Source organism: Xenopus tropicalis, chromosome 8, assembly GCF_000004195.4.
Source record: "Xenopus tropicalis strain Nigerian chromosome 8, UCB_Xtro_10.0, whole genome shotgun sequence".
Taxonomy (NCBI): domain Eukaryota; kingdom Metazoa; phylum Chordata; class Amphibia; order Anura; family Pipidae; genus Xenopus; species Xenopus tropicalis.
The window spans coordinates 132,475,876-132,536,823 of NC_030684.2; the positions used below are offsets into that span (position 1 = coordinate 132,475,876).

A 60,948-nucleotide genomic window follows, 5' to 3' on the forward strand; every position below is an offset into this window, starting at 1 on the left:
TATCCTTATCATTTACAGTAGGGGGTACATTATCCCTTATAATACATGAGTGATACTCAGAGTTCCCTGTATAACTCAGCCTGCAGCCTTGTGCCTTTATATGGGCACAGAACCCCTCAGTGACTGCTAATATCCTTATCATTTACAGTAGGGGGTACATTATCCCTTATAATACATGAGTGATACTCAGAGTTCCCTGTATAACTCAGCCTGCAGCCTTGTGCCTTTATATGGGCACAGAACCCCTCAGTGACTGCTAATATCCTTATCATTTACAGTAGGGGGTACATTATCCCTTATAATACATGAGTGATACTCAGAGTTCCCTGTATAACTCAGCCTGCAGCCTTGTGCCTTTATATGGGCACAGAACCCCTCAGTGACTGCTAATATCCTTACCATTTACAGTAGGGGGTACATTATCCCTTATAATACATGAATGATACAGAGTAGCCCATGATATCTAACAATAGAGCCCCTGCCCTGTTTCTTAGTGTAGGTAACGTTACAATACTGACCTCCTGTGGCCAATACATGTAATGACTCCTTACGTAATATTATATACATAGCGTTCCTCTCTGGGTGATGCTGGATGTTGGAGTTTCTATAAAAACACAATAGACGACTTATTTAAATAGATACAGGTAAGCACAGCTAACAAGAATAAAAGCAGCTAAAGAGTGAGCTGCTAGAGCCAAAGCATACCCACTGCCAGAGAGAAAATAGGGGAAAAAAGAACATAATGGTCAAACAGCGCCACCCAGTGGAGTGAGAAGAATAATAAAATTCCTTATAATTATACATTAGAACATGTTTGATTTTTGCTTATTTTTTAGACTGCAGTTACACTGCCGCCTATAGATGCGGTTCTGGCGAGGGCCAAAATGGCAACCCCCACTTATGACTTAATGGGGTAGTTCACCTTTTTATATGTTATAGAATGGCCAATTCTAATCAACTTTTCAATTGGTCTTAATTTTTCATCATTTATAGTTTTTGAATTATTGCTCTGTGAGGCTACAACTTGATTGTTACTATAATTACCTCTCTTTCTATTTAGCAATCTACCAATCATTTATCAGTCTCTCTTTCAAACCACTCCCTTGTTACTACGGTAAACTGGACCCTAGCAACCAGCTTACTGCTGAAATTCCAAACTGGAGAGCTGCAGAACAAAAAGTAAAATAATTAGAAAAAACTACCATTAATAAAAAATGAAGACCAATTGCAAATTGTCCCAGAATTGCCCTCTCTACATCATACTTAAAGTTAATTTAACAATGAACAGCTCCTTTCACACCTATGCAGATGGCACCCACACAGAATAAAGTCCCTTCAGAGAAAGAGTAATGCCCCTGATACCTCCCTACAATTAATGTGACATTCTTTTGGTCACAGCCCAAATGTTGGTACTTTTAATGGGGAAATGGGACACCAGGCAGACAGTGGTTAAGTTTGCCACTCTGCAGGGCAGCCCCCCTATAGAGGGTTGGGGTTACTTGTCCCTACACAACTACTAGCAGGCAGTAGAATAAGAAAAAAAGCTGAATTGCATTGCTGTTATCTGCCCAAACTGTGCCCATTGCACACAAAGTCTTGCCCACACCATAATCCCTGCCCTCTCTGCAGACCCCCACAACCATGGGGCCCCTGCCTGGAGTATCCTGTGCTGGGGGTATATTTTTGGGACCCAAATTCAGTAGCAAGCTAGTTTGATGGACATGTTCCACACAGCGTTGGAGGTTTGGTCCAGAAACGTATATTCATTTATGCAAACAATCTAACATAGTAAGTTAGGTTGAAAAAAGACATGTCCATCAAGTTCAACCATAATGCCTATATATAACCTGCCTAACTACTAGTTGATCCAGAGGAAGGCAAAAACCCCATCTGAAGCCTCTCTAATTTGTCTCAGAGGGGAAAACAGCCCATTCCTATATAATGTATCAGCCAGTACGACTGATTCGGGGAGGGAATCCCACAACCTCACAGCTCTCACTGTAACAAATCCTTTCCCAATATTTAAACGGAACCTCCCTTCTTCTAAACGGAGTGGGTGCCCTCGTGTCCGTTGGAAGGACCTACTGGTAAATAAAACATTAGAAAGGTTATTATATGATCCACTATTATATTTATACATATATCTGTGTAAGAAACACTGCCTAAAATGCTTAAGATCAGGAATAGGAAATTTGGACTTAATTTAAAAGAAAAAAAGATTTGCTCTATGCTGGGCCAGGTGGGTTTGGGCCCATGAAAAGTTTAAAGGGGCTGTTTTTTTTTTTTTTATAGTTTTTGAATCTTTTGCCTCTTTCCAGCTGTTAATGGCATTGGGTCACTAACCCCAGCAGCCAAAAAACCACAACTGCTCTTTAAAATGACAGTGTAGTCACTGTTCATTTATTCAGGCCTCTCCTATTCATCTTCCAGTATTTGATTCCAACCACTGCCTGGTTGCTAGGGTAAACTGCACCCTAGACATTTCTTTCACAGAATATTGCATAGTGCAAGGGTGTCAAACTCAATCACATAAGGGGGACGAAATCTAAAACACAAGTATTAATATACTTAGTAAGATACTAACGGGTATATTTATAACAATGTGTAAAAAGTGGAGTAAGACATTGCCGGTGATGTTGCTCATAGCAGCCAATAGATGCTTTGCTACTATTGAAATCTGATTACTGATTGGATGCCTTGGCCAACATTACTGGTAATGCTTCACTCCACTTTTTACACAGCATGATAAATATACCCCTTAGTCTTAGTTACTATGTGAGGAAAATGGAATTTGATCAGGCTGGATGGTCAGACACGCCAAGGGCAACATAAAACAGCCAGGTGGGCCGGATTTGGCCCCCGGGCCTTGTGTTTGATATATATGACATAGTGGAAAGACTTCATGATTAGAAAGGTGAACTTTATATTATATTAGATTGCACTAGCGTTAGACTGGAATTTCACAGAATGCACACAAGGTGGCGCTGTCACCTATGAGGATAAAAGGAAGTTCGTAAAACGATGGGGTCTTAAAGAACTCGAACATTTTTTATTACCATAAAGTTAACTGAGGAAGTAACTCAATAACCAAAGACTATCCATGGTGGCGACCCTATGGCTTTTGCATGTAGCGATGGCCGGTGCCTGCTGGATGGAGTCTGGGAGCCAGACCTGAGCATCACCGAGACTCCTGCGGTACCCTGTAACCGATATTAACATGGCAGGTCTAATTGGGTATCCTACACCCTGAGCAGTGTCATTACAGGATATAGGGGGTGGATTTGCTGATGAGAAGTCACTGGCCGGCCCCGTCCAACTTTGGCTTTGAGTCGACTGCAGATCAGCAAGTAAATATGACTGAGGTTGTGAGACGGTTGGAAGTCCTACCTGTGCTATACCCCTAATTACATCCTATAAACATAATGTACATTAAGACTTTCATATTTCGGAGGAGGTAGCACCGTTTTATCAGCAGGAGTTTCACAACTTCACGTCGTGCAGATCGGCACAGTTTGGCTCATTTCAACTGGGGCCCAATGGACTGCGGCAATAAGGAAGACAAGGTGCTGGAGCGCAGAGTACGCAAGGAATTGTGCCCCGACCAAGGTCCCTAGAACATGGCCTCCCTGCACGAGGGGAGAAACAAGCAACGCCCACTCGGATTCCGGAATGAACTGAGCAGAGAGGGAGCAGGACAGCAGCGATCATGAGGTTTGGCATTGGACTCGCTGCAAAGGCACCGCCTCGTCTTCCTCATAGGCTTCCTGTCTGCCTCGTTGTTTCTGGTCCTCGTAGGGGTTATACTCTGCCAGGCTGACCTCCTCCATATCCTCTGTAATGATGGGCTCCTCTCGGGAAGGGAACAAGCCTTGCAGCTGGGTCAGGTGTTCTCCATTCAGCCAACCAGATTCTGGGAAATGTATCTGCAGACAAGACAGAAGATAAAACCATGGGTGTGGCATTGGCATTTAAAAAAAAAAACAAAAAAACTTAGGGTAAAGGTGCATACACGGGCAGATTTGAACTGGCGAACGATTCAGCAGCTTTATCTGCCTGTGTATGGGGCCCTCTGATGGGCCTACCCAACCGATATCATGCTGGAAATTGGGCAGATGTTTATCAGGCAGGCTTAATTTTCCCATCAGCATTTCCCACCGACACTTGTCCCTACTGTCTATCCCACCGACACTGGTACCTACTGTCTATCCCACCGACACTGGTACCTACTGTCTATCCCACCGACACTCGTACCTACTGTCTATCCCACCGACACTCGTACCAACTGTCTATCCCACCGACACTCGTACCAACTGTCTATCCCACCGACACTCGTACCAACTGTCTATCCCACCGACACTGGTACCTACTGTCTATCCCCCCGACACTCGTACCTACTGTCTATCCCCCCGACACTCGTACCTACTGTCTATCCCACCGACACTCGTACCTACTGTCTATCCCACCGACACTCGTACCTACTGTCTATCCCACCGACACTCGTACCTACTGTCTATCCCCCCGACACTCGTACCTACTGTCTATCCCACCGACACTCGTACCTACTGTCTATCCCACCGACACTCGTACCTACTGTCTATCCCACCGACACTCGTACCTACTGTCTATCCCAGATACAATCACATATGCCTTACCTGGAACTGTATTATCAAGCTTCCTTTCTCATATAGGTTTCGATAAATAGGCATCCCTTCCTTTGGAATACATTTAATGTCCCCAGGCTTGATCACTTCACCTGCAGGAGAGTAGATGCATAATATATTTGAGTTTACAAACCAATGAAATAAATCACCTCCTATGTTGTGCCCTGTACCAAGATGGGCTCCATACCTGGCTGTGACGTGACCAACAGTGTCCTGCCATCCAGTGTCTTTATACTCTGCCTACATCCGCAAAGAGCGTCGGCCAACTGGATCTCCATTTTCATGACCAGGTCATGCCCTTTCCGCTGAAAGACTGGGTGTGATTTCTGATCTAGGACTATAATGATATCGCCTGGTTGCAGGCCAGGAGCCTGGTCTCCTTCTTCATGGAAAATGATCTTCTGGCCACTCTTCATGCCTGAATGGATATAGGAAAAAAACCACATAAGGAATAGTGAAGCATCTTAAATGGTTTGTTGCAGAAGCCCTACTACTGCTTAAACTGCCTGCCATCACAATGCTGGTAACAGACTGGGAGCCTTAGCATACCCATTCAAGGGGAAGAAAAGTTCCCTAAATAATATGATTCTCACCTAACCTTGACTTAACTGCCTAGTTAACCTTGGCTTTTGGCTCCAGGACCTCTATAATATTATTACCCATCTGGGCTGCCTTACCTCAATGTGGCATAATAGTGAATATCCCAGAGCGCCACGGACTATTCCATTTGTCAGGGTTACTAATCTTTCTTTGAATGCGCAAAGTACCAACCTTTGTCTATGTGCACAGTTAGGATCTTCTTTTCTCGGATAATCTTCCTCCCGCTGCAGACCTGGCACCGATCTCGTAATCGGATACATTCGCCTTTCCCGTTGCATTCGGAGCAGGGGGTCTGGATCTGACTCATGACCCCGGGTATGTGGGTCAGTAAATGTACCTCTATGCCGCACCCCTGGCACTTGGGACACTTGGTTATGGATCCCTGTTTGGCACCGCTGCCTGTGGGGAAACAGACACAAAGTGAATGGCTGCCAAAGATCCAATTTGCTTCATTAATTCAGATGAAAAGACTGTTTCACTGGGGTATTGCAAGTCAGGTTACAAGTGCCCTGCCTCCTAGTGGTGCAAGACGGAACTGTTACTTTCTAGGCACCATATTTCATCCCCTTGGAATGTACATGCACCATTTAGCACAAATAGTGTGTTGGGTCTGATTCACAAATAGACTGAATACCTGAGTGCCTAACCCACACAGCAGGCACAGTCATGCTGGTAAACACCGGCATTTCTCAGACCTATGTTCAAGATCAGACCTTAATCCACTAATTAGTATCTATAAACCAATTTACAACTTAGGTTGGAGGCACGGGAGACTGAAACTTCAGCAAAGGAAGGGGCCCTTCATAATAAAGCCAAGTTATGGGATCCTAGAAAGGCAGTGAGTGGTGATTAACTTAAGAAATAATTAGGTTTTAGTCACTGGAAGTTAATCCTCTGGATCAAATTAAAGGCTGAACCTGATTAACAGGTTGGTTTTTTGGTTTTTTTTTAGAACCTCAACTACAATGTAACTGTTATTTTGCCTCAATCTGTAAAGAGGAGGCCTTGAATCTACCCAAGAATCCCTATGCTGCCAGTTTTATGGAATCTCTCTGTACAGGGTATGAGCAAACTTAGGGGGCTGTTCCTGCTGAATTGTGCTCAGTACAGGGGAATCCCTATGCTGCCAGTTTTATGGTATCTCTCTGTACAGGGTATGAGCAAACTTAGGGGGCTGTTCCTGCTGAATTGTGCTCAGTACAGGGGAATCCCTATGCTGCCATAGTTTTATGGTATCTCTCTGTACAGGGTATGAGCAAACTTAGGGGGCTGTTCCTGCTGAATTGTGCTCAGTACAGGGGAATCCCTATGCTGCCATAGTTTTATGGTATCTCTCTGTACAGGGTATGAGCAAACTTAGGGGGCTGTTCCTGCTGAATTGTGCTCAGTACAGGGGAATCCCTATGCTGCCATAGTTTTATGGTATGTCTCTGTACAGGGTATGAGCAAACTTAGGGGGCTGTTCCTGCTGAATTGTGCTCAGTACAGGGGAATCCCTATGCTGTCATAGTTTTATGGTATCTCTCTGTAAAAACTATGAGCAAACTTAGGGGGCTGTTCCTGCTGAATTGTGCTTAGTACAGGGGAATCCCTATGCTGCCATAGTTTTATGGAATCTCTCTGTACAGGCTATGAGAAAACATAGGGGGCTGTTCCTGCTGAATTATGCTTAGTACAGGGGAATCCCTATGCTGCCATAGTTTTATGGTATCTCTCTGTACAGGCTATGAGTGAACTTAAGGAAAGTTCCTGCTGAATTGTACTTAGTTCAGTGGAATTTCTTTACTGATATAGATGTATGGTTTACATGTATATAGGCTATGAGTTACAGTAGCTATGGCTGTATCATATTCATTATTCCCTTATCTGACTAAACCCCAGTGACTTCAGCTCAATTTCCAGCCCATATTTAAGAGCAGCTGGTGTCAGATAAGGAAGGCTGAGTCAGAAACACCATGATGGAGTACAGGGAGAACAAAGCCCTGATCTCATAAGTCTCTAGATATAAGAACCACAGGGTTATGGCCCTATAAAGCTGCATTCCTCTGAGCACATACCTTTGCACTTCGCACAGATGGCATTCTTCTGTAGGGACAGTTTTCTTGTTGCACCATTGTACAGATCTTCCAATGACACAGGAAGGTGGTGGGCTACACTCTTCCCTAAAGACGATGGAGGAAACGACACACACAGTTAGACGGCGGCCATAATGCTTGGGGTATCGGGGGGAAAGTACCCATTTCCCATAACCCCATACCAGTGCTGAAGTGTGGGAGAAGCTACTAAAGGTGCTCTATGATGGCTCATTGAGCGCAGCAAGCAGGAAATAATGGCGTACCTTTCCTCTCTGCCTGATGGTGTACTCTAGTGCTGCCACCAAAAAACAGGTTGAATATGTCCAATGGGGAATCGAAGGCGCTCCTGCACCCCGTGCTGTTGCCTGTGAGGGCATCCTCTCCGCCGCGGTCGTACAGTTCTCTTTTATGCGAGTCGTGGAGAATTTCATAGGCTTTGGAGATCTGTTTAAACTGTTTAAATTAGGATACGGTCAATATGAATTTCTGTGAGGACAGATTTCAGAGTTAAGTGTGATGCCTACCCCCGTTCAATAAATTCCCCTTTATGTATTATGGCTGCAATACAAAGATGGGTCCCTGTCTAAAAGGTTGGACGACCCTTATTTGTGGTTGCCATTTTGGCTTCATTGAAACCAAAGGTGGCCATACACAGACAGATTTCAGCTGCCGATTCGGGTCCCTAAAGGTGGCCATACGCTGGAAGATATGCTTGTTTGGCAAAATCGCCAAGCGAGCAGATCTTCTCCCAATATGCCCATCTAAACGTGGGCGATATCAGGCTAATTCGATTGGCCCTAGGGCCAAACAACTGCATTACAAGGACGGGCGTAGGCGCAGTTGGATCGTGGAGCCGATGCGGTTCTTGATCCGACGGAAAATCAAACCTGTCCTATAGATATCTGCCGTATTTTAGGCCAGATATCGGTCTGATAGGCCCATTGGGGGTGCCCATCCATGTGCCGAAGCGGCAGCTAAAATCTGCCCGTGTATGGCCACCTTAAGACCGACTCGGAAGCCGATCTGCCCGTGTATGAGCACCCCCCCAAAGGGCCAACCCGACAAATAACTGACTTAAAATTGACCAGACAGGCTTGATTGTTCATCGGATCGAGGACTGCATCGGCTCATTAATTCAGTCCTATCCACATAATTGATTGCGATCGTTTGGCATTAGCACTATTCCGCCCTCCCAAGGTGGGCATATCAGGGGGAGAGATTTGCTCGTTTGGCACCCTCACCAACCTAGCAAATCTTACCATGTATGGACAAGTTTTGTAGAAGAAAAGCAAGAAGCCATGACAGGTGGCCCACAGGTTGCTCTTGGTAGCCATACCTTTTCCCCAGCACTGGGGTTCTTGTCAGGGTGATACTTTAATGCAAGGCGTCTGAACGCTCGCCTTATCTCTTCTGAGGACGCAGAGGGCCTTACGCCAAGCAGGTCGTAATATCCAGTTTCCTTTACCATGTTTGCTCTTCCTGCAGACAAGGCAGTAAACGTTGGATTAGACACTGGAACTTCCGGCCTTTCTGATTGATATATGATACAGAAAGATTGTTTGGGGGGGGGGGGCATTGTTTTGGCCAATAGGCTGCCAACTTGGTGTAAGTTGGCATTACTGGCCTCATATACCATGGAAGGTGGTGGTAATACACATTGACATTCATTTACAGAGACAGACCCTCAGCCAGAAGGTAGCCAGGAAGTGCTGCTGAACTGCAACTCCCAGGGACTGATGGGAATGTGATAGGGACCCTAGATTGTAAGCTCCACTGGGGCAGGGACTGATGGGAATGTGATAGGGACCTTAGATTGTAAGCTCACTGGGACAGGGACTGATGGGAATGTGATAGGGACCCTAGATTGTAAGCTCCACTGGGGCAGGGACTGATGGGAATGGGATAGGAACCTTAGATTGTAAGCTCACTGGGGCAGGGACTGATGGGAATGTGATAGGGACCTTAGATTGTAAGCTCCACTGGGGCAGGGACTGATGGGAATGGGATAGGAACCTTAGATTGTAAGCTCACTGGGGCAGGGACTGATGGGAATGTGATAGGGACCATAGATTGTAAGCTCACTGGGGCAGGGGCTGATGGGAATGTGATAGGGACCTTAGATTGTAAGCTCCACTGGGGCAGGGGCTGATGGGAATGTGATAGGGACCTTAGATTGTAAGCTCACTGGGGCAGGGACTGATGGGAATAGGATAAGGACCTTAGACTGTAAGCTCACTGGGGCAGGGGCTGATGGGAATGTGATAGGGACCTTAGATTGTAAGCTCACTGGGGCAGGGACTGATGGGAATGTGATAGGGACCTTAGATTGTAAGCTCCACTGGGGCAGGGACTGATGGGAATGTGATAGGGACCTTAGATTGTAAGCTCACTGGGGCAGGGACTGATGGGAATGGGATAGGGACCTTAGATTGTAAGCTCACTGGGGCAGGGACTGATGGGAATGTGATAGGGACCTTAGATTGTAAGCTCCACTGGGGCAGGGACTGATGGGAATGTGATAGGGACCTTAGATTGTAAGCTCACTGGGGCAGGGGCTGATGGGAATGGGATAGGGACCTTAGATTGTAAGCTCCACTGGGGCAGGGACTGATGGGAATGTGATAGGGACCTTAGATTGTAAGCTCACTGGAGCAGGGACTGATGGGAATAATGTATCATCTCAGCAGAAAATGTAAGTGCAGTATAAACACAGGATAATAATATTAGCAATAAATATAATGCTCTAACTGGAATTGATACCAAGCTCACAGCTTGCCAAAGACACATAAACTGCTGCTCTTATTGCAAAGAGAAACTACAACTCCCAGCATTCCTGGCAGAGGGGGTTACACGAATGCTTGCCTACGATTACCTGTAACAGTGCTGGGAGCTATGCAGCCAGTCTTGTTTACATCTAGTTGTGCTCAGCTGATAATTGCTACCTAAGTGTCGCCTGCACAGCCCCAAGCAGGGGGAGGGTGCCGGGGCCCCCAAAGGGGACGTATCAGCACTTCTGCACTGTTCCAGAATCTTCCCACACAATGATAACAGCCTATAGCAGTCTAACCCTGCAGGGAGGCGCTCAGCCCGCCACAGGCTAATTCAAACGCTTCTTGGTACATGCTCTGTAGCCCACCATTCATTGACTGTAACCCATACGGTACAGCGTCACGGCCCCCTGTATATACACCGTAACCCATACGGTACGGCGGCACGGCCCCCTGTATATACACCGTGACCCATACGGTACAGCGGCACGGCCCCCTGTATATACACCGTGACCCATACGGTACAGCGGCACGGCCCCCTGTATATACACCGTGACCCATACGGTACAGCGGCACGGCCCCCTGTATATACACCGTGACCCATACGGTACAGCGGCACGGCCCCCTGTATATACACCGTGACCCATACGGTACAGTAGGATAGCCCAAGTGTATATACACCGTAACCCATACGGTACAGTAGGATAGCCTAAGGGTATATACACCGTAACCCATACGGTACAGTAGGATAGCCTAAGGGTATATACACCGTAACCCATACGGTACTGTAGGATAGCCTAAGTGTATATACACCGTAACCCATACGGTACAGTAGGATAGCCTAAGTGCATATACACCGTAACCCATACGGTACAGTAGGATAGCCTAAGTGCATATACACCGTAACCCATACGGTACAGTAGGATAGCCTAAGTGTATATACACCGTAACCCATACGGTACAGTAGGATAGCCTAAGTGTATATACACCGTAACCCATACGGTACAGTAGGATAGCCTAAGTGTATATACACCGTAACCCATACGGTACAGTAGGATAGCCTAAGTGTATATACACCCTAACCCATACGGTACAGTAGGATAGCCTAAGTGTATATACACCGTAACCCATACGGTACAGTAGGATAGCCTAAGTGTATATACACCGTAACCCATACGGTACAGTAGGATAGCCTAAGTGTATATACACTGTAACCCATACGGTACAGTAGGATAGCCTAAGTGTATATACACTGTAACCCATACGGTACAGTAGGATAGCCTAAGTGTATATACACCGTAACCCATACGGTACAATAGCCTAGGTGCATATCCTGAGCACTACAAACAATATACACCAAGAGCTACAGCTGGGCAGGAAGGGGTTAAGCCTAGCTGCCAGTGAGTGGGGCGGAAGGGCTCTCAGCCTGGGGTTCCTATACACAGACATGTATATGAGCAGAGCCAACCATTCTATTAGATTGCTAGCTCCTGGGCATTACCATCTCACCTATACCTGCACCTGACTGGGGATCTGATTGGCTATCAGGGAATCCCCTTTCCCACCCAATCTAGTACCTGTAACAGGGAGACACACAAGCCTGGGGGGGGGGGTATTGTATTGGGGGGGGGGGTCATTCCTGTATTGGGGGCGTCCTGCTGTACCCTAGGCACTACCCCTCTCCAGTCCGTTCAACTGCCTCCCAGATATTATCAAACTACCATTCCCAGCAGGCTCAGCAGTACATTGTTGTATATACACAGCAAAAAGTCTATCGCCAACTCCATAGTTAAGTCTGCACACGACTATACTTAGCGCTTACCTGTTCCCGCTGCCCCCCTGGGGTCCGGCTCTTACCCCTTATACCCCACACAGACAGATACACGTCACAACACTACTCCCCGGCACAACACCTTGTAGCCCTCTCAGAACTCTCTGGAAGCATTGGTCACGCCCAGTGCCCGCCCCCTGTTGACGCCCATACTTCCAATCTGGACGGCCCACTACTAAGCCCCGCCTCCCCTCTCCATTTAGAGAGACGTCAACTCATCTTACTGTGGCGCAGGGTTGGCGGGTTTTCTGCCAAATTGGGCTAATAATTTTAGCCCAGGCGGGTTTCCAGACTACAAACCCACCGAGGTGCAAATGTGGGCTAGTTTGTGCAGCTTTGGCGGGTTTGTAGTTTTGAAACTAGCCAAAGTTCTCTGACATGCCTTTCCCAGTGCATGCTGGGCAATGTAGTTTGTATCTTACTATTAGCCTACAGCTTAGCTTAATATAAAACTACAATACCCAGCATGCAATTTCGTTTTCTATTTCTCTGTACTGAACCTGAAGCGGGAAAACTACTATAACCTGCAGGGACTGTAATCTGTGAGTTGCAGCAATGTGCTGCCTGTGGGAGCTTCTTGTGACAGAATTATAAGAGCAAATAAAACTAATAAGCACAGGGAAACTGACTGGAAAGCATATATCCGGGCTGGGTGGGAGCAGGGAAACATTGTCCCTTTAGGGGTATATTTAGCATCCTGTGTAAAAAGCGGAGTGAAGCATTAATGGTGATGTTGCCCAGGCACCCAATCAGCAAGTAGATTTCAACAGTTAGAAAACCAAAGCAAAGCATTTGATTGGCTGCTATGAGCAACATCACTGGTAATGTTTTACTCCACTTTATAAACAAGCAAGATAAATATACTCAGTGTCAGGAAATACTTGTCAGAATTGCAAAAGAAGGCAAGTGACATCAGGGACATTGCCCTTTGGAAGGCTGTAAAAGTACCAGAGTGCTAAGGAAAGGTGGAAGCGCACTGGAGGCATCAGGCGCCATATTTGTTTTACCCTGTCCTGCATTTGGTGCGAAAGGGTACTGGCACTGGGCACTGCATTATGAAGTGGGGACTGAACAGGCAAATGTTTAGGGGCAGCGAGGCAGCGTGCCACTGACGGAAGTCACATGGGATTTGGCGGGAGGTCCGAACTGCTGTCCAATCTCCTGGCTGCCCAGTCACCAGTGTGGCGCACCTTGGCATGCATGGGATTGGGTGGGGGGGCAAAGGGAGTGTGATCAGCCTGCCAGTCTAAAGCCGGCCATACAAGCACCAATTCGGTGCGTGCATGGCGGCTCGACGAGGCAACCGATATCGCAAAAGGCTGCGGATATCGGTTGACTCCAGGTTTAAAGATTTTGAGCAAAATCTACGTTCAGGGCTGAATCATCAGGTGGAGGTAGAATTTCTATTGTTTCTACCTCCATATCTGATGATTCAGCCCTGAACGTCAGTGGAGGGTAGGAATGATCGCACGAAAGATCGAAATTGCTACATGTATGGCTACCTTTAAGCTGGCCATACTCGTTCAGATTTGAGTTTTAACATTCAGACTGAAATTGTAGGATAAAGCCCTAAAAATAACAAATGGGAGGATGTTCTAAACATGAAATAGTTGGCAGGCACCAGTCGTGTGAAAGTCGTTGGTCCCCGTGGATATTGTCAGATATACAATACACACGCAGATTTTTCCATTATCTGACCAAAATTTTCTAACCTGTCTGATCGACTAAATGACCGATCACCATGGGACAAAAATTCGGAGCCCACACACAATTTTATTGGTGTATATGGCCAGCTTAAGAGTCAAAGGATCAAAATCTTCCTTTTTTTGCCATTTAGTTGTGCAAGCTGGGGAGCGCTGTGTGCTGTATGGGCTATGGCCCATACTTAGGGGGCGATTTATCCACATTTGAGTTTGATTTTTTTTAATGATTGGAGTTTTTTTTGTGCTAAGAAAGCTTGAATTTGAATTTTGGTTCAAAAACTGGAATGTTTGGTATTAAAGGGGACCTGTTACCCTAAGAAATAATTACAAATTGTTTTCTATTGTGTTTGTCAAGCAAAATAAACTTCAGTTACACTATATACATTATTTTAAACTTATTTCCATAAACACTGGAATTCACCATTGCAGAAAACAGGCAGGTGCCATTTTGTGGACATTGTTATTAAGACAAACTGTGCATCCTGCTAAAATCTTGTTTCTGTGCCAGTATGGGGGGGGGGAACCTGATGCCCATATCCATGCACTGGTTACACAATTAGATGGTGAGGAGGGAGGGGGAATGAGAGGAGGGCAGGGACATCTAAGAAGTTCTGAATTGAAAGTGAAAGTAACTGTCTGCCCCACCCCTATGCCTGAGGCCTAAAGGTGGCTCGTGTATGGCCACCTTTAGACTGACTCGGCAGCTTATCAGCCCGTGTAGGGGAACAAATGACAGACCTGCCTGACCGACATCTGGCCTGAAATTGGCCAGAAATCGATTGGGCAGATTAAAAAATTTAGTCAACTGCGCCTATTACCAGCGTTCAAATTAGCCTGAATTCGCCCGATAACACCCACCCGTAGGTGGGGATATCGGGAGAAGATCCGCTCACTTGGCAACCTCTTAACATGTATGGCCACCTTTAGAGGTAGGCAGGGTGCTGCTGCCTTGAGGTGAGTTAAGGATCTTGCCTTAAGCTGCAGCACCCTTCAATTTACCAGGGACAGCAAAAACGCCCTTGGAAATAGTTTTTCTATATACATCAGGGCCCTGCATTTCTGGCTGACCACTTATAATGCCTGGCCATTTTGCATGCTTTTTTTAAAAAATACATACCTTTAATTATTTGGACCTTTGCAAACTTGCTTTTTCACCTTGATGCAGGATTTTGGATATAGTGGTATAGGATCCAGAAACCCGTATCCAGAAAGCTCAGGATTATGGAAAGCCCATCTCCCATAGATTCCATTATAAGCATATAATTCTAAATTTTAAAAGTGATTTTCTTTTTCTCTGTAATAATAAAACAGTACCTGTACTTGATCCCAACTAATTACCCCTTATTGGGGGCAGAACAGCCCTATTGGGTTTATTTAATAGGTACCTTTTCTCTGTAATAATAAAACAGTACCTGTACTTGATCCCAACTAAGGTATAATTACCCCTTATTGGGGCAGAACAGCCCTATTGGGTTTATTTCATGGTTAAATGATTCCCTTTTCTCTGTAATAATAAAACAGTACCTGTACTTGATCCCAACTAAGATATAATTACCCCTTATTGGGGCAGAACAGCCCTATTGGGTTTATTTAATGGTTAAATGATTCCCTTTTCTCTGTAATAATAAAACAGTACCTGTACTTGATCCCAACTAAGATATAATTACCCCTTATTGGGGGCAGAACAGCCCTATTGGGTTTATTTAATGGTTAAATGATTCCCTTTTCTCTGTAATACTAAACCAGTACCTGTACTTGATCCCAACTAAGATATAATTACCCCTTATTGGGGGCAGAACAGCCCTATTGGGTTTATTTAATGGTTAAATGATTCCCTTTTCTCTGTAATAATAAAACAGTACCTGTACTTGATCCCAACTAAGATATAATTACCCCTTATTGGGGGCAGAACAGCCCTATTGGGTTTATTTAATGGTTAAATGATTCCCTTTTCTCTGTAATAATAAAACAGTACCTGTACTTGATCCCAACTAAGGTATAATTACCCCTTATTGGGGCAGAACAGCCCTATTGGGTTTATTTCATGGTTAAATGATTCCCTTTTCTCTGTAATAATAAAACAGTACCTGTACTTGATCCCAACTAAGATATAATTACCCCTTATTGGGGCAGAACAGCCCTATTGGGTTTATTTAATGGTTAAATGATTCCCTTTTCTCTGTAATAATAAAACAGTACCTGTACTTGATCCCAACTAAGATATAATTACCCCTTATTGGGGGCAGAACAGCCCTATTGGGTTTATTTAATGGTTAAATGATTCCCTTTTCTCTGTAATACTAAACCAGTACCTGTACTTGATCCCAACTAAGATATAATTACCCCTTATTGGGGGCAGAACAGCCCTATTGGGTTTATTTAATGGTTAAATGATTCCCTTTTCTCTGTAATAATAAAACAGTACCTGTACTTGATCCCAACTAAGATATAATTACCCCTTATTGGGGGCAGAACAGCCCTATTGGGTTTATTTAATGGTTAAATGATTCCCTTTTCTCTGTAATAATAAAACAGTACCTGTACTTAATCCAAACTAAGATATAATTACCCCTTATTGGGGGCAGAACAGCCCTATTGGGTTTATTTAATGGTTAAATGATTCCCTTTTCTCTGTAATAATAAAACAGTACCTGTACTTGATCCCAACTAAGATATAATTACCCCTTATTGGGGGCAGAACAGCCCTATTGGGTTTATTTCATGGTTAAATGATTCCCTTTTCTCTGTAATAATAAAACAGTACCTGTACTTGATCCCAACTAAGATATAATTACCCCTTATTGGGGGCAGAACAGCCCTATTGGGTTTATTTCATGGTTAAATGATTCCCTTTTCTCTGTAATAATAAAACAGTACCTGTACTTGATCCGAACTAAGCTGCATGAATCCATATTTGGGTTATTAAATGTTTAATTGATATTTGGCAGACCTAAGGTTTGGTGATCCATATTACAGAAAGATCCCTTATCTGGAAAACCCCAGGTCCCAAGCATTATACAGCATTATACCTGTAATTTTTGCTGCCTTTTTTTTAATCCCACCACTAGAGGGCCTCAGGTGCATATGGTTCCTGGCAGGCTTCTTTCTGCCTCTTTCACGCCTGCATGCATTGACGCAGGTATGTTATTGTTGGCAACAAGGTGTGTACACATTGATGCTTATTGTTGCCACAGGATTGCGTCCGACATGATGCACAGGGCATGCATGTTTCCATTAAATACACACTAAGGGCGAAGATCAGCGTGTTTTTTTTGTCAACACAATTAGTCAACTTTTTAAAAAGTTGTGGCGACTAATCAACGTGTGTCTTCACCCTAATGGCTCTCCCTCATTGCAAAGTGATGCCTTTTCTCTGTTTGAGAGAGGCTTCAGATGGGGTTTTCGCCTTCCCCTGGATCAACTAGCAGTTAGGCAGGTTATATATAAGGTTGAACGTGATGTACGTACGTCTTTTTTCAACCTAACGTACTATGAACACTTCTCCAGTTTCTCCTGTTGGAGAAATAAGAGAGGCTTTACCTCTATGGACACTCCAACCAGGGTACTAATATGATGTTAGGCTTGTGTGCAGATAATTGTGCATAAAATCCTGATACTCTCAATGGCTAATATGCACAGACAGTTTGGAACCTAGAAATGAGTTTTAATGCTGACCACTTTCAATATCAGACGATATGTCTAGGCCCAGATACTGTATGTTTGGCCATATAGCATATATGGGTTTTTAGTCTAAACAATCCCTTAAAGGAGAAGGAAAGGCATGTCCTGATCATGGGCGTCCGCAGAAAATTTTCCAAGGGGGGGCAAGTAAGCTAGTATCATCCTGCAACAGACAAATATATATATATATATATATATATATATATAAATATATATATTTTTTTTGCAGGATGATACTAGGGGAGGCTAAAGATGGCCCATACACAGACTGACCTACAGCTAATGTGACACTTAGTGGATTCGCTGCTGGCGTAAAAAGTTAACCTCCCAACTACCTCTTGCCGTTCCCACTGACTCCCAGGGATACTGTACAAAAGTGCGGGGGGGGCTTTTTTGTTTTTACCCTAAAATGTTTAGTATGTTAAAGTATTTATACGCGCATTTCTGTGAGGGGATCTGCAAACATTTGTGTTTGTGATCAGGGCTAGTTCGCATTCAAATTCACTTTTATTTTTAATGGTTTTTCAGTTATTTAGCTTTTTGTTCAGCAGCTCTCCATTTGGTATTTCAGCAGCTATCTGGTTGCTAGGGTCTTATTTACCCTAGCAACCAGGTAGTGGTTTAAACAAGAGATGGGAATATGAATAGTTAAGGGGCCTACTTGGAAAAATAAGTAATACAAAATTATAATAATAATAAAATTGTAGCCTCACAGAGCAATATTTTTGGCCCCCATTTGAAATCTGTATAGAGGCAGAACAGAGGCCTGTGTATAGTACCTGGGTATAGTACCTGTGTATAGTGCCTGTGTATAGTACCTGGGTATAGTACCTGGGTATAGTACCTGTGTATAGTGCCTGTGTATAGTACCTGGGTATAGTACCTGTTTATAGTGCCTGTGTATAGTACCTGGGTATAGTACCTGTGTATAGTGCCTGTGTATAGTACCTGGGTATAGTACCTGTTTATAGTGCCTGCGTATAGTGCCTGGGTATAGTACCTGGGTATAGAACCTGGGTATAGTACCTGTGTATAGTGCCTGTGTATAGTGCCTGGGTATAGTACCTGCGTATAGTGCCTGCGTATAGTGCCTGCGTATAGTGCCTGGGTATAGTGCCTGCGTATAGTGCCTGCGTATAGTGCCTGGGTATAGTGCCTGGGTATAGTGCCTGGGTATAGTGCCTGCGTATAGTGCCTGGGTATAGTGCCTGGGTATAGTACCTGGGTATAGTACCTGGGTATAGTACCTGGGTATAGTGCCTGGGTATAGTGCCTGGGTATAGTACCTGGGTATAGTACCTGGGTATAGTGCCTGGGTATAGTACCTGTGTATAGTGCCTGTGTATAGTACCTGTGTATAGTGCCTGGGTATAGTGCCTGGGTATAGTACCTGGGTATAGTACCTGGGTATAGTGCCTGGGTATAGTACCTGTGTATAGTACCTGTGTGTATAGTACCTGTGTATAGTGCCTGTGTATAGTGCCTGGGTATAGTGCCTGGGTATAGTACCTGGGTATAGTGCCTGGGTATAGTACCTGGGTATAGTACCTGTGTATAGTACCTGTGTATAGTACCTGGGTATAGTACCTGGGTATAGTGCCTGGGTATAGTACCTGTGTATAGTGCCTGTGTATAGTACCTGTGTATAGTACCTGTGTATAGTACCTGTGTATAGTGCCTGTGTATAGTACCTGTGTATAGTGCCTGTGGGATGAAATCTGCAGCAAAAGTTGAGAGTTGGTTCTCAGGTAAAGTTACAGCTGCAGATTCTTCTTTTCAGTCTTCATTTGTTTCCAGTTTGCAAAATCTCCCGATCCCTGTGTGCATCTGTGCTCTGATTGGTCAATTTTAAAGTCTGTCAAGGAAGCTGTGCTCTGATTGGAGAATCCACAAGAAGAAAGATCCAATCGGAGCACAGCAAAAACGGGCTTGAGGAGACAGTGCAGAAAGTAAGGTTTTTTTTGCTACTTTTCCAGGGGGGGGCAAGTGCCCCCTCTTGCCCCCTTCTGTGGACGCCCATGGTCCTGATATGAAAATTAGATCTGTAAACGTGACAGATTTGCCATCCAACGTGACTGTCAGAATACTGTGCTTTCATCCAAGATAAAGTCTGCCTGTTGTTTCTCTCTGAAATACAGACTGTCAAAATAATCCTCTTAACAACGACAGTTGGCCATACATAGTGATGCAATGGGATGCCTCGGTCCTTTTCCATCCATCTAACCTTACGCATACGTAGTTCAACTCTGTATCTTGCTTTTATCTTTATTAAAGGAGGACTCTGGCTTGGAACCAACATTTGTTAAAGAGCCCCACACAACACAGAAACCATTATTATACTTATCACTGTAATCTGTTCCTTCAGAAAGTATGAATAAATACCATTTTATATGCTGAAATCCAACTGCAAAACAGTTCTTTTTCTGCATCATTTGAAATCCTGGCAGGGGGGAGGGAGTAAAACACTGATGTTACATATTGCAACAACTCCACAGCTCAAGTTGTGTTTGGGTGGAGTTCCCCTTTAAATCCTTCATATCATACCCAAAATATCTGCCTGTAGGGGGCACAGTTTATCATTAGATATAATGCATAGTACTCTAGTCATCTGACTTGAAACGGTTGCCCTTGAGGCTAACCTCATCATCCAATTAGTTGACCCTCTTGGGCTCAACTTCCATAGTAAATGTTACTTTTTTTTATGTGTGGTTAATAAATATTTGTAGCATTTACCCAGGTCATTTTCAGTGCCTTTCCATTCCAGGAATATATTTTCCACTTCCAAAAAAAAAATGTTTTGTTCAAGTTCAGGTTGTGCCAATACATGTATAGAGCCGATTATACAGAATGCTCGAGACCTTGAATATTCCGGATAAGGGGTCTTTCCGTAATTTGGATCTCCATACCTTAAGTCATGGAGATCCAAATCCGAATTACAGAAAGCCTGTCTCCCATAGACTCCGTTTTAATCAAATAATTCAGATTTTTAAAATTAATTTCCTTTTTCTCTGTAGTAATAAAACAGTACCTGTACTTGATCCCAACTAAGATATAATTACCCCTTATTGGGGGCAGAACAGCCCTATTGGGTTTATTTCATGGTTAAATGATTCCCTTTTCTCTGTAATAATAAAACAGTACCTGTACTTGATCCCAACTAAGATATAATTACCCCTTATTGGGGGCAGAACAGCCCTATTGGGTTTATTTCATGGTTAAATGATTCCCTTTTCTCTGTAATAATAAAACAGTACCTGTACTTGATCCCAACTAAGATATAATTACCCCTTATTGGGGCAGAACAGCCCTATTGGGTTTATTTCATGGTTAAATGATTCCCTTTTCTCTGTAATAATAAAACAGTACCTGTACTTGATCCCAACTAAGATATAATTACCCCTTATTGGGGGCAGAACAGCCCTATTGGGTTTATTTAATGGTTAAATGATTCCCTTTTCTCTGTAATAATAAAACAGTACCTGTACTTGATCCCAACTAAGATATAATTACCCCTTATTGGGGGCAGAACAGCCCTATTGGGTTTATTTCATGGTTAAATGATTCCCTTTTCTCTGTAATAATAAAACAGTACCTGTACTTGATCCCAACTAAGATATAATTACCCCTTATTGGGGCAGAACAGCCCTATTGGGTTTATTTAATGGTTAAATGATTCCCTTTTCTCTGTAATAATAAAACAGTACCTGTACTTGATCCCAACTAAGATATAATTACCCCTTATTGGGACAGAACAGCCCTATTGGGTTTATTTCATGGTTAAATGATTCCCTTTTCTCTGTAATAATAAAACAGTACCTGTACTTGATCCCAACTAAGATATAATTACCCCGCATTGGGGGCAGAACAGCCCTATTGGGTTTATTTCATGGTTAAATGATTCCCTTTTCTCTGTAATAATAAAACAGTACCTGTACTTGATCCCAACTAAGATATAATTACCCCGCATTGGGGGCAGAACAATCCTATTGGAATTCTCAGCAATGTGATATTTTTAACATTTAATAAAACTTCAGTTAATGTTAATGCTAGGAAACCATCCTATTCCTCTGATTGGAGATAGACGAGGGTGCAGCACGGCACAGTGAGTAATTCATTCTCCAGCAGAGGAATGCATTGGATCCTGAGGGGATTAGCTTTGCCACATAGACGCCAGATGTACAATCCCTGCTACAGTACTGACCTTCATGCCTTCGGCAGAACAGAACAGGCTGGGAATTTTACGTATAGTAATATTGATGTTTCTGTAATGTAGCTGCTGAGCCGTAAAGCAGAATAGAGAGATTTGCAGGAAAAGAAAGCTTCTGTGAGCGATGGTGGTATAGTGGTAAGCATAGCTGCCTTCCAAGCAGTTGACCCGGGTTCGATTCCCGGCCATCGCAAAGTTATTCTTTTTTTTCTTTTGCCATAATAAAAAAAAAATCAGAAATACAAGAGTATTGTAGAAATGATCCCTATATTGGCTAACAATAAAAATACATTGCAAGCTTTCGGAGCTTTAAAGGTGCCCATACACGTGAAGATTCGCTCGCTTGGCGAGGTCACCAACGGAGTGGATCTTCTCCCGATATCCCCACCTATGGGTGGGCGATATCGGGGAACATGTAGGCTAATTTGATCGATTGAATTATAACGACTGGTATAGGCAAAGTCGGTTCAGGGACCGCATCAACGAGCCAATGCGGTCCCCGATCCGACTAGATTTTTTAACCTGCACGATCGATATCTGGGCGATTTCAGGACAAATATCGGTCGGGCAGGCCCGTCGGTAGTGCCCATACATGGGCCTATTAGCTGCCAAATCTGTCTAAAGGACTGGTATCGGCAGCTAGAATCAGCCCGTGGATGGGGACCTTTAGGCCCCTTCGTCAGGCACAATACCTCCAGTTTTTGTTTTCTTTTGCCAGAATTTTTTCTTATATTAAGTTGAATTTCCATTTGTACCTGTAAGGGGTGGGATATAGAAAAGAGGAGCATAAAGCTTTATGCCAGTTTTCGGCAACCAATGTTTTAAATGTACAAAAAAAATCTATAGAAACACATTTGTATTCATATATGGATGAAATATAAAGATGGACATGGAAAAAAGTACTGCAATATTGGATAAAACACATGCATCAAATGCATTTTCACCAGGGTCTTTTAACCATTGGGCAAAAGGATTATAATTTCCATCTGAGAGACCTTTCTGTTGGAGAGAAGCCCCCCCAGAGATGTTAGACCAATCATTTTAATCAACTGCTATTTGGGCCTCTATGTTCCTGATATGCCTGGATCTGTTTTCTGAATACCAGTCTGGACCTGGTTCGATAGTAATGTGGGGGCCAGCCCAAAACCCACAGGACCCGTGGGTTGGGTTCAGGATTTATATCCGTCATGTCAGAGGCGGGGCTGGAGCGGGCCGGGTGAGGTGTGGGTAGTTAGGCAGGTTAGGGTCGGGTACTGGTTGGAACTATAGGTGGTTCCTTGGCTGCCCCACGTACAAGTATGGAAGTGTGCAGTATTTGCAGTCCACATACTGGCTAGACTACGAAAGCCCTTTAGTATGGCTGCTTATTAATATGGCAACATAACAGTTACGAAATTACAGATTACAGACTTTGTTAAGACACTCACTTATGGGCGATAAAAGTGTGAAAAAAAGGACCCAAGTTCTCTGAAATAGAGTTGCTTCCTTGGGGTTGATGTAATATCTTCTGTTCCATTATCCCATTATCACAATAGCACTCCAGAGTAAGAAATCCAAGTCCGGCTTGGGACTCCTCCAGTTACATGGGAGTAGGAGAAACAATAGGTTAGCTGAAAGCAGTTCTAATGTGTAGCGCTGGCTCCTTCTGAAAGCTCAGACTCAGGCACACTTTACTGCTGCGCTGCAAGTTGGAGTGACATCCCCCCCTCCCCCAGCGGCCGATCAGCAGAACAATGGGAAGGGAGCAAGATAGCAGCTCCCAGTAGGTATCAGAATAGCACTTAATAGTAAGAAATCCAAGTCCGGCTTGGGACTCCTCCATTTACATGGTAGTAGGAGAAACAATAGGTTAGCTGAAAGCAGTTCTAATGTGTAGCGCTGGCTCCTTCTGAAAGCTCAGACTCAGGCACACTTTACTGCTGCGCTGCAAGTTGGAGTGACATCCCCCCCTCCCCCAGCGGCCGATCAGCAGAACAATGGGAAGGGAGCAAGATAGCAGCTCCCAGTAGGTATCAGAATAGCACTTAATAGTAAGAAATCCAAGTCCGGCTTGGGACTCCTCCAGTTACATGGTAGTAGGAGAAACAATAGGTTAGCTGAAAGCAGTTCTAATGTGTAGCGCTGGCTGAAAGCTCAGACTCAGGCACATTGCACTGAGATGGCGCCTACACACCAATATTACAGCTACAAATACATTTGTTGGTTCAAGAATAAAATGTTAAATGGCAGAGGAAAATTTTTGCTATGTGAACTGTGTAATATAGTAATAAAAACTATACCATAGAAATCATTACGGAATGCCTTTGAGTGCAATGACACAGTAGAACTTCAGCTGGTACTCACTTCTCCCAAGGGTAGCAAAGTTAAAAAATAAAATGGCTGTTAATTCATTCCAAACGCGGAACATTTGTAATTTGCAAACTCTCTCCCAATCTCTTCTTCCCTTTCAAACTCCAATTCATTTTTATCAGGACCTGGGCCCTCACCCCTAACAAAACATAGGGCTGGGGGTTGGAAAATGCCAAAAATACTCATTTGCCTTTAGCCACCATTGTAATATATGTTAGAACTTTGCTATAAAAAAATGAATTTGAAAAGGGTCTATAGCAACTCATCTCCAAAAATGTTGGCCCCTAATTTCTATTAAAGTAGAGATCCCCTAACCTGGAATATCTAATAGCCTATATTCAAATAAAAGTAGAAAAATACCAAGGTTTCCCTAACACTTAACATATGTTTGATGAAATCTACTCTGATTGTCACAAATATACATGCAGGGCCGGATTTCTATCCTGGGCGCCCCGAGGCCGCCCCTGTGGGTGTCCCCCGTGCGCATGCGCGGAAGCGCCCCCCAGTGCGCATGCGCAACGCGCCATCTCCCCATTGCGCATGCGCGAACGCTCATTTTAACTCCCATACGGAGCAGTGGGGAGAGGTACCGACTGCTCCGTATGGGAGCCAAATTTAAAAATGTTCTTGTGGCGGGGTGGCAAGGGCTGCAGCGGGGCTGCCGCCCTAGGCCCGGGCCTTCGTGGCCTCTCCACAAATCCGGGCCTGTATACATGGGAATTCCCTTCCTACCACCCCCAGTAATCTACAAAGCTTCAATGACTTCATTTAGAAAAATCCCCTTGTATTTACTGTACCTCTCCACGGGTATTCTTACCTTATTAAAATCACCTCCTTATTCTCCCTAAAGTTCCTTCCTATCTGCCATCCACTGAGGCCCATAGATAGTAATCAATCTCAAACCTTTTCAATTTGATATCCAGTAATAAGCATCTACTGGGCTTTACCCTCAATAGATCTTCTAATTTCAACCTTCTTCCAGCCTGTTTTTCAGCTATAGCCCAAAATGAGGGACCTTTTTGCCACTCCCCTTTTGTGTTGCTATAACCATGAATTGAGATAATATCCACAACCAAATATCAACTCAAAAGCCACCATCTTTGCATTAGGAGACTTACACCACAAACCCACCCCTAATAAAAAACTATTTCAGTACCTGTTTAGGGGCAATAGTCTGATTTAAAGATTTATTCCAAATCTTTCACATTCTTCTGGAATACTGTAATGTGCTTGAAGATTATTGTCACCATCTTTGATATCAAATTTGCTTTAAAACCTTCCCATTTCTCTGGTCTTTGCAAACACCATAAAGGGGAACTCCGGCTTCCAAACCGAATCACTGTAATCTGTTCCTTCAAAAGGTAGGAATAAATACCATTTGTATATGCTGAAATCCAGATGCAAAACAGTTCTTCTCTTTCTGCATCATTTGAAATCCTGGCAGGGGAGGAGGGACTAAAACATTGATGTTCCAAATTGTAACAACTTCTCCACAGCTTACAGACAGCAGGCAGGAACTATAACCCACAACAAAAGCGCAGACCTGATTGAAAGAACATAACCAATAATGCATTGCACTGTGATGTTCCTTTCCTTATTGACATCACAGGGGGCGGGGCTTAGGGAACTCTTCCAAACCATCTTATTACATTAAAAATCATGAAAAGCCTGCATTTTTTTAATTGATGCTAATACAAAGTTGGTTTCAAAATAATGTTTACTTTTCAAAACGCTTAAGTTGTGTTTGGGTAGAGTTCCCCTTTAAAGCTGAGATTGTATTCGGGCACATATGTTCATCCCAGGCACTTTCCTTTACCCTCGTACCACTAATCCTTTATTCATTATCCCAGAACATCCAAGGGCCTGTTTTGGCTAGAAAATTTTTTTTCAAAGGCAAACCAGAATTTTTAGTGGCCCAGTACAGTACAAGGGAACAGATTTATTTTTTGGGTGCACAAAAAAGTCCTGCTTTCCTATTGTGCATTGCCCTCACACTATGCTTTCTATTTAAATCAATTTGAATGTAAATAAATTCTGCTTACACAAACCAAAGAATTTCACATCATGAACTCATTTATCAACATTGTAGATTGTAAGCTCTTTTGGGCAGGGCTCTCTTCCCCTCTTGTATTGGTTATTGATTGCTTTATATGTTACTCTGTATGTCCAATGTATGAAACCCACTTATTGTACAGCACTGCGGGATATGTTGGCGCTTTATAAATAAATGTTAATAATAATAATAATAATGTAGAGTGTAAGCTCTTTTGGGCAGGGCTCCCTTCCCCTCTTGTATCGGTTACTGATTGCTTTATATGTTACTCTGTATGCCCAATGTATGAAACCCACTTATTGTACAGCGCTGCGGGATATGTTGGCGCTTTATAAATAAATGTTAATAATAATAATAATGTAGAGTGTAAGCTCTTTTGGGCAGGGCTCTCTTCCCCTCTTGTATCGGTTATTAGTTGCTTTATATGTTACTCTGTATGTCCAATGTATGGAACCCACTTATTGTACAGCGCTGCGGGATATGTTGGCGCTTTATAAATAAATGTTAATAATAATCAACATTCTTATTTTTGTGGTTTTTGAGTTATTTAAAACCACGACAAAACTCCTTTAGGCTAATGTCCCACGGAGAGATCAGTCGCTGCCAATTTTAAAAAGCGAGTTCCAGTGACAAGTCGCTCGTTTTGTCTCTACATAGAGAAGAATATAAATCACCGGTGCCTAAACCGACGATACCACTTCTAATGTATATCTTTGTATGTATATGTTTATTTATAAAGCGCTACTTATGTATGCAGCGATGTCGCTCTGAATCGCTATGAGACCCCTTTTCGAGCGATTTTACAAAGAAAGCATTGTCATTCAAACCAATTGGGATTGCTGAAAATAAAACCCACTGTACAGCGCTGCGTACCCTTGTGGCGCTTTATAAATAAAGTTATACATACATACATACACTGAGCGGGAAGTTACTGCAATTTCCCCATTGCACTGAATATAATTTCTAATTGTGGGTGGGGAATATGAAACCTGGATTTGTGGGAAATAGAATCGCTCCGTTCAGGGCCGAACTGGACCCAGGACAACAGGAAAGAACCTGGTGGGCCCCGGCCCTAATGGTCCCCGGCGGCCCAACCCCTGTCGGCGCTCCCCTGCCCACAGGTGTCCCTACCCTGACGTGTTTGACTTAAGCGTGATCGGGGGGACGTTGGGCAGTAATTGGGGGGGTTAGGGGGCACCCTGGGGAAATGCGGGGCCCCTGGGGCGGCAGCCCCAGTGATCTCTTCACCCCCCAGTTCGACCATGGCTTCTAGTAATTGCTTGTTGGGAAAAGACGAGCGACTTGTCGCTGGAACTCTCTTTTTAAAAATTGCAGCGACTGAATCTCCCCGTGGGACATTAGCCTTACACTAAAACGACTAATGACTAGCCATTTATTAAAAGATCTGAATTGAAAAAGCATGAAAAAAAAAGACATAGAAAAAACACAAAAACCACAAAGCAAAAAAAATAAATTTTCTATTTGTAAAAAGTACACCTGGCACTGACTTCTACATGATCTCGACAGCTTTCTGATTGTTTGCTTTCGGATTTGCTGCATCATTTTCTGCATTTTTCTTTCCGCAACAAAATTGTATTTTAGCGCAAAAAAACACAAATTGAACAGTAGTAAATGCCCCCCATAAAGAGGGTGAAAAATCAGCACATATTGTGGTTGCTCCACTAGGGGGCACAATGCTCCCATTACCAAACGTATGGATTCCTTATCAACAAGGCTTTTCTTAATTGCGTGTGTTGAAATCTGTCATACTGGGGAAAAATATCATTATTTGCAAGTTGTTCTCAATCCGTTCAATAACCTTAGCGGCTTAGCCACTTGCGCTTGGTCATTGTGCCAAATATATGCCAGATATATATATATATTTTTTTTGTCTATGTAAAATTGGGAGGAACACGGGTCAAAAAAATTTAATTGCAGTAATGATGCTTCATTGTTATTTGTATATGACAATAAACTTGAAACTATCTGTACTGAAACTATATATATATATATATATTATTATTATCATTTATTTATAAAGCGCCAACATATCCCGCAGCGCTGTACAATAAGTGGGTTACATACATTGGACATACAGAGTAACATATAAAGCAATCAATAACCGATACAGGAGGGGAAGAGGGCCCTGCCCAAAAGAGCTTACACTCTACATTATTATTATTATTAACATTTATTTATAAAGCGCCAACATATCCCGCAGCGCTGTACAATAAGTGGGTTCCATACATTGGACATACAGAGTAACATATAAAGCAATCAGTAACCGATACAAGAGGTGAAGAGAGCCCTGCCCAAAAGAGCTTACAATCTACAAGGAGAAATATATATATATATACATATATACACACAAACACACACTTTAAGGAGGACATTTATCAACATTTGGATTTTCGTGGTTTTAGAGGTTTTTGAAACCATGACTAAACACATTTATCACAAATATCAAAAGATCTGAATTGTAAATGCATCAACGAATAAAGACGGGGGGGGGGGACACACTGCAACTTTTTCATATTGTCGCACAAATGACAGCGTTAAAAAAACCCCAAAAACCTCTAAAACCACGAAGCAAGGAAAGATCTTCTTGTTGTGAAAGGGACACCTGCCATTGAATTCTATGTGCTCTTTAGATCGGTTTTAGATGGCGTATTTTTGCTTTTGGATTTGTAATGGTTTTGTTGCATAATCACAAAAAAATCCAGTTTTGTTCCCACAACGAAATCAAAGTTTGGCACCAAAAACCACGAATCATGAAAAAAATGAGCATTTTTGGGCGGATCCGCGGTTCCCGGCATGTTAATAAGCATTCAGAAAGGGTTAAATTGCCAGGTGAAATTTTTTTTTAACTCCTTCCAATCCGAATTAATACGTTAATTAGGATTCGATTCGGGATACGGCCGAATCCTTCAGTGTGGGTTCAGGGGTTTGGCCTGAACCCAAAAAAGTGGGTTCGGTGCATCCCTAGTAAATGTCCCCTTAAATATGTTAAAGAATTGTATATATATATATATATATATATGTGTTATAAATAGGGATGCACCGAATGCACTTTTTTGGGTTTCGCCGAACCCCCGAATCCTTCGTGAGAGATTTGTTCCAGAACCGAATCCGAACCCTAATTACATGACAAAAAGTCATGTGATTTTAAGGATTTGGTTCGGTGAGGAGCGTGGATTCAGCCAAATCCTGCCGAAAAAGACCGAATCTTGGCCAAATCCCGAACCGCTCATCCCTAGTTAGAAACTGCGTGGAACCAATTTTTGAGACCCGGACCAGCAACCCAGACCCGCAACTTGCATCTTTACTAACTTTAAACTGCTTCCTAACCCGACCTGCAACTGCCTTATCCGCAACCCGACCTTCTGACCGCCATCGAACAGGAAGTGGTCTTACTGCCAACCGGAAGTGACATCATCAGAAGTGGGCGGGGGTAAAAAAAAGCTTTAAAAAATGTTTACAGAAGTAAAATATAGATAATATAGGTAATATAATATAAGAAATATGCAACCTGACCCACGACGCGTATCCTGCCACCCCGCTTCTATACCCGCAGGGAAAATCCTACCCGCAAACTGAGGGTACCCGCTGCAGGACTGCAACGGCGCCGAGCAGAAGTACAAGGAATGCATGCTGACCCAAGTACTAAGTGGGATTTTATTTGCCCCACTGACTACAGGGAAACTTGTGGTCCTGCAACTGCAGCAGCAGTCGTAAATAACCCCATATATCTGGGCTAAACAATACAAACGTCTCCCTGGAAATAGTCCAAAGTTGCAGAATAACCCTGTAATATCTTTGTTTTTACATTTATTTGAATGAACCTATTATTTGTAGTGATGAGCCAATCTGTCCCGTTTCGCTTCGCCATAAAATTCTCGAAACGGTGAAAAATTCGTGAAACGCAAGCAATCTTTTTCTCGTCTGCACTTTTTGACGCAACCGCGCCCTTTTTTGACACAACCATGCCCAATTTGAAGTGAGTGCACCCAATCTGATGCGCGACAATTTTGTTTGACGCACGGCGAATTTTTCCGCAAATTTTTTACGGAAGTTTTGCAAAACAATTCGCCAATGGCGAAATGCGCCAATTCGCTGCGAATCCATGCCTGGCTAATGCCATTGAATACATTTCTGTTCATTCATAAATCCAAACGGGAAATTAAATGAAAAAGTTTGTGTTGGTTTTGTTTGTATGTGGATGATAAAATATATACCCTTAAGTGAATGCCAAAACAAAGGGGATACACTCATAAAATGTTTGATTCATAAGAAAAAAATAAACTTATGTGTTAATAAAAATATTTACCCTTTATATTTTTTACGGTGATGTTACTTTTTAGTTTATATTTTCTATGACGATGGCCGGTCCCATTGCAAGTGAGTTAATATAGCATTTGGCTCAGAGCAATGGGTTAAGATGTGTGTTAATTTGGGACCCTCCCATTTCCAGCCAGATGCTGTATATGAATAGATGAGCTCTGCTCCTCCTCAGTCACTTTCTCAATCTGCTCACTCATTCAGGCGCCCAGCAGAAGCCCCTTCTGTCTGGCTGTTAAACACTGACTGGGAAAAGTTCCCTGGGATTCACTCACTAAGCTGATAAAGAAGAATGGAAGGTTACTTAGCATCAGTATCGCTGGGAGAGGAGTCCACTCAAATGTGGAGCCTTAACAAACGCCTGGAAGCCTATCTGTCTAGAGTCAAAGCCCTGGAAGAAGAGAATGAAGTGCTCAGAGCAGAAATTCACACTTTAAAGAGCAGTAAGTCTGAAAGATGCTGGAAGAGGAAGCATCACGAAGAGATGATGAAGCTGAGGGATGCTCTGGACGATGGCCACAATGCTATGGTCCAAGCAGAAATGGTAAGAGAGAGCATTTATGAAGAGATTGAATTTATAAAGCAAAGGTGCCTGGAAGAGAAGCAAGCCAGGGAAGATGCAAAGAAAGAACTGTCTGAGAGTAAGAGATTGTTGGAAGAAGAAACAAGAGCACAGACCTGGTTGAAAGAAAGACTTGGCCAGCTCGAGGCAGAGTTGGAGGACATCCTCAGAGACCACGAAGAAGAAAAAGCGCTGATGGAGGAAGAGATTGCAAGCTTCTCCCAAAGGCTGGAGAACTTCAGGGTCGCTCCCGTAGCCTTTAAACCCGTGGAGGTTGAAGACTATGCCAGAAAACTCTCCGAGATCTGGCAAGGGGCTGTGGAGGACTACAAGAGCGAAGTGTCAGCGCTGGAAGCCGGGCTTTCCGAGTCCAAGGAGAACCTGAGAAAGGTGTTGGAAGAAAACAAACAGAACCGGCTTCTGCTGCAAAGCCTGGATAAAGAATTAGTGAGCCTCAAGATGAGGAAGGAGGCTCTGGAGGACCTTCTCTCCAAGCAGTGGCAGGAACAGAAGGAGGAGGAAGAAAAGCTACAGGTGAGCAAGGAGTTACTTACACGCTTCTTTTGTTATATTTTGCCTCTAGGGCATGTTTACTAAATGTGTGCAAAGTGCAAAGCTATCCAGCATGTTTTTCACACCCATTTCATAAATAAGATGCAACTGAATTGGTGTTGCTGACGACATTCCAGAGGGTGTACCACCATTGGTTGGTGACTCCTCTGGCGCTATCTGTGCCAATTTGCACCTAGATATCAGAAATGGGCTCTTCTATCTTAACCCTTAACATGCCATAAAACAGAATCTCCTTATGCCACTTTGATCTGTGCCTCACGTGTTCCTACACAGCAACACACATAAAAGAGCCGACTGTGGCACTGGAAGGATTAAGTCCAGTACTTTAGTCTGGTACTTGTTGCAGTCACTGTTTATCTTAACATTTGGGCTCTCACGGTCCTCTGTAATAATAAGGCCATTTCCTGGGGGGCCTTAGGGCATAACATTCATACCAAACCCAAACATAACTGGGTGATAGTGTTCACAACAGTTCCCAGAAGATAGGCTCATTGGTCGGTCTGTAAATATTTATCCCTCAATGGCAACAGTTATTCCAATCTTAGATTTTTTCAGCTTAATTGTATGTACTGATGGGAGCTGCCATACTGCTTCCTTTGCCAAGGACAGGAAACAGCGGCCGTAAAATAGTTCTACAGCTGGCTGAGAAAAGACAGGATATCATTGAACTGAATTTTTTTATGCTTTATTGATCTTGTAATTGAGGGTTATGCAGCCCTGAAGGGGTTAAAGGGAACACCTGTTTTAGTGCTAGCCCATTTGCTAGGGAGAAATCTATGAAATCTATATGTAAGCCATTAGGGAGAGCCACACCAGCTGTGCTTAGGAGACAAAGATCCCAGACCTAAAGCAGCTCATCTCTCTGTCTCTATTGTCAGGGGAATAAGCTCCATTGTGATTGTACAGTAACTGCCCCACCTGCCACTCCCACCCCCATACATTATGCCTCTGACTCCTGCGGAAGGCTATTGTCCCCAGTAGGAATGCTCCTTCTGACACATATACATAAATCATACACACGGCATATGTCTGTAGGAAAGTGTTCTTGGAAGTACCAATGAGCTCATAGTTCAGAGGAGGGGTAGGGATGCTATGGATCATTCCCAATATTCCCAAATGTTTTGTTTTCCAACAGTTTATGAGCTAGAATCTCAGCCATAAAGCAGGGCAGGACTGCTGCTTACAATGGGGGATCAGATAGGATCTGTGCCACTGTGACAGAATGCTCTGTTATACAGATAGCTAGAATCTCAGCCATAAAGCAGGGCAGGACTGCTGCTTACAATGGGGGGGATCAGATAGGATCTGTGCCACTGTGACAGAATGCTCTGTTATACAGATAGCTAGAATCTCAGCCATAAAGCAGGGCAGGACTGCTGCTTACAATGGGGGGGATCAGATAGGATCTGTGCCACTGTGACAGAATGCTCTGTTATACAGATAGCTAGAATCTCAGCCATAAAGCAGGGCAGGACTGCTGCTTACAATGGGGGGATCAGATAGGATCTGTGCCACTGTGACAGAATGCTCTGTTATACAGATAGCTAGAATCTCAGCCATAAAGCAGGGCAGGACTGCTGCTTACAATGGGGGGATCAGATAGGATCTGTGCCACTGTGACAGAATGCTCTGTTATACAGATAGCTAGAATCTCAGCCATAAAGCAGGGCAGGACTGCTGCTTACAATGGGGGGGGGGGGGGGGGGGGGTCAGATAGGATCTGTGCCACTGTGACAGAATGCTCTGTTATACAGATAGCTAGAATCTCAGCCATAAAGCAGGGCAGGACTGCTGCTTACAATGGGGGGATCAGATAGGATCTGTGCCACTGTGACAGAATGCTCTGTTATACAGATAGCTAGAATCTCAGCCATAAAGCAGGGCAGGACTGCTGCTTACAATGGGGGGATCAGATAGGATCTGTGCCACTGTGACAGAATGCTAGAATCTCAGCCATAAAGCAGGGCAGGACTGCTGCTTACAGTGGGTATCAGGTAGGATCTGTGCCACTGTTTTGCTCAGACATAAAAATAGCTAAAATCTTAGTCATAAAGTAGGTTATATTATTTTAAGATGACCTGTTTCATGCTAGCTAAGGCAGATGTCTCAGGACTGGGACAAGTATGATGAAGCAGCATGCAGTAATGCCTTTATAAATGGCTACAGGAATTCCGGCACTTGATGAGATTGCACAGGACTGAATGAGAGCCCAAAGGAAATGAAATACAATAAGCAGCATTAGGTGAGGTAATTCCATATACAGCCACCCATGCTACAGACCAGGCCATAGACCAAGAGTTATATTTTTGGGTAATTAGGCTGATGGCACATGGGGAGAAGCACCCAAAGCCTGTAATTCCCTCGTGGCATTTGGACCTGATTTGCTTGGCACAAGTCAGTTGGGGCATTGCTGCTAGAGCCTGGGCAACTTTTATTACATGACCACATATGTTTTGGGGCTATTCTGGCATCTCTGCCACATGATATTGTGTGTTTGTGACAGGCTGCTTACCTTTCTTTATGGCCAAAATGCTCCTGAACAAAAGCAATAATAACAGATCGATGCTTTGTGTCCCATGTAGGCAGGTGTTTAGGTGCCATTAGAGGTGTTTAGGTGCATGGAGACACATACTAAATGCATTTATAGTATATTTATATAGATCCGTACTTGAGTTAAAAAGGACATCATGATGTCCAATACACTGGATTGAGTGGGATGTCAACAAAAATGGTACCTACCTGTCATTATTGCTATTCATTAGTAGGGAGATTGATCTTGGGCATTGGTTGAGTTTACCCCAAATGTCATCGTTATTAAGTCTCTGAGTTTTATCCAGCAGAGAAAATAGGTCCCTACCCTGCCTTTAGGCTGAGCCCCCCACTGTCACTTCTCCAAGCCCTACGAGGGGATTACCCCAATGTTTAAAAACCACTGATCGAGAGAACTAATATATATAAGCATGCACAATGCCCACGCAGTGGAGAAAGCGCAAAAGAAGGCTGCAATTGCCATTTTCTTTTGCACTTTGCCCATTACATAGGGCATTATGCAAATAGTGGAGCACAGAGACCTGTGGACTGCACTGTGAATGGAACATTCAAGAGGGGTGGGACATCGGGAAAAAACCAAGTGGGCCCCGCCTACCCTGCTCTCCTCTGTCACTACCCCGCTGCCCTCCTCCCCCAAGTGTGGCAAAATGAAGTATAAGGTGCACAAGGTGCTGGTGGTGGGGGCCCCAGAGGGGTGTGGGGGCTCTTGTGGGCCTTGCACACATTCAAATCTGTCCCTGGCTCCTAGTATGAGCAGTAAGGGGTATGCTCTTGCACCCAGTAGTGCTTTAAACTTGTGTCCCTGGGGTCAAGAATAACACTTATAAACACAAAGGGATACTATACCCCACAATGAATACTTAAAGGAACAGTAACACCAAATAATGAAAGTGTATAAAAGTAAAAACAATATAATGTACTGTTGCCCTGCATTGCTACAACTGGTGTGTTTGCATCAGAAAGACTACTATAGTTTATATAAGTAAGCTGCTGTGTAGCCCCGGGGGCAGCCATTCAAAGGAGAAAAGGCACAGGTTACACACAATGAATACTTAACCAACAGATAGTTTATATTATATTAAGTGGCCTATTAAAGAATCACGCCAAACTGGAATATATATATATATCAGTAAATATTGCCTTTTTACATCCTTTCCCTTGAGCCGCCATTTAGTGATGGGCTGGGTGCTCCCTCAGAGATCAGCCGACAGGAAGTGATGCAGCTCTAACTGTAACAGGAAGTAGTGTGGGAGCAAAAGGCAGAACTCTGCCCATTCATTGGCTGATGGGGCCTAGCATGTATGTGTACCTTGGCTTGTTTGTGTGCACTGTGACTCCTATGATCCCAGGGGGCGGCCCTTAGTACTTTAAATGGCAATTTTCTATTTAGAAGTACCCAATGGCACTTACTATTTGCTTTCCTCCTCTGACTCTTTCCAGCTTTTAAATGGGGGTCACTGACCCTGGCTGCCAAAAACTATTGCTCTGTGAGGCTACAATGTTATTGTTACTTTTTATTTACTTTCTATTTAGGCCCTTCTCTATTTATATTCCTGTCTCTCTTTCAAACCACTGCCTGGTTGCTAGGTTAAACTGGACCCTAACAACCAGTTTGCTGCTGAAATTTAAAACTAGAGAGCTGCTAAACAAAAAGCTAAATAACTCAACCCACAAATAATAAAAAAATGAAGACCAACTGCAAATTGTTTCAGAATATCACTCATTACATCATACAACCCCTTTAATTCATACCTTGTTACTAGGAGACCCTAGAGCTGCCTTTTTCACAAGGTGGCACTTTAAAGAGAGCAAAGGCTTCGAGCCGCCCACCCAATCCAGCACTGGCCATGTTAGAGTTATGGGCTAATTAGATTCCGCAGCAACGGGAAACAGCTGCTTTGTCTCCTGAATTATATATATTAGTCGGGCAGATGGCTAGTATTTTAGTATCCTTAATTTCATTTGGGCCACTTAACTTTATTACATGGCTGGAGTAACCACAGTCACCACTAATTGCTTGGAGCAATATCCCATGGGGACAGTTGCAGTCATAATGGAACATATACAAATGTAACCCTTAAACCTTTAGGGCCACATAACGGGTCACGCATAAAGATCCATGAATTTCATATGTCTCATTCCTTAATAGAACCCGGTTAATGCAATAATTAAAAGATTTTACTTTTGCCTAAAAGCTATGTTAAATAATACATAAAATATCATTGTTTTGGAAAAAAAACAATATATTTTACTCCTGGCCACTTTTTGTGCCAAGAGTTTGTTTCTGTGCCAAGAGCTGGTTCTGTGTCTTGCTTTATGGCAGCCCAGTCTTGCTTTATGGCAGGGATTTTACAGCACTAAGGGCATAAAAGCATGCCCCTTAGTGCCCATTCAAAAAGCACGTGCCTGTGGATTCTAGCCCTGCTCTGCACCTACTGCTGAATTGGAAATTAGCTGCCAGGGTCAGATTGGGCTGGGAAAAAACACGGTGGGCCTGCGGCCCTAGTGGGCCGAGCTGGCCCAGACCCAATCTCAGAAGATCTCCCTCCCCCGTTGTGCCCAAGGTAAGACTAAAGCAGGCACGTTCGGAGGAGGAAGTTGTGGGGGGGTGCAGGCCAGGGTGGGGGCCCTTGGGGGGGCTGTGGGCCCCAGAATGAGCCCCAGAGTATCAGCGTTCCTCGGGCTACTGACTATGAGGGTGGGGGGCCCTTGGGGAGGGTTGTGGGGCTCCAGAATGAGCCCCAGAGTGTCAGCGTTCCTCGGGCTACTGACTATGCAGATGGGTGCATACACAGTCCCATTTTACCCCCTCTGAAGCCAATCAGAGATGTTGTTATATCTGCATTATTAGCTTATGACTGATGGGCTTGTCCTTATCATTTGCAGCTCGAGGCCGAAGCTTTGGAACAGGAGAAACAGGACCTCAGAGCCCAGATTGCTGAAGTTCTGGAGGACAGACAGCAGCTTATGCACCTTAAGATGTCTCTCAGCCTGGAGGTGGCCACATACAGGTAAATAACGCTGGCCAACACCAAGATACATGTCTGTGGAATGTTTCTCACCAAAATTCCCACCTTCTTTTGCTGGGGGTAGTAACAGATTAATCTGTACTGTTGCAAAATATAGGAAAGGGAGGTTGCTTGATTTTTTTTTCCTTTAGATTGTATTTATATTTGCATTCAGCAGTAGTTCAAAGCTTGTGCCTTCTGTAACAAATTCATATATTTTGAGACATTTAGGAATTTCCAGTGTGCTCGCAGTGGAGCCGCCTTTTAGTGGGATGGCGGGGTGTACTATGTATTATTATGCATAAGTCACAATGCTATGCAAAGTGTCAGCTCACCTTTAGGGGTGTTTCTAGTGTCAATGGGTGACACTTATTTAGCAGGTCACTTGCTCTGCCCACTGACCCCCAGTCCACAACCTCATGCTACAATTCTACTCCATCCATCCATTGGCTTTCATTTATATACTCCTGGCTGGACCAGCCCCCTTTGATGATGTCAGCAATGGGCAAGCTGAGCACATGTACCAGGTCCAATCAGGCCAGGATGGGCTAGGGTCAGAGGGGGTCATTTATTTATCAATCTGTGCATCTGAGATGGAAAAATGTGATGTTCCCCCATTACCCCTGGGCTTACCTTCCCTATTAAGGTTTCTAGGGGTGGCATTTTGCTGCCTCTAGACAAAGTAATCACCTTGAAGTTATCACCTAAAGGAACCCTTGCATCTTAGCGGCTAGAAATAATGGCTATAGCCTTGCCCCACTCATTAGCCCCACTTCCGTTGTCAGTGCCTGGTTATTAAATCCCACACTGGTACATTAGTACAGACTGCAAGTATGCAGCCCATATGACAAATAGCAGCAGTCAGAATAAGGATGTTGGCAGTTTATATAAGAAAAGGAACCGGCCAAACTAAAAATAGGTTTCCACCCAAACAAGCCTGGCAGGACACTCACAGAGTCTGCGGATGAAGCCTTGCTGTATATACAATGAGAAGCTCATAAAGAGTCATCGGAGAAGTCTAAACGCTCTCTCCACTGTGTCCAACCATATCCATTCCACCCTCATACAGAAATGGAGAATTTTATAGCACTACAGAACACTGCTTTTTCACCCATCTACATAAAGGGCAAAGAAAGCAATATTGACTGAGGAAGTGCCTAGTACTAAAGGTCAATCCCTCTGGCTCCTATGGGGCACAGTGAACACAAACCTAGGTCACACGTACATGCTAGGTTACATCAGCCAATGAATGGCTTCTAAAGCTGGCCATACACTGGCAGATCAAGTCATTTTATGAGGTTGCCAAACGAGCAGATCTAGGATTGATATGGCCACCTACATGTCGGGCAGAATTGATGCAGTCGTTGGCCCCCAGGGCCTAGAGGCCTGTTGGATGGTGATCACATAAACATACAAACGTGGTCCTCATTAGATGGGAATATCAAACCAGCCCAATTTAAATTTGGACTATTTTCTGCCAGATATCCCTTGGCAGGCTTGTTAGTGGGCACCTTATATCACCAATCTAATTGTTTAATCAGCAACAGGCATGTGTCATGGACCAACAATCCATGAAATAAGAAGGAGTAAGCCGTAATAGCTTCAATGAGCTGCTTTCATTTATACTGATGAATTTAGTTTATATCATGATGTCCAACCCCAGTTTCTTTTGCCCAGACCTGCATACACCTACCATTCCTGCACCGGTACAGCTGGGGTGTTTGCTACAGAAACCCTACTATAGTTTATATAAATATCCCGCTGTGTAGCCCCGGGGGCAGCCATTCCTGCACTGGTACAGCTGGGGTGTTTGCTACAGAAACCCTACTATAGTTTATATAAATACCCCGCTGTGTAGCCCCGGGGGCAGCCATTCCTGCACTGGTACAGCTGGGGTGTTTGCTACAGAAACCCTACTATAGTTTATATAAATACCCCGCTGTGTAGCCCCGGGGGCAGCCATTCCTGCACCGGTACAGCTGGGGTGTTTGCTACAGAAACCCTACTATAGTTTATATAAATACCCCGCTGTGTAGCCCCGGGGGCAGCCATTCCTGCACTGGTACAGCTGGGGTGTTTGCTACAGAAACCCTACTATAGTTTATATAAATACCCCGCTGTGTAGCCCCGGGGGTAGCCATTCCTGCACCGGTACAGCTGGGGTGTTTGCTACAGAAACCCTACTATAGTTTATATAAATACCCCGCTGTGTAGCCCCGGGGGCAGCCATTCCTGCACCGGTACAGCTGGGGTGTTTGCTACAGAAACCCTACTATAGTTTAATCTCCTGCAGAAGAATAAACGGTGAGCCTGGAACGCCATTGATAAATGAGCCCATTTGTCTCATTAATTGGTTCTGGTGAACCCTCAAGCAGTCTCCTCTATACACAAAGTGCAGACTCAGCACGGGGAAGGCCGCTGAAGCCCCTGAATACGGTGCGGTGGGTCTGAGCGGCATTTTTGTGCCAGTCACAATAGTAAACTCAAAGCCCATCCCCGCGGGAGTCGCTCTAAATGGTGCGATGGCGCACACGACGCTCCCAGAAGTGAATGAAACCGTCGCGCTTAGGCGGCTGCGAATTTGTCACTTGCAGAATTGCACTTTAATAAATGAGGGACTGTCAGCGCTTTTGTGGGTTCTTAAAAAGAAATACTCCATTCAAGAGAAATACAAATGCTATAAGCTTTCATCCCCCCCCTCCCCATTAAGTTTTTTTTGCCCTGTTAATTTATAGGCTGTTTTATCCATGGGAATTTGCTTCCCTCCCAGCCTGCCCTGCTCCATTGCTCTCCCTATTTAATAAGGGGGTCTTGCTGTTGGCTGGGAACAAAAGCCCGTCACTTATTAGCATGAGAATTCTTCTCGCTGGGGGCTACAGCTGAACATTTCTTTCTTGAGACTTGCCATTATAACCCGGGGTTGTGTCATGGATGATAAATCTTCAATAAAAGCCCCGGCGTAGACATCTCAAGGGCTTACGTGTGAGTGGGAGTGTGTGTGCGCCTTTGTGTGACCCTAAAGCCGCGACTCAGTCACCGAGCTTGTCCGACAATGGATAACACAGTCTGACAATATAAATGAACTAAATGAGTTAAGGCTTTTCATGTTAGTGCAAAGGTTTAATACAATTAAGCTTTGGCTTAAATTGGTATAAATTGGAAAAATTATGTTTGTATTTGTGACTGAGAGCAATGTAATGCTTTGCAAAAGCAGAATCACTTTTGGGGTAGCACATAGCAGTTTACTTAAATAGTTAAGTCCTTTTTTTATCACAAAAAATATCCTGCTTTATGGCTGAGATTCTAGCTATCTGTATAACAGAGCATTCTGTCACAGTGGCACAGATCCTATCTGATCCCCCCATTGTAAGCAGCAGTCCTGCCCTGCTTTATGGCTGAGATTCTAGCTATCTGTATAACAGAGCATTCTGTCACAGTGGCACAGATCCTATCCCCCCCCCCATTGTAAGCAGCAGTCCTGCCCTGCTTTATGGCTGAGATTCTAGCTATCTGTATAACAGAGCATTCTGTCACAGTGGCACAGATCCTATCTGATCCCCCCATTGTAAGCAGCAGTCCTGCCCTGCTTTATGGCTGAGATTCTAGCTATCTGTATAACAGAGCATTCTGTCACAGTGGCACAGATCCTATCTGATCCCCCCATTGTAAGCAGCAGTCCTGCCCTGCTTTATGGCTGAGATTCTAGCTATCTGTATAACAGAGCATTCTGTCACAGTGGCACAGATCCTATCTGATCCCCCCCATTGTAAGCAGCAGTCCTGCCCTGCTTTATGGCTGAGATTCTAGCTATCTGTATAACAGAGCATTCTGTCACAGTGGCACAGATCCTATCTGATCCCCCCCATTGTAAGCAGCAGTCCTGCCCTGCTTTATGGCTGAGATTCTAGCTATCTGTATAACAGAGCATTCTGTCACAGTGGCACAGATCCTATCTGATCCCCCCATTGTAAGCAGCAGTCCTGCCCTGCTTTATGGCTGAGATTCTAGCTATCTGTATAACAGAGCATTCTGTCACAGTGGCACAGATCCTATCTGACCCCCCCATTGTAAGCAGCAGTCCTGCCCTGCTTTATGGCTGAGATTCTAGCTATCTGTATAACATTCTGTCACATTGTGAATGGCCTTTTATATATGTATCAACCCTACCACTTAAAATCATGACTTTATTGTGTTTTATTTTTAGGTCACTTCTAGAGGCAGAGAATACAAGGATAGACACTGATTACAGAGCATCTAGCACCTTTAATGGTAAGATACAATTTAAGTTTTTTTCTTTTTTGCAATTTAGAATAAATGTACTTATTGCCAACATACACAAATGTGGGGGAACACCAGCAAGGTATAGGGTAGTGTAATGAAGGTCATATCGTTTACTTAAGGTCTAGTAACCAATAGCAACCAAAAACAGTTGAAATAGCAACCAAAAACTATCAAACAGTTGAGTAGTACATGCTACCTGCTGATTTGTTGCTATGAGTTACCAGTCTTTGGACAAACTATATGACATTTATGTTACAATATTGGCAATAGCTATTAGAAGCATAACAGCTGTGAGTAGCTTTACTCCCCAAAAAGTTTGTGATGAAGATTAGGTTTTGTTTGTTAGGGACTATTGTCAATAGTGTTTCCACCAATTCTTCACTCTTTTCTGTTCAGTCATATGTCAGACCAAACAGATAATTAGTATAAACACGTTGTATCTCAAGATCTGGAAAGTCTCTGAGTTTTTTGTTTTGTTTTATTTTAGATTCCATGTTGGAACATAATAATGTCAGGAGAAGACAATCGGAAGATACAAGGAAACACGTTTCTAGGGAACACAGACAGAGTTACAGTAAAAAGCAGATTGGTGACAAAAATGGACTGTCGAGACCCTCTCTGAACAATTTCTCAACTGTGAAAAGTTCTACGGTTCCAGTAAGAACAAGTCCTGTTACCAAAGAGTTTCAGAAAGTTAGCTCTGTGCTTCAGTCTCAAGGTCTAAAATACACCAAAGCACCTCAAGTCAAGGAAGTTCAGAACGTTCCAACACTTAAAAGCAATTTAGAAACGCGCACCCATTCTGCCGAAGCCGTTAGGAGAGCTAAAACGGAAACACGCTCATATTCCTATAGTGTGCAAAAATCGACAGATGAACAGACTGTTAAAAAAGATACTATGGGGCTGAATAATTTGAAGAACACTGGTATTAAAGAAGAAAAGGTTGTGAAGAAACCTGATGTTGTGGATCATGTTGAGATTATATCTGGAACATCAACTCAACAGAAAGTTCCAGGAATAGATCCATTGGAGTCTGCTTTGAAGTCATTAGAGGAAGATCTCAGCAGAGTGCCTACTAATATCGATGAGGGTCAAAGTCCAAATGTAGAGGAAATAAAAGATGTTCAAGAAGAACCAATTAGTCTGGAGAATCTACAAAGCAAAACTGCCTCTGAATTTGAACTTCTAGATATTAATGCTGAAGCAGATGTAATCGAAGAGGTTATCAGTGAATCAGTTAGCTACCAGAAAGTACATTTTGAAAAGCAAGAATTATCAAACTTGCTGGCAATGAAAAATATATTTGAAGAACATGTATCCCCAGTGTTCGATTCCCGTGAACAGGACGCAAGTGATCAAGCAATTACTCCACAAAATGAACTCGATGTCCAACAAGATATCAGGACACTTGTGTCTTATGAAATCAAAGAATCAGAAATCTTTTCAGACAACATTGAAGAAGCTGAAATAATAAGCCAAAGTATAAATGGTTATTTACATAATGAATATATACCTGTTTCCAAGACTGAGCGTACTGATTTTACAAGTCAAAATAATTTTGAGAGTTCCCAGTCCTTTGATGACAAACATTTTGAGGAAAAATCAACTGAAGATCAACTCATCACAAGTCTGGACATTAACACTGAAGTCAAAGAATCAGAAATATTTTCAGACAACATTGAAGAAGCTGAAATAATAAGCAAAAGCGTACATGGGTTTTTAGAGAATGAATATATACCTGTTTCCAAGGAGGATCATACTGAATTTACAAGTCAACAAGAAAATGATTTCGAGAGCCTCCAGTCCTTTGATAGCAAACGTTTTGAGGAAAAATCAACTGAAGATCAACCCATCATAAATCTGGACAGTAACAATGAAGAGAATAATTTTCCCTGCAATCAGGAACCAGAACAGGATATGTATTTAGAAGAAAGCCATCATCATCAAGAAGAATATGATTATAGTGATAAGAATCCTGTTCAAAAGATTGATGAAAAGTTAAGTGATATTGACCAATTGGTATTGGAAGAACAGGACAATTATGAAAACCCTAAGACATCAGAATTAATTGAAGTGGAACACGGCAGTACGGAGTTAGGACAGGCTGAACAAGATAAGTCAAGTGAAATCCCAGAAGAAATCAGCGAGAATGTTAGTGTTGAAGAAATTGTTCACCAGATAAGTGATGTTGAAGAGGATACTCAACAAGCATTTGAGGATGAAGGAGTTATAGTGCAGATAATCCAGAAAGAGCTGGAGAGTACTGAGTTGAGTAGTGCTGATTTGGATGGTCCAGGTTATGCACAGGAAGAAGATAGGCAGCTTGCAAAAGATGAAGTGAGCATAAGTGAGGTAATTGAAAAGGATCTTGAGGCAAATGAACAGGAACGTCAAAAGGCTGATCATCAAGTTGTAGATGTTATGCAGGAAGTAAAGCAGTCATTTGAAAAGGAAGTTGACCAGCTTAGTAACATTAAGCAGGAGGTGGACTATTTACATAATGAAGAAGAAGACAGTCTCCAGAACAATTATGAAGAGCCCCAGAAGCTTGAGTCAAGTGATCTTGAAGAAGACAATAAAAACCTTACAAACATGAAAGAGGAAAATCAACTGTCTAAGGATGAAGGAAACCAGAATAGTGTAGATGATATTGAGGAGTTTAGTCAACAGGATTATGATGTGGAAGAGATGTGTCAAGAGACTGTTGACCATCAGGTTTCTGCCCAGCTGCTGCATGAATCTGAAAGCAGTTATGATAAGTCAAGTATGGAAGATAAGGAAGAACAAAGCAATAGTGAAACAGAGGACAATATCGGCTTAGAGCAGGAATGTGATCTTGAAAATGTAAAACAGACTAGATCAGATGAAGATGCTGAATTTAGTCAAGCGGAATGTGAACTTGTTTGTAAAGTGGAGACTATACCTGACAGTTCAGAATATATTAGAGAGCAGGAGGATACAGACAAACAAGAAACTGATTATTCTTCTAATGAAAACGTTAATTATGATTTGTTGGAAAAGGAAGAAGTAATATTACCTCAGATGGATGATCAAAACCCAGTCAATGAAGATGGGGTTACAACTGATGAAGAGCTAGGTGGAAAAATTACTGAGAAGGAACTTTCTCTGGTTGATGTTAATGAAAGCTTGGCTGCAAATAAAGAACAAGATGATCATTTCACAAATGAAAATGCTGTAGAGGATAATATATGTATGCAGGAGAATGATATTTATCAATATCAAAGTAAAGAAGACCTTTTTGTAGATGGAACCAGTATGAAAGAAAATGTGGAGATTCAGCAGACATTATTTCTAAACCAAGAAATGATTGTGGGTGTAGATGATGTGGATAAAGATATTTCAGGAGAAGCCTTATCAGAAAATGAGTCAATTGAAATGGATGATGTTATAGATTTGACACCTAAAACTAAAGTTAATGAAGATGAGCTAATCAGTCAAATGCAGGATGGCAAGATAAATTTGGAAACAACGGAAACTACTGAAAATAATGATGCGCAACTCTGCTTCGAAAATGAGAATGAAACAAAATATATTAAAGTCACAGATAGTCCACAATTTGCCACTGAACTTTCACAAGATGCTGGTGGAGAACTGAATATAGACCAAAGTAGTGAAAATCAACAGCTTAGTGAGAACCCTTCTGAGACACTAAGTGCTCCTTATTTCGAGTATGAAACTGTGGCAGACCCTGAAAATCAAGTATCAACTGAAGAACAAGTGCAAGAAACCGAGAACACCCTCATTAAACCAGCAGACAGCAAGATGGAAAACGAGAATTCGGAATCTGAAGAATCTGTTGATTCACAGGAGATTTCACTGTACTCACATAAAAGTGAAGAATTTGAAATAAGTAAAGATTATCAGTTAGAACAAACCTTGCCAGACTCAACACCATTACCTAACCTAGAAGATGAATTTGAAGATTTAACTGAGGCACGTGTGAAATCACCACTTGAACAGCCAGATTCTAACCCTGATGAAGAACATCAAAATAACGATGAATCTGGAGCCTCTACTTTTACAACTTCATTTAATGAAGCTATGCAAAGAGACATTATTGAGTCTGCTTCCAAAGATGAAGAATTCGATGAAGAAGAATTTGGTCGTATACTAGGTATTGATAAAACATCTCCAGTGGAAGCCATAACCATTTCAGGTTTAGCCCAAGAACCATGTTATTTAGAAGATAATGAGGAATCAGAAGACTCTATAACAAGAGCTGAAATTCTGAAGGAAAGCCCAAGAAATGATCTAGCCGACTTTATGGTCTCACAAATGTCAGAAACAAAAATCATTATATCTGAACAGGTGACAGAACAAACTCAAGGATCACTTGAGTTTGGTGATGCAACCAACACATTTTCAGGTAATATTAATGTAAGTGAAAAGGAAACATATGAGTATGAAAGCAATGAAGAAAATATAGAATTTACAGATGACCCAGATAAAGACTTACTGGAAGGTGAGAACCAATCAGTAAGCCCTGCAAATAATCTTGTAGATGAGAATCAATCAGAAGATAGTATAATCTCAGACAATGAAGGCACAACTTCTTCATATGAGGATTCGCCAAATGCAACAGCAATCAACCAAGTGGCATTGGAAGAACACAGTATGAGCACATCTGAACAAAGTTCTACTGTTATACAACTTACGGCTTCTGAAGGTTATGAAATGACTTCATCAGAAAATGTGGAAGACATTGCACAAGAGACTGGAAAAGAATTTCCCTCGGGACTGCCTGCTTCTAGTACATCTGAGCAGGAAGATTCCAGATCTGAAGATGAAGAGTTAGAAGATGAAGGAAGTGAGTTTTCTTTTGGTGTAAATGACGAGAAGGTAAATGGAGTGCACAAAGATGTCAGTGAGCATGATGGAACAGAAGATATGTTAAATGGACATTCAGAAATAGTATTTACCAACAAAAAAAGCTTTGAGATGGAAAATGATGTTTTAGATACACAGGAAATTCCAGAAGATTCCATCATTACATTTGCCATGTCCGAGGCAAAAAGTGAAGGTCTCTTTCAGTCTTTGCTTGAAACCTCAGAACCAAAAGATGGCAGCAGAATAGAAGAAGTCTTCTTATCTGCTGAAAGTAAAAAAGTCACGGTTGGTCCTGAATATTTGGAAAGTTCCGAAGAGGATAGGTTTACCATGCTAGTACAAAACCCATACCTTAATGATAAGGCTAACAAGGAGGAACCTAAGACTGTTGCAGAGTCCTTTTTAGTAGATGAAGAATTACTTGTTTCTGCCAATCAACAAATTAATAATGAGAAATATGAAGGTGTTTTAGTTACAAAGACTGTGAATGATGAGGAAGATGCCTGGTCATCTGATGACTAAATGACATGCCCCAATGTACTGCATCAGTGTTAAATTGAAGACTTTATACTGTATGTAATCACCTCCTTCACTGTAAGACCAGTGACACTGGTTCCTACCAACAATTATGAAATTTGATATATTTAAATTTGTAATGGCTTTTTTATTAGGTTTCTTGAAATTACTTGGGGGTTTATACATTTCCAAAGCATCGGGATGGGGTTTTTGATGGTCCAGGGCAATGTAGAACATGTCTACTTTAAAGTGGATTTTATTTATATAACACATTTTTTTTTGCCAATAACCTCAATATTTTATTTTCAAATATTCCCCAAAATACTACAACCATAAACACATGGGATTTTTTGATACTTATAGGCTGAATTGTCAACAATAATTACCTTTATAATTCTTGCTCAGAATATTGCATGGCACATTATTCCTATGTCATATGGTCGATCACTAGCATGCAATTTACTTTTTTCATATATTATGCTCTAGGCATAATTTTTAAGTATATATGTGATTATTTTGTGTGGTAAAAATGGAATAATGTTATGTTTTGGTATCACCGTCAAAAATGGATTCATTCAGTAATGGATCATCCATTGGTCAGCCAAAATTGAATTTAAATGAGCATACAAACCCTTATTTTTTTTCTAGACATGGATTTTGCTACCCTGAGGGTCACTTACTAAAACCCCCGCCAACTGCTGATCTGGTATAATGGGGTTTCGAAGCTTAATAAAGCATACCAACCTTTACAGGGTCATTCAAGCCCTCAGATACTGAAGGTTTAAAATGTTAGCAGTATGGCTCGTTGGGCTCATTCCTATGATTGGCAGTTGAGTGTAGAAATGGTATGTACCCCATAAACTGCTTACCCTTAATTCCTTTCTATGCTTCAGCTAATGACCCCTAACCCCGATGGCATCTCTTGCCATCATAATAGCATCACTTGCTTGTCTACTCAGTAGGTTTCACTTCTACGTTCTCTTGGTCTTTGAAATGGTGGAGAAAGTGGGCACCAACAGTAGAACCTGCAAGGCAATATTGGGGTGTTTATAGTTTCTGATGAGTAGTATAGACGGCCTACTGTTAACATGTTAGACATACAGTAAATCTATAAAGGCTTTAAGTGGAGGGATAAACAGTATCTCGTGATGTTAGACAATTCCACGCTGTGAAAAATAACATCTGCCCAAATACATTGCACTACACTGATTCCCTAATATTAGGAGTCATGTGAGCGTAAAAAAAAAAACGTTTGTTTTTTTAACTGGTTATTTATTAAATTTTGTAATTAAAATTCATTAGGGAATCTTAACAATTATAGAAATTAAAACAAAAATTGACTGTGGGACAAAGAACTGGGGGAAGACAATTAGTTTAGGGGTGGCAATGGATTCCATGAGGCTTGCTAAGTATCTTTTAAACTGCCCCCTGTTGGTGAGAACCCCTTTTTCTCAAAGGAGGCATTTCCTGGCTAATATATGATTGTTGGCTTACCTTAGTCCAGGGATCCCCAACCTTTTATACCTGGGAGCCACATTTAAATGGAAATAGCTTTGGGGAGCAACACCAGCATGGGTGTGCTAAATAAGGGCTGCGATTGGCTACTTAATAGCCCCTATGTGGACTGGCAGCCTACAGAAGGCTCTGTTTGGCATTATACTTGGATTTTATGCAACCAAAACTTGCCTCCTTACCAGAAATTCAAAAATAAACCCCTACTTTGAGGCCACTGGGAGCAACATCCAAAGGGGTTGGGGAGCAACATGTTGCCCACGAGCCACTCGTTGGGGATCACTGCCTTAGTCTAAGCTAAGTAAGGATTGTTCTAGAATAAATTAAATAGTAAACCGGCCCAGTCCTTGCCCCTCTTAACATTATCTCCCTTCACCACTTGTAGTGAAAGGTGGTGCTTAGAGACAAATATAGTTCATATGCCGTAGAGACAAGACAGAGAAATATATTAATGGGACAGACACCCTTGAAATGATGTATGGAGCCAATAATGTAGTTATATGGCCATACCTTTTATTATTTCAACTGCTCTAGCCCAGTGAAGAATAACTGCTGTTTGGTTGCTATAGAATACTGGACAGGGCTACGTTACTGCACAACTCCCTCCAGGATTTGAACTTCCTATTGGCTGCTGTTTGTGTAACACTAACAACGACTACCAATGGTTGCTATCTGCCCATCATTAGAACAACAGCACCAACAGTTGAACTTGTGCTGAGATATTGGAACCATGTAAATGTGAATTTAACCCTGCAGTATAATGTTAATGTGCCTTTGAGGTTAAATGACCCTGTTCAAACCACCTCACCTTCTGGGTGCCAGTAGGTTTTGCTACCCTTCTGCAGTGAAACAGTTTGTACACCCCATGTGTGTGCACTACGACCCTTTCCCTAGGGGGCAGCAAAGAGGGGTTGATGGTTCCTCACACTAGATAGAACCTGAAAGTCAATGTGAGGTAGGGGCTGTATCTTATACAACTGATTAACCTTATGCCTTAATAGATATAGGCTTAGTTGGCCTTTAAGGGTTTGTTTTTGTATACATTATAAGGCAGAATAATGCAGAGAACATTCCTTAGCTGCATATTTTCTTCGCTACATATCAATGGGAGCTACCACATTGCTTGTATTCTTCCTATATGTCAACAACATAGCAGCTTATGTCTAAAAATGTCTCTTTGGGTGGGGCAACATGCCAGCGGAGGCAAACAGTATGGCAGTTCTCTGTAATGGGCCTGTTGCTATGTACAAAAAGGCATAAGCACTGTTATAAAGACTGCACTCACCTACAAGTATGAATGTACTCGCCACCTGCCTCTGAAAAAAATTCATATGATAGTACGAAGATCATGTAACGACGTGCCTTCACTTTAATAAATCAGTCAATGTTCTATCACGTGTTGTGTCTTTATTTGTATTGAAATAGTTACAGTATATCTTTACTGCCTGCCCTGCAAATATAAGCTAGAACAATGTTGTCCAACTTCCGGGAATTTTTCTGACCTATGTGATGGAAGCCGATAATGGAAGCAACGATAATGGAAGCGTTTAGAAACGCCCAGTTTTTAAACCACACCCACTTAAAGCCACGCCCATGTTAACACACCCACCTATTATGTTAACACATGATTTACATTCTAGTTCGATGGGATGGCATTTCGGGGAGATTAGTCGCCCCAGCGACAAGGGAGATTTGTCACGCGGCGACTAACTATGGGCATGCCTGACCGTTATCTGGCCTGAAATTGGCCAGATATCGATTGGGCAGGTTAAAAAGTTTAGTCAGATCGGCCCCAGGGCCAAATGATCGAATTAGCCTAAATTTGCCCAATATCGCCCACCCATAGCCAGGCCCGGATTTGTGCAGAGGCCACAAAGGCCCGGGCCTAGGGCGGCATAAACCTGGGGGTGGCATGCCGCCCCGCCGCACCAAAATCTAAAAAGTTTTGTACCCCTACGGAGCAATGTGGGTACTTCTCCCCACTGCTCCATATCCAAGTTTGGCCCAATGCGCATGCGCGCAAGGTGCCCCCCCCCCATTCACACATGTGCACGGAAACTACTCTCCCTCTGTATCGCCCATGCGCACTCGGGGGGGGGGCGTGCGACCGGGGGTGGCTTCGGGGCGGCCAATTTGGAAATCCGGCCCTGCCCATAGCTGGGGATATCGGGAGAAGATCCGCTCTCTTGGCGAGGTCGCCAAGCGAGCGGATCTTAGCGTGTATGGCTGCTATAGGGTAGGTAGGACAGGGATATTAGGGGGCAGGATAGGGGAAGCCAAAGTGCCTCCCCCGGCAAGCCCTTCATGAATACAGTGCTGCCAATTCCAGTCAGGACTGTATTCATTTGGAGCACAAGGACCTGCTCCCATTGGCTCCCATTGGCTCACATGGCAGAGGCGTGGGCCTGTTTTTTGCCCTTTACAGCCTTCGCTGACAATTATGCCATTTTGGCTTGGACAAAAGGGGCCTCAGGGTGGTGATGGAAGGTGTAAGTTTATAAGAGGGCAGGGCCTGTCATGTAAAAGGGCAGGTCCAGTGCGGATTTGGCTGGTAGGACAGTTTCTATAGGCTAATGGGTAAACTGGGGGTGTAGGGGGGCAGAACATGGAAAATAAACATTTATGGGCAAGTTCATTGCTGACAAAACCATACTAACATTGGTAAATGAGCCCTAAAATGTGTAACAACAAATAAATGTAAGGTTTCCGCAGGCCGTCATGAAGAGATTTACCTCACACTTTTCACTTCCTGCTATGGGAGAGCTCATATTTATAGTCCCATGGTGTCTCAGGAAAACACAAACCTCAGTAACTATGTCCAATGGCGTTTGGAGAAAGACTAAAGTTACAGTGAACACACCTTTGCCTTTCCCTGGTCATGTGACAGGTTTTCCTTGTACATCCAAAGAGAAAACAAAATGGCTCTGACCATGTGACCTGCTCAGTATACTATGTGAGAAGCCTGCAGTGTACAGATAGGTTAGACGTAGCAAAAGCCTTGATCTAATATTAGAGTGTGATACTGCGGGACTGTGTAAACAAAGGAAGCCCAAATGTAAGCCCTACATTCCCCCTAATTTTGGCTGTTGGTAGATGCTGGAAGCTATATTTACTTTACACAATATATGAAAGGTATACACATAGCATGACGCTGAGCCATTTACTGGCTAACCTGCTCCTCTGAACGATGGGATCTGAGCTCCTTTCTGCCCAAGTGAATCACTTCACTGGCCTATGATAAAGCCGCCTCACAAAACACCAAAGGCTCCTTATTCAGACCTCCCCTCCCTCCATTTGCATTTAAATATCCCAAGAAGGGATCTATATGAATGGCGAGGAAGGCCGGCTTTAGTAGAGTGGCTTTCAGGCAAATGTTGGTGGTATCTATTTCCATAGCAACGGCACAGAGAGAAAAAATAGTCTGGAATGGTCCGATAAAGAACAGATTAAGGCTCAGCCTCCTGCCATAATGCCTTTGGCTTTCATTCATTGGGATTAGTTAATAAGTGATTAAATGCCAGACTTTTCACATTTTCACTGGGGTTACAACGATCATCCAGTTATGTATGATTAATGAATAGTAATTTGTAGGCTAATTAATTTAAAATAATCTATCATCCGCAGCGTAAATCTCATTGTTGCCAAGGAAAAATGGGCAGCAAAATAGTTGGTTGTAGCTGATGGGACTTTAACAGACTAAGATAAAGGAACCCAATACAGTTACATGGAACCCCTGGCCTCCCCGCAGTATCAATTACAGTGCCAGTTATGTGTAACTTACTGCAGCCAAGCTCACATCTGAACTGGTGGAGGATGCTGGGAGTTGTAGGTCCATGAAACTATAATTAGGATGCATTCATTATATGATAGTCAAAGATTCATTCTAATTGTCATTTTATTTTGTACTCACCCATCCACCGAAACAGCAGGCAAATTGTCATGAGAAAATTGCAAAAATGTATGATTATAGAAACAGTGGATCTCAGGCCTTGGGAAGGGTACAACTGTGGTTAGTCTGTATATATCATTTACCTTGCTCTTCTTATCGACAGGGTACATCTGCTGCTATTCATTCTGCATGCACCACTCACTTTGCCCTCAATCTGGGCAGGGTATATCTGTGGTTACTCATTTCCTATAAACAACTCAGCTTGTACTGTGTCAGGGTAGGGTCACTGTGTGTAAATTTATGGTTACTGTATATACTCGAGTATAAGCCTAATTTTTCAGCACCCAATATGTGCTGAAAAATTCCCCCTCGGCTTATACTCGAGTCGGGTGCCATGGGTCCCTCCAGACTATCACCCTCTGTCCTTTGTGTGCAAATTAGGCCAACCGCAACCAGACCCTCCCAGTGCCCTGTGCCGCTCCCAAATTCATCTTCATCTACCCTCCTCACCTGTCCCATTCTGCACTAGACATTGCACTTTATATTCTATATAAACTAAATATAGTATACACTTAAGGTATCATTGTTGATACCATATTGTTTTTGTTGACCCTCTTCTCCACTTACAGAGCTAGTTTACTGTTTTTCTTTAAAATAAATATTTAAAAACATATACCCCACTGATGCCTCATTTAATGTCATTTCATTGGTATTTATTTTGATTATTGAAACTTAGCAGTAGCTGCTGCATTTCCCACCCTAGGCTTATACCCAAGTCAATAAGTTTTTCCAGTTTTCTTAGGTAAAATTAGGTACCTCGGCTTATATTCAGATCGGCTTATACTCGAGTATATACGTTACTCATTCTATATGTAGCACTCACCTTGTCCTTCTGGCCAAGATACACCTGTGGTTACTCATTCTGTTTGTGCTACTCACCTTGCCTGCAGTCTAGGAATTGTAAATCTGTGGTTCACTTAGCATATAACGCATATTTTCCCCCAGTGCCGGACTGGGGTGCCAAGGGCCCACCAGAAAACCTTAGACCTTAGGCTCACTCTCCCCTTCTCTGTTTTCTCACTTTCTTTAATCTCTTAATTACTTTTTTTTACATACTTTTATCTATCTTTTCCTCCATTTTTTCAGATTCTTCTCATATAGAATTAAGTAATGGCTATGGTATAGGCATACAAGGCAAATGGTTGTGGGAGAAGTAGGGCGCACTGACACCAGGGTCCACCGGCAGTTTCCCTTGTACCCTGGTGAGCCAGTCCGACACTGTTTCCCTCCTTGTTGGCTAATTTGTGACTACATATATGGTTATTTATTCTTTATGTAGCTTTTTCTGGGCAGGATACATCTGTGCCACTTACCTTCTCTTTGTCTGGGAATGATTCTTATATAGTTACTCAATGAGTACCATTCACCTTGTCTATTATCTGTGATGGGTAGATCTGTGGTTACTTAATATACATGTACAACTTACCTTTCCCTATCTATGGTTATTTACTCTTTATGTACCACTCACCTTGCCCCATTGATAGCTATTTATTCTTTATGTACCATCTACCTTTCACTTTATTTGGGTGTGTACCACTTACCTTGCCCTCTGTCTGCTCATAATACATGTAGCACTCATCGTGCCCCTTGTTGGGCTGGGAACATATATAATTACTCATTCCGTACGCAGCACTCACCTTGTTCCAGTTTGTTGCCCCGTGTTAGCCAGATGTAAAATCTATGGGGTAGAACTTTGGATATGAAGCATAATAAAAGTGGTATAAAGGTGATACCTTGCTCCCTTGTATTCTATATGTACCGCTCCCCTTTCTCCATGTTGGGGTAGGGTACATTTGCTGTTACTAATTCCATTTGTACCACTCACCTTGGCCTCTGCCTGGAGTTAAACAATATCCACTTGTAAATCGCTTTAATGCTTCCATGTACATGACAAGGACAGCAAAAGAAAGCCAAAGGAAATATTTGACATAGCACATATTCCTGGGGAGCTGGTGCTATGCATTACACATGATACATATAACAGCTGGTCGTTCTTTGCATTGTGTGTCAGAACCTGGGAACAGCGGCATGACAAAGCAAAGTGAGAGGCGGAGGATGGAATCTTGCCGGGTGCGGCCATACTTAGTATATTCTTTCCAGGAAATGCAAATTACTTAAGCCTATGCCCTTATGGAGGGTATTATTATAGGAACATATTTTAGGGTGTAGAATATTCAAAAAGTGATTTAATCTTAGCACTAATTGGGAAAACAGTTGTGCTGGAGTACCATGGAGGCAACTGGGAATGGAAGAAGGAATTATAAGTGGCGAGGGTGGTATGCTAACAACTGACAATTTACCATTGTAGCAGAAGCCACTCTTGTGCATTGAGTGCCCCCAGTTTCTTCCCCTTAGATCAGTGATCCCCAACCAGTGACTCGTGAGCAACATGTTACTCACCAACTGTTTGGATGTTGCTCCCAGTGGCCTCAAAGCAGATGCTTATTTTTTAATTTCTGGTTAGGAGGCAAACTTTGATTCCATAAAAACCAAGTATAATGCCAAAGAGAGCCTTCTGTAGGCTTCCAACATAGGGGCTATCAAATAGCCAATTATTGCTCTTATTAGTACCTCCAGGAACTTTTTTCATGCTTGTGTTGCTGTCCAAAACATTTTCCATTTGAATGTGGCTCACAGGTATAAAAGGTTGGGGATCCCTGCCTTAGGTAATATTGGAAGAGAAATCTGCCCTAAATGAGTGCTTGTCTGATTTTGTCCCCACTAGGGATTTTAAAGTCACCTGACCCCTCCAGGATTTAAATATAAAAGAGGAGTGGTCTAGTTCTGCCTTGGGTAGCTGTGCTCCAAGTAGTATGGGCACCTGTGCTCCAAGTAGTATGGGCACCTATATGTTAGGATGGTGGGCTGTTTGATTGTGTCACTTGTTATATCTGAATCAAGTAAGAATACAAGTAGATATGAGGAACACCTCATATTACACACTTTTTAAAGGTCCGACCAATAACACATTGTGTCACATAAAGTACTTAAATCAGTGAAAACACAGCTAGAGAGGAAGAATAATGCTTTTGGCTTCCCTCTCTCAATGTGCAACCATTTCAGCCATACCTTTCGGCTATGGGCTTTGAGGAGCTAAAACACAGTAGGACAATTAGGTCCTGGCCTATGTCCAAAAATATCTGGTGACCCTATAAACCCATTATAAATCCTCCTTTCTCATTTTGGGAAATGTCAAATTGCTACATGAGCCACAGCTCCCCAAAGGGTAAATATATATATACGTTTAGCTGATGCAACTGCCTGCAACTCTCTGGCAAGTTTATTTTCAGGCCCTAAATAGCTGAAAAGGAATCTGCTCTCTCCGATCTCTATCACATGCTGTAAAGGCCTCTGTTAACGTCCTCAATGCAATGGCATTTGTCCCATGACAGAGCAGATTTTCTATATTTTAAGAATGAATCCACCCTGGCAGCTGCCACTACGCACTGGCGAGGAATTACCCTCCTAAGAGATGGCCTTTGTCTGTTGCATACTAGAGACAAGAAAGATAATTTCACATTTACAGAACTTTAAAGGAAAACTATACCCCCAGAATGATTACTTAACCAACAGTTTATATCATATTAAGTGCCCTACATAGTTATAGTTACATAGTTACATAGGGTTGAAAAAAGACCATTGTCCATCAAGTTCAACCCATCCGAGTAAACCCAGCACACAACCTATACTAACCAATCTATACACTCACATACATAAACTATATATACAAACACTAATACTAACTGTAGATATTAGTATCACAATAGCCTTGGATATTCTGATTGTTCAAGAACTCATCCAGGCCCCTCTTATAGGCATTAACAGAATCTGCCATTACCCCATCACTAGGAAGGGCATTCCCCAACCTCACTGCCCTCACCGTGAGGAACCCCCTACCCAACATCCCCCGGCAGGGCATTCCCCAACCCCCTCACTGCCCTCACCGTGAGGAACCCCCTACCCAACATCCCCCGGCAGGGCATTCCCCAACCCCCTCACTGCCCTCACCGTGAGGAACCCCCTACCCAACATCCCCCGGCAGGGCATTCCCCAACCCCCTCACTGCCCTCACCGTGAGGAACCCCCTACCCAACATCCCCCGGCAGGGCATTCCCCAACCCCCTCACTGCCCTCACCGTGAGGAACCCCCTACCCAACATCCCCCGGCAGGGCATTCCCCAACCCCCTCACTGCCCTCACCGTGAGGAACCCCCTACCCAACATCCCCCGGCAGGGCATTCCCCAACCTCCTCACTGCCCTCACCGTGAGGAACCCCCTACCCAACATCCCCCGGCAGGGCATTCCCCAACCCCCTCACTGCCCTCACCATGAGGAACCCCCTACCCAACATCCCCCCGGCAGGGCATTCCCCAACCTCACTGCCCTCACCGTGAGGAACCCCCTACCCAACATCCCCCGGCAGGGCATTCCCCAACCCCCTCACTGCCCTCACCATGAGGAACCCCCTACCCAACATCCCCCGGCAGGGCATTCCCCAACCCCCTCACTGCCCTCACCGTGAGGAACCCCCTACCCAACATCCCCCGGCAGGGCATTCCCCAACCCCCTCACTGCCCTCACCATGAGGAACCCCCTACCCAACATCCCCCGGCAGGGCATTCCCCAACCCCCTCACTGCCCTCACCGTGAGGAACCCCCTACCCAACATCCCCCGGCAGGGCATTCCCCAACCTCCTCACTGCCCTCACCGTGAGGAACCCCCTACCCAACATCCCCCGGCAGGGCATTCCCCAACCCCCTCACTGCCCTCACCCTGAGGAACCCCCTACCCAACATCCCCCGGCAGGGCATTCCCCAACCCCCTCACTGCCCTCACCGTGAAAAACCACCTACCCAACATCCCCCGGCAGGGCATTCCCCAACCTCCTCACTGCCCTCACCGTGAGGAACCCCCTACCCAACATCCCCCGGCAGGGCATTCCCCAACCCCCTCACTGCCCTCACCGTGAGGAACCCCCCACCCAACATCCCCCGGCAGGGCATTCCCCAACCTCCTCACTGCCCTCACCGTGAAAAACCACCTACGCTGCTTCAAATGGAAGCCCCGTTCCTCTAATCTATAGGGGTGACCTCTGGTGCGCTGATTGTTTTTATGGGAAAAAAGAACATCCCCCATCTGCCTATAATCCCCTCTAATGTACTTGTACAGAGTAATCATGTCCCCTCGCAAGCGCCTCTTTTCCAGAGAAAACAACCCCAACCTCGACAGTCTAACCTCATAGTTTAACCCTTCCATCCCCTTTACCAGTTTAGTTGCACGTCTCTGCACTCTCTCCATAATAAGTTAGGTTGAAAAAAGACGTACATCCATCACATTCAACCATAATGCCTATATATAACCTGCCTAACTACTAGTTGATCCAGAGGAAGGCAAAAAACCCCATCTGAAGCCTCTCTAATTTGCAGCAGAGGGGAAAAAATTCCTTCCTGACTCCAAGATGGCAATCGGACCAGTCCCTGGATCAACTAGTACTAAGAGCTATCTGCCATAACCCTGTATTCCCTCACTTGCTAAGAATCCATCCAGCCCCTTCTTAAAGTTATATAATGTATCAGCCAGTACAACTGATTCGGGGAGGGAATTCCAGAACCTCACAGCTCTCACTGTAACAAATCCTTTTCCAATATTTAAATGGAACCTCCCTTCTTCTAAACGGAGTGGGTGCCCTCGTGTCCGTTGGAAGGACCTACTGGTAAATAAAACATTAGAAAGGTTATTATATGATCCCTTTATATATTTATACATAGTTATCATGTCACCTCTTAAGCGCCTCTTCTCCAGTGTAAACAGACCCAACTTGGCCAGTCTTTCCCCATAACTGAGACTTTCCATACCCTTTACCAGCTTAGTTGCCCTTCTCTGGACCCTCTCTAACTCAATAATGTCCCGTTTGAGCACTGGAGACCAAAACTGAACAGCATATTCTAGATGGGGCCTTACCAGCGCTCTGTAAAGGGGAAGAATAACCCCCTCCTCCCGTGAATCTATACCACTTTTAATACAGATCAAAACCTTGTTTGCCCTTGCAGCTGCTGCCTGGCATTGCTTGCTACATCCCTATTGAAGAATCCTACCAAACTGGAATATATATATCCGTAAATATTGCCCTTTTATATCTTTTCCCTTCAGCCACCATTTTGTGATGGTCTCACTGTGTTTTTATGGTATCTATGGGGAGAAGGCAACATCAGCTGCACAGACTGCCCAAGGTCTAGTAACCCGTAGCAACCAAGCATCAGGAAGTTAGATGCATGCTTATTCCAGACTAGTTGCTCAGATCAAAGCAAAGGCTACATCTTACCCTACGGATATCTCAGAATAGACAGAGCTGGCACCATGTCTGGCACCACCCTTTTACATGATATCACAATAGACACCAGCAGGGGGGTTGGTGTGGCACTGCTGTGTGCCAGGCCTCCTGCAGGAGATAAGACAATTCGGCCATTGTAGTATAACAGGGAGGCACGGGTTTAAAAAAAAGCCGATAGCAGCCTGGACCATGTACATGCTGTTATTATATATCAAGCCGAGGCTTTTGTTACAAACACCATTATCAACAGATGCTGGCCGATGCCCAACACATTATTCACGCTGTGTAACTAAAACATTCATCTTGTCTGTGCTTTAAATGAGCACTGAGACTCATTTGTATTTGACTTATTTTTCTTTTATTTGTGCAATGGCAGATATAGAAGTGATAATTACTATTCCTTACACCTTAGAAGCACACTATTTATGATCTATTGCCTGTTAAAGACTCCTTAGCCATCACCCTTTAAAACCAAAGCTTCTCACCTTTGTCCATGTATTCTACCAACAGTCAAGTATATCCCATGTGTGAGAGCTAGATTATGATACAATGATAATGTCCTAAAGAGAAGTCAATCATTGAGTAGAAAAAGTTCAACTGACTCTGGACCTAATATTCTTTAAGGGTTTGATTAAGTTTGGAGGAACATGAAACATTCAACCCAATCCAAACAGATTCAAATCCCCAAACAGATCCTAATTTTGGTGAATGCCTATTTAGCACAGAAGGTCATAGAGATCTAGTAGGGATGATCTATTGCCCAAACCTCAACCTACTTTTTACCTGCACAGATCCACTACCTGACCTGCAGTGGTTTTTCCACAATCCAAACTACTACTGACCACCAGGTCTGGACTGGGATTCAAAATATGCCCTGGTATTTAAGTACACAGAGACCCAAACAGCCCAGTAGTGACTGTCTATGGCATCTTACAGCAGCCCCCCTGGCATTCCCAGTACACAGAGACCCAAACATTCCCCACCAGCCCAATAAATAGTGACTGTCTGTGGCACCTTACAGCAGCCCCCCTGGCATTCCCAGTACCCAGAGGCACAAACAGCTCCCCCAGCCCAATAAATAGTGACTGTCTATGGCACCTTACAGCCCCCCTGGCATTCCCAGTACCCAGAGGCACAAACAGCCCCCCCAGCCCAATAAATAGTGACAGTCTGTGGCACCTTACAGCCCCCCTGGCATTCCCAGTACCCAGAGGCACAAACAGCCCCCCAGCCCAATAAATAGTGACTGTCTGTGGCACCTTACAGCCCCCCTGGCATTCCCAGTACCCAGAGGCACAAACAGCCCCTCCAGCCCAATAAATAGTGACTGTCTATGGCACCTTACAGCCCCCCTGGCATTCCCAGTACCCAGAGGCACAAACAGCCCCTCCAGCCCAATAAATAGTGACTGTCTATGGCACCTTACAGCCCCCCTGGCATTCCCAGTACCCAGAGGCACAAACAGCCCCTCCAGCCCAATAAATAGTGACTGTCTATGGCACCTTACAGCCCCCCTGGCATTCCCAGTACCCAGAGGCACAAACAGCCCCTCCAGCCCAATAAATAGTGACTGTCTGTGGCACCTTACAGCCCCCCTGGCATTCCCAGTACCCAGAGGCCCAAACAGCCCCCCCAGCCCAATAAATAGTGACTGTCTATGGCACCTTACAACAGCCCCCCTGGCATTCCCAGTACCCAGAGGCACAAACAGCCCCTCCAGCCCAATAAATAGTGACTGTCTATGGCACCTTACAGCAGCCCCCCTGGCATTCCCAGTACCCAGAGGCACAAACAGCCCCCCCAGCCCAATAACTAGTGACTGTCTATGGCACCTTACAGCAGCCCCCCTGGCATTCCCAGTACCCAGAGGCACAAACAGCCCCCCTGGCATTCCCAGTACCCAGAGGCACAAACAGCCCCCCTGGCATTCCCAGTACACAGAGACCCAAACAGCCCCCCTGGCATTCCCAGTACACAGAGACCCAAACATTCCCCACCAGCCCAATAAATAGTGACTGTCTGTGGCATCTTACAGCAGCCCCTCTGGTATTTGCCAGAATCCACATATTGCCAGTCTGGGCCTGCTCACCACTTTTTGCATAACCCAATGATGCCACTATGCAGTAGGTTGATCTTTAGATTATAAATACACCCCCGTCCCATCCCTGAAGGAGAACTTATTAATGGGGAAACTCATTTACTGTATTTACTGTACTCTACCAGTTCAGTGAAATGGATGTTTTACACTGTTAGAGTGTGTTTGTTAAATATATAAATATTAAAAATTTGCAGCGGTGATTTCCTCTCACCGAGAGCCATAAGATAGCTTGATAGATTGGCTGCAGTTGGCTCCACCACACTTTAGCCTTAGAAGAATGCAATGATTTCTACATGAGATGCACTGCCTCCGCTCGAAATGCTCAACCACTGCTTTGTGCAAAGAAAGAGAACATGCTGAGCCATAACTCCTGCTATTGTGCATTCAGGCAACACAATCCTTTGTCCTACACCCAGCAATTCTGATTCCAAAGCCCCCATTGTGGTTCCTAA

General features: G+C 43.5%; 2 protein-coding genes and 1 non-coding gene across 3 annotated transcripts; 2 read left to right on the plus strand and 1 right to left on the minus strand.

The window, feature by feature from the left end:
* Positions 1 to 3,024: 3,024 nt before the first annotated feature.
* On the minus strand, positions 3,025 to 11,954 carry dnaja4.2 (DnaJ (Hsp40) homolog, subfamily A, member 4, gene 2). Its single transcript, NM_001016990.2, is given in 8 exon segments — positions 3,025 to 3,923; positions 4,653 to 4,753; positions 4,849 to 5,079; positions 5,433 to 5,660; positions 7,319 to 7,423; positions 7,600 to 7,789; positions 8,673 to 8,815; positions 11,927 to 11,954. Coding segments are annotated over 7 exon segments (1,206 nt in total). The 5' UTR covers positions 8,805 to 8,815; positions 11,927 to 11,954; the 3' UTR covers positions 3,025 to 3,704.
* Positions 11,955 to 21,647: 9,693 nt separating this feature from the next.
* On the plus strand, positions 21,648 to 21,719 carry trnag-ucc. The gene has a single exon. It is a non-coding gene; the product is annotated as a tRNA-Gly (tRNA).
* Positions 21,720 to 30,432: 8,713 nt separating this feature from the next.
* Positions 30,433 to 49,511, plus strand: nes (nestin). The gene is made up of 4 exons (XM_002941503.5): positions 30,433 to 31,362; positions 36,838 to 36,962; positions 41,164 to 41,228; positions 41,728 to 49,511. The coding sequence occupies exons 1-4, from the start codon at positions 30,559 to 30,561 to the stop codon at positions 46,608 to 46,610; spliced, it is 5,877 nt and encodes a 1,958-aa protein (XP_002941549.4). The 5' UTR covers positions 30,433 to 30,558; the 3' UTR covers positions 46,611 to 49,511.
* The last annotated feature ends 11,437 nt before the right edge of the window (positions 49,512 to 60,948 follow it).

What these genes read in the sequence shown, in the direction of transcription:
- nes (XM_002941503.5), top strand. Translation starts at nt 30,559, where the DNA reads ATGGAAGGTTACTTAGCATCAGTATCGCTGGGAGAGGAGTCCACTCAA. An exon ending in CTGGAGGTGGCCACATACAG is followed by an intron (nt 36,963 to 41,163) that starts GTAAATAACGCT and finishes TTTTATTTTTAG; the next exon opens with GTCACTTCTAGAGGCAGAGA. An exon ending in AGCATCTAGCACCTTTAATG is followed by an intron (nt 41,229 to 41,727) that starts GTAAGATACAAT and finishes GTTTTATTTTAG; the next exon opens with ATTCCATGTTGGAACATAAT.